Below are 72,089 nucleotides of genomic sequence, written 5' to 3'. Positions count from 1 at the left end.
TTGATTTGTCAGACCGTGACCCTGATGCTGAACTTTCTACCTTTGATTTGTCGGACCGTGACCCTGATGCTGAACCTTCAACCTTTGATTTGGTCAGATGGTGACCCTGATGCTGAACCTTCTACCTTTGATTTGGTCAGACCGTGACCCTGATGCTGAACCTTCGACCTTTGATTTGGTCAGACCGTGACCCTGATGCTGAACCTTCGACCTTTGATTTGGTCAGACTGTGACCCTGATGCTGAACTTTCTACCTTTGATTTGGTCAGACCGTGACCCTGATGCTGAACCTTCGACCTTTGATTTGTCAGACCGTGACCCCGATGCTGAACCTTCGACCTTTGATTTGTCAGACCGTGACCCTGATTCTGAACATTCTACCTTTGATTTTGTCAGATTGTGACCCTGATGCTGAACTTTCTACCTTTGATTTTGTCAGATTGTGACCCTGATGCTGAACTTTCTACCTTTGATTTTGTCAGATTGTGACCCCAATGCTGAACCTTCGACCTTTGATTTGTCAGACCGTGACCCCGATGCTGAACGTTCTACCTTTGATTTGTCAGAAGGTGACCCTGATGCTGAACCTTCGACCTTTGATTTTTGTTAGACTGTGACCCTGATGCTGAACCTTCGACCTTTGATTTGTCAGACCGTGACCCTGATGCTGAACATTCTACCTTTGATTTGTCGGACCGTGACCCCGATGCTGAACTTTCTACCTTTGATTTGTCCGACTGTGACCCTGATGCTGAACCTTCGACCTTTGATTCGGTCAGACCGTGACCCTGATGCTGAACCTTCGACCTTTGATTTGGTCAGACTGTGACCCTGATGCTGAACCTTCTACCTTTGATTTGGTCAGACCGTGACCCTGATGCTGAACCTTCGACCTTTGATTTGGTCAGACCGTGACCCTGATGCTGAACCTTCGACCTTTGATTTGGTCAGACCGTGACCCTGATGCTGAACCTTCGACCTTTGATTTGGTCAGACTGTGACCCTGATGCTGAACCTTCGACCTTTGATTTGTCGGACCGTGACCCCGATGCTGAACTTTCTACCTTTGATTTGGTCAGACTGTGACCCTGATGCTGAACCTTCAACCTTTGATTCGGTCAGACCGTGACCCTGATGCTGAACCTTCGACCTTTGATTTGGTCAGACTGTGACCCTGATGCTGAACCTTCTACCTTTGATTTGGTCAGACCGTGACCCTGATGCTGAACCTTCGACCTTTGATTTGGTCAGACCGTGACCCTGATGCTGAACCTTTGACCTTTGATTTGGTCAGACTGTGACCCTGATGCTGAACCTTTGACCTTTGATTTGTCAGACCGTGACCCTGATGCTGAACTTTCTACCTTTGATTTGTCGGACCGTGACCCTGATGCTGAACCTTCAACCTTTGATTCGGTCAGACCGTGACCCTGATGCTGAACCTTCGACCTTTGATTTGTCAGACCGTGACCCTGATGCTGAACCTTCGACCTTTGATTCGGTCAGACTGTGACCCTGATGCTGAACTTTCTACCTTTGATTTGGTCAGACCGTGACCCTGATGCTGAACCTTCGACCTTTGATTTGTCAGACCGTGACCCTGATGCTGAACATTCTACCTTTGATTTGTCGGACCGTGACCCCGATGCTGAACTTTCTACCTTTGATTTGTCAGACTGTGACCCTGATGCTGAACTTTCTACCTTTGATTTTGTCAGATTGTGACCCCGATGCTGAACCTTCGACCTTTGATTTGTCCGACCGTGACCCTGATGCTGAACCTTTGACCTTTGATTTGGTCAGATGGTGACCCTGATGCTGAACCTTCGACCTTTGATTTGGTCAGACCGTGACCCTGATGCTGAACTTTCTACCTTTGATTTGTCAGACCGTGACCCTGATGCTGAACCTTCGACCTTTGATTTGGTCAGACTGTGACCCTGATGCTGAACTTTCTACCTTTGATTTGGTCAGACCGTGACCCTGATGCTGAACCTTCGACCTTTGATTTGTCAGACCGTGACCCCGATGCTGAACCTTCGACCTTTGATTTGTCAGACCGTGACCCTGATTCTGAACATTCTACCTTTGATTTTGTCAGATTGTGACCCTGATGCTGAACTTTCTACCTTTGATTTTGTCAGATTGTGACCCTGATGCTGAACTTTCTACCTTTGATTTTGTCAGATTGTGACCTCGATGCTGAACCTTCGACCTTTGATTTGTCAGACCGTGACCCCGATGCTGAACGTTCTACCTTTGATTTGTCAGAAGGTGACCCTGTTGCTGAACCTTCGACCTTTGATTTTGTCAGACTGTGACCCCGATGCTGAACCTTCGACCTTTGATTTGTCAGACCGTGACCCTGATGCTGAACATTCTACCTTTGATTTGTCGGACCGTGACCCCGATGCTGAACTTTCTACCTTTGATTTGTCAGACTGTGACCCTGATGCTGAACTTTCTACCTTTGATTTTGTCAGACCGTGACCCTGATGCTGAACTTTCTACCTTTGATTTGGTCAGACCGTGACCCTGATGCTGAACCTTCGACCTTTGATTCGGTCAGACCGTGACCCTGATGCTGAACCTTCGACCTTTGATTTGGTCAGACTGTGACCCTGATGCTGAACCTTCTACCTTTGATTTGGTCAGACCGTGACCCTGATGCTGAACCTTCGACCTTTGATTTGGTCAGACCGTGACCCTGATGCTGAACCTTCGACCTTTGATTTGGTCAGACCGTGACCCTGATGCTGAACCTTCGACCTTTGATTTGGTCAGACTGTGACCCTGATGCTGAACCTTCGACCTTTGATTTGTCGGACCGTGACCCCGATGCTGAACTTTCTACCTTTGATTTGGTCAGACTGTGACCCTGATGCTGAACCTTCAACCTTTGATTCGGTCAGACCGTGACCCTGATGCTGAACCTTCGACCTTTGATTTGGTCAGACTGTGACCCTGATGCTGAACCTTCTACCTTTGATTTGGTCAGACCGTGACCCTGATGCTGAACCTTCGACCTTTGATTTGGTCAGACCGTGACCCTGATGCTGAACCTTTGACCTTTGATTTGGTCAGACTGTGACCCTGATGCTGAACCTTTGACCTTTGATTTGTCAGACCGTGACCCTGATGCTGAACTTTCTACCTTTGATTTGTCGGACCGTGACCCTGATGCTGAACCTTCAACCTTTGATTTGGTCAGACTGTGACCCTGATGCTGAACCTTCGACCTTTGATTTGGTCAGACCGTGACCCTGATGCTGAACTTTCTACCTTTGATTTGTCAGACCGTGACCCTGATGCTGAACCTTCGACCTTTGATTTGGTCAGACTGTGACCCTGATGCTGAACTTTCTACCTTTGATTCGGTCAGACCGTGACCCTGATGCTGAACCTTCGACCTTTGATTTGTCAGACCGTGACCCTGATGCTGAACCTTCGACCTTTGATTCGGTCAGACTGTGACCCTGATGCTGAACTTTCTACCTTTGATTTGGTCAGACCGTGACCCTGATGCTGAACCTTCGACCTTTGATTTGTCAGACCGTGACCCTGATGCTGAACATTCTACCTTTGATTTGTCGGACCGTGACCCCGATGCTGAACTTTCTACCTTTGATTTGTCAGACTGTGACCCTGATGCTGAACTTTCTACCTTTGATTTTGTCAGATTGTGACCCCGATGCTGAACCTTCGACCTTTGATTTGTCCGACCGTGACCCTGATGCTGAACCTTTGACCTTTGATTTGGTCAGATGGTGACCCTGATGCTGAACCTTCGACCTTTGATTTGGTCAGACCGTGACCCTGATGCTGAACTTTCTACCTTTGATTTGTCAGACCGTGACCCTGATGCTGAACCTTCGACCTTTGATTTGGTCAGACTGTGACCCTGATGCTGAACTTTCTACCTTTGATTTGGTCAGACCGTGACCCTGATGCTGAACCTTCGACCTTTGATTTGTCAGACCGTGACCCCGATGCTGAACCTTCGACCTTTGATTTGTCAGACCGTGACCCTGATTCTGAACATTCTACCTTTGATTTTGTCAGATTGTGACCCTGATGCTGAACTTTCTACCTTTGATTTTGTCAGATTGTGACCCTGATGCTGAACTTTCTACCTTTGATTTTGTCAGATTGTGACCTCGATGCTGAACCTTCGACCTTTGATTTGTCAGACCGTGACCCCGATGCTGAACGTTCTACCTTTGATTTGTCAGAAGGTGACCCTGTTGCTGAACCTTCGACCTTTGATTTTGTCAGACTGTGACCCCGATGCTGAACCTTCGACCTTTGATTTGTCAGACCGTGACCCTGATGCTGAACATTCTACCTTTGATTTGTCGGACCGTGACCCCGATGCTGAACTTTCTACCTTTGATTTGTCAGACTGTGACCCTGATGCTGAACTTTCTACCTTTGATTTTGTCAGACCGTGACCCTGATGCTGAACATTCTACCTTTGATTTGTCGGACCGTGACCCAGATGCTGGACTTTCTACCTTTGATTTGGTCAGACTGTGACCCTGATGCTGAACCTTTGACCTTTGATTTGTCAGACCGTGACCCTGATGCTGAACTTTCTACCTTTGATTTGTCGGACCGTGACCCTGATGCTGAACCTTCAACCTTTGATTTGGTCAGACTGTGACCCTGATGCTGAACTTTCTACCTTTGATTTGGTCAGACCGTGACCCTGATGCTGAACTTTCGACCTTTGATTTGGTCAGACCGTGACCCTGATGCTGAACCTTCGACCTTTGATTCGGTCAGACCGTGACCCTGATGCTGAACCTTTGACCTTTGATTTGGTCAGACTGTGACCCTGATGCTGAACCTTCTACCTTTGATTTGGTCAGACCGTGACCCTGATGCTGAACCTTCGACCTTTGATTTGGTCAGACCGTGACCCTGATGCTGAACCTTCGACCTTTGATTCGGTCAGACCGTGACCCTGATGCTGAACCTTCGACCTTTGATTTGGTCAGACTGTGACCCTGATGCTGAACCTTCGACCTTTAATTTGTCGGACCGTGACCCCGATGCTGAACTTTCTACCTTTGATTTGGTCAGACTGTGACCCTGATGCTGAACTTTCTACCTTTGATTTGTCAGACCGTGATCCTGATGCTGAACATTCTACCTTTGATTTGTCGGACCGTGACCCCGATGCTGAACATTCTACCTTTGATTTGTCAGACCGTGACCCTGATGCTGAACTTTCTACCTTTGATTTGTCGGACCGTGACCCTGATGCTGAACCTTCGACCTTTGATTTGGTCAGACCGTGACCCTGATGCTGAACTTTCTACCTTTGATTTGTCAGACTGTGACCCTGATGCTGAACCTTCGACCTTTGATTTGGTCAGACTGTGACCCTGATGCTGAACTTTCTACCTTTGATTTGGTCAGACCGTGACCCTGATGCTGAACCTTCGACCTTTGATTTGTCAGACCGTGACCCCGATGCTGAACCTTCGACCTTTGATTTGTCAGACCGTGACCCTGATTCTGAACATTCTACCTTTGATTTTGTCAGATTGTGACCCTGATGCTGAACTTTCTACCTTTGATTTGTCAGACCGTGACCCTGATGCTGAACTTTCTACCTTTGATTTTGTCAGACTATGACCCCGATGCTGAACTTTCTACCTTTGATTTGTCAGACTGTGACCCTGATGCTGAACTTTCTACCTTTGATTTTGTCAGATTGTGACCCCGATGCTGAACCTTCGACCTCCAATTTGTCAGACCGTGACCCCGATGCTGAACGTTCTCCCTTTGATTTGTCGGACCGTGACCCCGATGCTGAACTTTCTACCTTTGATTTGGTCAGACTGTGACCCTGATGCTGAACCTTTGACCTTTGATTTGTCAGACCGTGACCCTGATGCTGAACTTTCTACCTTTGATTTGTCGGACCGTGAACCTGATGCTGAACCTTCGACCTTTGATTTGGTCAGATGGTGACCCTGATGCTGAACCTTCGACCTTTGATTTGGTCAGACCGTGACCCTGATGCTGAACTTTCTACCTTTGATTTGTCAGACCGTGACCCTGATGCTGAACCTTCGACCTTTGATTTGGTCAGACTGTGACCCTGATGCTGAACTTTCTACCTTTGATTTGGTCAGACCGTGACCCTGATGCTGAACCTTCGACCTTTGATTTGTCAGACCGTGACCCCGATGCTGAACCTTCGACCTTTGATTTGTCAGACCGTGACCCTGATTCTGAACATTCTACCTTTGATTTTGTCAGATTGTGACCCTGATGCTGAACTTTCTACCTTTGATTTTGTCAGATTGTGACCCCGATGCTGAACCTTCGACCTCCAATTTGTCAGACCGTGACCCCGATGCTGAACGTTCTACCTTTGATTTGTCGGACCGTGACCCCGATGCTGAACTTTCTACCTTTGATTTGGTCAGACTGTGACCCTGATACTGAACCTTTGACCTTTGATTTGTCAGACCGTGACCCTGATGCTGAACTTTCTACCTTTGATTTGTCGGACCGTGACCCTGATGCTGAACCTTCAACCTTTGATTTGGTCAGATGGTGACCCTGATGCTGAACCTTCGACCTTTGATTTGGTCAGACCGTGACCCTGATGCTGAACTTTCTACCTTTGATTTGTCAGACCGTGACCCTGATGCTGAACCTTCGACCTTTGATTTGGTCAGACTGTGACCCTGATGCTGAACTTTCTACCTTTGATTTGGTCAGACCGTGACCCTGATGCTGAACCTTCGACCTTTGATTTGTCAGACCGTGACCCCGATGCTGAACCTTCGACCTTTGATTTGTCAGACCGTGACCCTGATTCTGAACATTCTACCTTTGATTTTGTCAGATTGTGACCCTGATGCTGAACTTTCTACCTTTGATTTTGTCAGATTGTGACCCTGATGCTGAACTTTCTACCTTTGATTTTGTCAGATTGTGACCCCAATGCTGAACCTTCGACCTTTGATTTGTCAGACCGTGACCCCGATGCTGAACGTTCTACCTTTGATTTGTCAGAAGGTGACCCTGATGCTGAACCTTCGACCTTTGATTTTTGTTAGACTGTGACCCTGATGCTGAACCTTCGACCTTTGATTTGTCAGACCGTGACCCTGATGCTGAACATTCTACCTTTGATTTGTCGGACCGTGACCCCGATGCTGAACTTTCTACCTTTGATTTGTCAGACTGTGACCCTGATGCTGAACCTTCGACCTTTGATTCGGTCAGACCGTGACCCTGATGCTGAACCTTCGACCTTTGATTTGGTCAGACTGTGACCCTGATGCTGAACCTTCTACCTTTGATTTGGTCAGACCGTGACCCTGATGCTGAACCTTCGACCTTTGATTTGGTCAGACCGTGACCCTGATGCTGAACCTTCGACCTTTGATTTGGTCAGACCGTGACCCTGATGCTGAACCTTCGACCTTTGATTTGGTCAGACTGTGACCCTGATGCTGAACCTTCGACCTTTGATTTGTCGGACCGTGACCCCGATGCTGAACTTTCTACCTTTGATTTGGTCAGACTGTGACCCTGATGCTGAACCTTCAACCTTTGATTCGGTCAGACCGTGACCCTGATGCTGAACCTTCGACCTTTGATTTGGTCAGACTGTGACCCTGATGCTGAACCTTCTACCTTTGATTTGGTCAGACCGTGACCCTGATGCTGAACCTTCGACCTTTGATTTGGTCAGACCGTGACCCTGATGCTGAACCTTTGACCTTTGATTTGGTCAGACTGTGACCCTGATGCTGAACCTTTGACCTTTGATTTGTCAGACCGTGACCCTGATGCTGAACTTTCTACCTTTGATTTGTCGGACCGTGACCCTGATGCTGAACCTTCAACCTTTGATTTGGTCAGACTGTGACCCTGATGCTGAACCTTCGACCTTTGATTTGGTCAGACCGTGACCCTGATGCTGAACTTTCTACCTTTGATTTGTCAGACCGTGACCCTGATGCTGAACCTTCGACCTTTGATTTGGTCAGACTGTGACCCTGATGCTGAACTTTCTACCTTTGATTCGGTCAGACCGTGACCCTGATGCTGAACCTTCGACCTTTGATTTGTCAGACCGTGACCCTGATGCTGAACCTTCGACCTTTGATTCGGTCAGACTGTGACCCTGATGCTGAACTTTCTACCTTTGATTTGGTCAGACCGTGACCCTGATGCTGAACCTTCGACCTTTGATTTGTCAGACCGTGACCCTGATGCTGAACATTCTACCTTTGATTTGTCGGACCGTGACCCCGATGCTGAACTTTCTACCTTTGATTTGTCAGACTGTGACCCTGATGCTGAACTTTCTACCTTTGATTTTGTCAGATTGTGACCCCGATGCTGAACCTTTGACCTTCAATTTGTCAGACCGTGACCCCGATGCTGAACGTTCTACCTTTGATTTGTCGGACCGTGACCCCGATGCTGAACTTTCTACCTTTGATTTGGTCAGACTGTGACCCTGATGCTGAACCTTTGACCTTTGATTTGTCAGACCGTGACCCTGATGCTGAACTTTCTACCTTTGATTTGTCGGACCGTGACCCTGATGCTGAACCTTCGACCTTTGATTTTGTCAGACTGTGACCCTGATGCTGAACTTTCTACCTTTGATTTGGTCAGACCGTGACCCTGATGCTGAACCTTCAACCTTTGATTTGTCAGACCGTGACCCCGATGCTGAACCTTTGACCTTTGATTTGTCAGACCGTGACCCTGATTCTGAACATTCTACCTTTGATTTTGTCAGATTGTGACCCTGATGCTGAACTTTCTACCTTTGATTTTGTCAGATTGTGACCCTGATGCTGAACTTTCTACCTTTGATTTTGTCAGATTGTGACCCCAATGCTGAACCTTCGACCTTTGATTTGTCAGACCGTGACCCCGATGCTGAACGTTCTACCTTTGATTTGTCAGAAGGTGACCCTGATGCTGAACCTTCGACCTTTGATTTTTGTCAGACTGTGACCCTGATGCTGAACCTTCGACCTTTGATTTGTCAGACCGTGACCCTGATGCTGAACATTCTACCTTTGATTTGTCGGACCGTGACCCCGATGCTGAACTTTCTACCTTTGATTTGTCAGACTGTGACCCTGATGCTGAACCTTCGACCTTTGATTCGGTCAGACCGTGACCCTGATGCTGAACCTTCGACCTTTGATTTGGTCAGACTGTGACCCTGATGCTGAACCTTCTACCTTTGATTTGGTCAGACCGTGACCCTGATGCTGATCCTTTGACCTTTGATTTGGTCAGACCGTGACCCTGATGCTGAACCTTCGACCTTTGATTCGGTCAGACCGTGACCCTGATGCTGAACCTTCGACCTTTGATTTGGTCAGACTGTGACCCTGATGCTGAACCTTCAACCTTTGATTCGGTCAGACCGTGACCCTGATGCTGAACCTTCGACCTTTGATTTGGTCAGACTGTGACCCTGATGCTGAACCTTCTACCTTTGATTTGGTCAGACCGTGACCCTGATGCTGAACCTTCTACCTTTGATTTGGTCAGACCGTGACCCTGATGCTGAACTTTCTACCTTTGATTTTGTCAGATTGTGACCCCAATGCTGAACCTTTGACCTTTGATTTGTCAGACCGTGACCCCGATGCTGAACGTTCTACCTTTGATTTGTCAGAAGGTGACCCTGATGCTAAACCTTCGACCTTTGATTTTTGTCAGACTGTGACCCCGATGCTGAACCTTCGACCTTTGATTTGTCAGACCGTGACCCCGATGCTGAACGTTCTACCTTTGATTTGTCAGAAGGTGACCCTGATGCTGAACCTTCTACCTTTGATTTGGTCAGACCGTGACCCTGATGCTGAACCTTCGACCTTTGATTTGGTCAGACCGTGACCCTGATGCTGAACCTTCGACCTTTGATTCGGTCAGACCATGACCCTGATGCTGAACCTTCGACCTTTGATTTGGTCAGACTGTGACCCTGATGCTGAACCTTCGACCTTTGATTTGTCGGACCGTGACCCCGATGCTGAACTTTCTACCTTTGATTTGGTCAGACTGTGACCCTGATGCTGAACTTTCTACCTTTGATTTGTCAGACCGTGATCCTGATGCTGAACATTCTATCTTTGATTTGTCGGACCGTGACCCCGATGCTGAACATTCTACCTTTGATTTGTCAGACCGTGACCCTGATGCTGAACTTTCTACCTTTGATTTGTCAGACCGTGACCCTGATGCTGAACCTTCGACCTTTAATTTGGTCAGACCGTGACCCTGATGCTGAACTTTCTACCTTTGATTTGTCAGACTGTGACCCTGATGCTGAACCTTCGACCTTTGATTTGGTCAGACTGTGACCCTGATGCTGAACTTTCTACCTTTGATTTGGTCAGACCGTGACCCTGATGCTGAACCTTCGACCTTTGATTTGTCAGACCGTGACCCCGATGCTGAACCTTCGACCTTTGATTTGTCAGACCGTGACCCTGATTCTGAACTTTCTACCTTTGATTTGTCGGACCGTGACCCTGATGCTGAACCTTCGACCTTTGATTTGGTCAGATGGTGACCCTGATGCTGAACCTTCGACCTTTGATTTGGTCAGACCGTGACCCTGATGCTGAACTTTCTACCTTTGATTTGTCAGACCGTGACCCTGATGCTGAACCTTCGACCTTTGATTTGGTCAGACTGTGACCCTGATGCTGAACTTTCTACCTTTGATTTGGTCAGACCGTGACCCTGATGCTGAACCTTCGACCTTTGATTTGTCAGACCGTGACCCTGATTCTGAACATTCTACCTTTGATTTTGTCAGATTGTGACCCTGATGCTGAACTTTCTACCTTTGATTTTGTCAGATTGTGACCCTGATGCTGAACTTTCTACCTTTGATTTTGTCAGATTGTGACCCCAATGCTGAACCTTCGACCTTTGATTTGTCAGACCGTGACCCCGATGCTGAACGTTCTACCTTTGATTTGTCAGAAGGTGACCCTGATGCTGAACCTTCGACCTTTGATTTTTGTCAGACTGTGACCCCGATGCTGAACCTTCGACCTTTGATTTGTCAGACCGTGACCCTGATGCTGAACATTCTACCTTTGATTTGTCGGACCGTGACCCTGATGCTGAACCTTCGACCTTTGATTTGTCAGACCGTGACCCTGATGCTGAACATTCTACCTTTGATTTGTCGGACCGTGACCCCGATGCTGAACTTTCTACCTTTGATTTGTCAGACTGTGACCCTGATGCTGAACCTTCGACCTTTGATTCGGTCAGACCGTGACCCTGATGCTGAACCTTCGACCTTTGATTTGGTCAGACTGTGACCCTGATGCTGAACCTTCTACCTTTGATTTGGTCAGACCGTGACCCTGATGCTGATCCTTTGACCTTTGATTTGGTCAGACCGTGACCCTGATGCTGAACCTTCGACCTTTGATTCGGTCAGACCGTGACCCTGATGCTGAACCTTCGACCTTTGATTTGGTCAGACTGTGACCCTGATGCTGAACCTTCAACCTTTGATTCGGTCAGACCGTGACCCTGATGCTGAACCTTCGACCTTTGATTTGGTCAGACTGTGACCCTGATGCTGAACCTTCTACCTTTGATTTGGTCAGACCGTGACCCTGATGCTGAACCTTCTACCTTTGATTTGGTCAGACCGTGACCCTGATGCTGAACTTTCTACCTTTGATTTTGTCAGATTGTGACCCCAATGCTGAACCTTTGACCTTTGATTTGTCAGACCGTGACCCCGATGCTGAACGTTCTACCTTTGATTTGTCAGAAGGTGACCCTGATGCTAAACCTTCGACCTTTGATTTTTGTCAGACTGTGACCCCGATGCTGAACCTTCGACCTTTGATTTGTCAGACCGTGACCCCGATGCTGAACGTTCTACCTTTGATTTGTCAGAAGGTGACCCTGATGCTGAACCTTCTACCTTTGATTTGGTCAGACCGTGACCCTGATGCTGAACCTTCGACCTTTGATTTGGTCAGACCGTGACCCTGATGCTGAACCTTCGACCTTTGATTCGGTCAGACCATGACCCTGATGCTGAACCTTCGACCTTTGATTTGGTCAGACTGTGACCCTGATGCTGAACCTTCGACCTTTGATTTGTCGGACCGTGACCCCGATGCTGAACTTTCTACCTTTGATTTGGTCAGACTGTGACCCTGATGCTGAACTTTCTACCTTTGATTTGTCAGACCGTGATCCTGATGCTGAACATTCTATCTTTGATTTGTCGGACCGTGACCCCGATGCTGAACATTCTACCTTTGATTTGTCAGACCGTGACCCTGATGCTGAACTTTCTACCTTTGATTTGTCAGACCGTGACCCTGATGCTGAACCTTCGACCTTTAATTTGGTCAGACCGTGACCCTGATGCTGAACTTTCTACCTTTGATTTGTCAGACCGTGACCCCGATGCTGAACCTTCGACCTTTGATTTGTCAGACCGTGACCCTGATTCTGAACTTTCTACCTTTGATTTGTCGGACCGTGACCCTGATGCTGAACCTTCGACCTTTGATTTGGTCAGATGGTGACCCTGATGCTGAACCTTCGACCTTTGATTTGGTCAGACCGTGACCCTGATGCTGAACTTTCTACCTTTGATTTGTCAGACCGTGACCCTGATGCTGAACCTTCGACCTTTGATTTGGTCAGACTGTGACCCTGATGCTGAACTTTCTACCTTTGATTTGGTCAGACCGTGACCCTGATGCTGAACCTTCGACCTTTGATTTGTCAGACCGTGACCCTGATTCTGAACATTCTACCTTTGATTTTGTCAGATTGTGACCCTGATGCTGAACTTTCTACCTTTGATTTTGTCAGATTGTGACCCTGATGCTGAACTTTCTACCTTTGATTTTGTCAGATTGTGACCCCAATGCTGAACCTTCGACCTTTGATTTGTCAGACCGTGACCCCGATGCTGAACGTTCTACCTTTGATTTGTCAGAAGGTGACCCTGATGCTGAACCTTCGACCTTTGATTTTTGTCAGACTGTGACCCCGATGCTGAACCTTCGACCTTTGATTTGTCAGACCGTGACCCTGATGCTGAACATTCTACCTTTGATTTGTCGGACCGTGACCCCGATGCTGAACTTTCTACCTTTGATTTGTCAGACTGTGACCCTGATGCTGAACTTTCTACCTTTGATTTTGTCAGACCGTGACCCTGATGCTGAAAATTCTACCTTTGATTTGTCGGACCGTGACCCCGATGCTGGACTTTCGACCTTTGATTTGGTCAGACCGTGACCCTGATGCTGAACCTTCGACCTTTGATTCGGTCAGACCGTGACCCTGATGCTGAACCTTTGACCTTTGATTTGGTCAGACTGTGACCCTGATGCTGAACCTTCTACCTTTGATTTGGTCAGACCGTGACCCTGATGCTGAACCTTCGACCTTTGATTTGGTCAGACCGTGACCCTGATGCTGAACCTTCGACCTTTGATTCGGTCAGACCGTGACCCTGATGCTGAACCTTCGACCTTTGATTTGGTCAGACTGTGACCCTGATGCTGAACCTTCGACCTTTAATTTGTCGGACCGTGACCCCGATGCTGAACTTTCTACCTTTGATTTGGTCAGACTGTGACCCTGATGCTGAACTTTCTACCTTTGATTTGTCAGACCGTGATCCTGATGCTGAACATTCTACCTTTGATTTGTCGGACCGTGACCCCGATGCTGAACATTCTACCTTTGATTTGTCAGACCGTGACCCTGATGCTGAACTTTCTACCTTTGATTTGTCGGACCGTGACCCTGATGCTGAACCTTCGACCTTTGATTTGGTCAGACCGTGACCCTGATGCTGAACTTTCTACCTTTGATTTGTCAGACTGTGACCCTGATGCTGAACCTTCGACCTTTGATTTGGTCAGACTGTGACCCTGATGCTGAACTTTCTACCTTTGATTTGGTCAGACCGTGACCCTGATGCTGAACCTTCGACCTTTGATTTGTCAGACCGTGACCCCGATGCTGAACCTTCGACCTTTGATTTGTCAGACCGTGACCCTGATTCTGAACATTCTACCTTTGATTTTGTCAGATTGTGACCCTGATGCTGAACTTTCTACCTTTGATTTGTCAGACCGTGACCCTGATGCTGAACTTTCTACCTTTGATTTTGTCAGACTATGACCCCGATGCTGAACTTTCTACCTTTGATTTGTCAGACTGTGACCCTGATGCTGAACTTTCTACCTTTGATTTTGTCAGATTGTGACCCCGATGCTGAACCTTCGACCTCCAATTTGTCAGACCGTGACCCCGATGCTGAACGTTCTCCCTTTGATTTGTCGGACCGTGACCCCGATGCTGAACTTTCTACCTTTGATTTGGTCAGACTGTGACCCTGATGCTGAACCTTTGACCTTTGATTTGTCAGACCGTGACCCTGATGCTGAACTTTCTACCTTTGATTTGTCGGACCGTGACCCTGATGCTGAACCTTCGACCTTTGATTTGGTCAGATGGTGACCCTGATGCTGAACCTTCGACCTTTGATTTGGTCAGACCGTGACCCTGATGCTGAAATTTCTACCTTTGATTTGTCAGACCGTGACCCTGATGCTGAACCTTCGACCTTTGATTTGGTCAGACTGTGACCCTGATGCTGAACTTTCTACCTTTGATTTGGTCAGACCGTGACCCTGATGCTGAACCTTCGACCTTTGATTTGTCAGACCGTGACCCCGATGCTGAACCTTCGACCTTTGATTTGTCAGACCGTGACCCTGATTCTGAACATTCTACCTTTGATTTTGTCAGATTGTGACCCTGATGCTGAACTTTCTACCTTTGATTTTGTCAGATTGTGACCCCGATGCTGAACCTTCGACCTCCAATTTGTCAGACCGTGACCCCGATGCTGAACGTTCTACCTTTGATTTGTCGGACCGTGACCCCGATGCTGAACTTTCTACCTTTGATTTGGTCAGACTGTGACCCTGATACTGAACCTTTGACCTTTGATTTGTCAGACCGTGACCCTGATGCTGAACTTTCTACCTTTGATTTGTCGGACCGTGACCCTGATGCTGAACCTTCAACCTTTGATTTGGTCAGATGGTGACCCTGATGCTGAACCTTCGACCTTTGATTTGGTCAGACCGTGACCCTGATGCTGAACTTTCTACCTTTGATTTGTCAGACCGTGACCCTGATGCTGAACCTTCGACCTTTGATTTGGTCAGACTGTGACCCTGATGCTGAACTTTCTACCTTTGATTTGGTCAGACCGTGACCCTGATGCTGAACCTTCGACCTTTGATTTGTCAGACCGTGACCCCGATGCTGAACCTTCGACCTTTGATTTGTCAGACCGTGACCCTGATTCTGAACATTCTACCTTTGATTTTGTCAGATTGTGACCCTGATGCTGAACTTTCTACCTTTGATTTTGTCAGATTGTGACCCTGATGCTGAACTTTCTACCTTTGATTTTGTCAGATTGTGACCCCAATGCTGAACCTTCGACCTTTGATTTGTCAGACCGTGACCCCGATGCTGAACGTTCTACCTTTGATTTGTCAGAAGGTGACCCTGATGCTGAACCTTCGACCTTTGATTTTTGTTAGACTGTGACCCTGATGCTGAACCTTCGACCTTTGATTTGTCAGACCGTGACCCTGATGCTGAACATTCTACCTTTGATTTGTCGGACCGTGACCCCGATGCTGAACTTTCTACCTTTGATTTGTCAGACTGTGACCCTGATGCTGAACCTTCGACCTTTGATTCGGTCAGACCGTGACCCTGATGCTGAACCTTCGACCTTTGATTTGGTCAGACTGTGACCCTGATGCTGAACCTTCTACCTTTGATTTGGTCAGACCGTGACCCTGATGCTGAACCTTCGACCTTTGATTTGGTCAGACCGTGACCCTGATGCTGAACCTTCGACCTTTGATTTGGTCAGACCGTGACCCTGATGCTGAACCTTCGACCTTTGATTTGGTCAGACTGTGACCCTGATGCTAAACCTTCGACCTTTGATTTGTCGGACCGTGACCCCGATGCTGAACTTTCTACCTTTGATTTGGTCAGACTGTGACCCTGATGCTGAACCTTCAACCTTTGATTCGGTCAGACCGTGACCCTGATGCTGAACCTTCGACCTTTGATTTGGTCAGACTGTGACCCTGATGCTGAACCTTCTACCTTTGATTTGGTCAGACCGTGACCCTGATGCTGAACCTTCGACCTTTGATTTGGTCAGACCGTGACCCTGATGCTGAACCTTTGACCTTTGATTTGGTCAGACTGTGACCCTGATGCTGAACCTTTGACCTTTGATTTGTCAGACCGTGACCCTGATGCTGAACTTTCTACCTTTGATTTGTCGGACCGTGACCCTGATGCTGAACCTTCAACCTTTGATTTGGTCAGACTGTGACCCTGATGCTGAACCTTCGACCTTTGATTTGGTCAGACCGTGACCCTGATGCTGAACTTTCTACCTTTGATTTGTCAGACCGTGACCCTGATGCTGAACCTTCGACCTTTGATTTGGTCAGACTGTGACCCTGATGCTGAACTTTCTACCTTTGATTCGGTCAGACCGTGACCCTGATGCTGAACCTTCGACCTTTGATTTGTCAGACCGTGACCCTGATGCTGAACCTTCGACCTTTGATTCGGTCAGACTGTGACCCTGATGCTGAACTTTCTACCTTTGATTTGGTCAGACCGTGACCCTGATGCTGAACCTTCGACCTTTGATTTGTCAGACCGTGACCCTGATGCTGAACATTCTACCTTTGATTTGTCGGACCGTGACCCCGATGCTGAACTTTCTACCTTTGATTTGTCAGACTGTGACCCTGATGCTGAACTTTCTACCTTTGATTTTGTCAGATTGTGACCCCGATGCTAAACCTTTGACCTTCAATTTGTCAGACCGTGACCCCGATGCTGAACGTTCTACCTTTGATTTGTCGGACCGTGACCCCGATGCTGAACTTTCTACCTTTGATTTGGTCAGACTGTGACCCTGATGCTGAACCTTTGACCTTTGATTTGTCAGACCGTGACCCTGATGCTGAACTTTCTACCTTTGATTTGTCGGACCGTGACCCTGATGCTGAACCTTCGACCTTTGATTTGGTCAGATGGTGACCCTGATGCTGAACCTTCGACCTTTGATTTGGTCAGACCGTGACCCTGATGCTGAACTTTCTACCTTTGATTTGTCAGACCGTGACCCTGATGCTGAACCTTCGACCTTTGATTTTGTCAGACTGTGACCCTGATGCTGAACTTTCTACCTTTGATTTGGTCAGACCGTGACCCTGATGCTGAACCTTCAACCTTTGATTTGTCAGACCGTGACCCCGATGCTGAACCTTTGACCTTTGATTTGTCAGACCGTGACCCTGATTCTGAACATTCTACCTTTGATTTTGTCAGATTGTGACCCTGATGCTGAACTTTCTACCTTTGATTTTGTCAGATTGTGACCCTGATGCTGAACTTTCTACCTTTGATTTTGTCAGATTGTGACCCCAATGCTGAACCTTCGACCTTTGATTTGTCAGACCGTGACCCCGATGCTGAACGTTCTACCTTTGATTTGTCAGAAGGTGACCCTGATGCTGAACCTTCGACCTTTGATTTTTGTCAGACTGTGACCCTGATGCTGAACCTTCGACCTTTGATTTGTCAGACCGTGACCCTGATGCTGAACATTCTACCTTTGATTTGTCGGACCGTGACCCCGATGCTGAACTTTCTACCTTTGATTTGTCAGACTGTGACCCTGATGCTGAACCTTCGACCTTTGATTCGGTCAGACCGTGACCCTGATGCTGAACCTTCGACCTTTGATTTGGTCAGACTGTGACCCTGATGCTGAACCTTCTACCTTTGATTTGGTCAGACCGTGACCCTGATGCTGATCCTTTGACCTTTGATTTGGTCAGACCGTGACCCTGATGCTGAACCTTCGACCTTTGATTCGGTCAGACCGTGACCCTGATGCTGAACCTTCGACCTTTGATTTGGTCAGACTGTGACCCTGATGCTGAACCTTCAACCTTTGATTTGGTCAGACTGTGACCCTGATGCTGAACCTTCAACCTTTGATTCGGTCAGACCGTGACCCTGATGCTGAACCTTCGACCTTTGATTTGGTCAGACTGTGACCCTGATGCTGAACCTTCTACCTTTGATTTGGTCAGACCGTGACCCTGATGCTGAACCTTCTACCTTTGATTTGGTCAGACCGTGACCCTGATGCTGAACTTTCTACCTTTGATTTTGTCAGATTGTGACCCCAATGCTGAACCTTTGACCTTTGATTTGTCAGACCGTGACCCCGATGCTGAACGTTCTACCTTTGATTTGTCAGAAGGTGACCCTGATGCTAAACCTTCGACCTTTGATTTTTGTCAGACTGTGACCCCGATGCTGAACCTTCGACCTTTGATTTGTCAGACCGTGACCCCGATGCTGAACGTTCTACCTTTGATTTGTCAGAAGGTGACCCTGATGCTGAACCTTCTACCTTTGATTTGGTCAGACCGTGACCCTGATGCTGAACCTTCGACCTTTGATTTGGTCAGACCGTGACCCTGATGCTGAACCTTTGACCTTTGATTCGGTCAGACCATGACCCTGATGCTGAACCTTCGACCTTTGATTTGGTCAGACTGTGACCCTGATGCTGAACCTTCGACCTTTGATTTGTCGGACCGTGACCCCGATGCGGAACTTTCTACCTTTGATTTGGTCAGACTGTGACCCTGATGCTGAACTTTCTACCTTTGATTTGTCAGACCGTGATCCTGATGCTGAACATTCTATCTTTGATTTGTCGGACCGTGACCCCGATGCTGAACATTCTACCTTTGATTTGTCAGACCGTGACCCTGATGCTGAACTTTCTACCTTTGATTTGTCAGACCGTGACCCTGATGCTGAACCTTCGACCTTTAATTTGGTCAGACCGTGACCCTGATGCTGAACTTTCTACCTTTGATTTGTCAGACTGTGACCCTGATGCTGAACCTTCGACCTTTGATTTGGTCAGACTGTGACCCTGATGCTGAACTTTCTACCTTTGATTTGGTCAGACCGTGACCCTGATGCTGAACCTTCGACCTTTGATTTGTCAGACCGTGACCCCGATGCTGAACCTTCGACCTTTGATTTGTCAGACCGTGACCCTGATTCTGAACTTTCTACCTTTGATTTGTCGGACCGTGACCCTGATGCTGAACCTTCGACCTTTGATTTGGTCAGATGGTGACCCTGATGCTGAACCTTCGACCTTTGATTTGGTCAGACCGTGACCCTGATGCTGAACTTTCTACCTTTGATTTGTCAGACCGTGACCCTGATGCTGAACCTTCGACCTTTGATTTGGTCAGACTGTGACCCTGATGCTGAACTTTCTACCTTTGATTTGGTCAGACCGTGACCCTGATTCTGAACATTCTACCTTTGATTTTGTCAGATTGTGACCCTGATGCTGAACTTTCTACCTTTGATTTTGTCAGATTGTGACCCTGATGCTGAACTTTCTACCTTTGATTTTGTCAGATTGTGACCCCAATGCTGAACCTTCGACCTTTGATTTGTCAGACCGTGACCCCGATGCTGAACGTTCTACCTTTGATTTGTCAGAAGGTGACCCTGATGCTGAACCTTCGACCTTTGATTTTTGTCAGACTGTGACCCCGATGCTGAACCTTCGACCTTTGATTTGTCAGACCGTGACCCTGATGCTGAACATTCTACCTTTGATTTGTCGGACCGTGACCCCGATGCTGAACTTTCTACCTTTGATTTGTCAGACTGTGACCCTGATGCTGAACTTTCTACCTTTGATTTTGTCAGACCGTGACCCTGATGCTGAAAATTCTACCTTTGATTTGTCGGACCGTGACCCCGATGCTGGACTTTCTACCTTTGATTTGGTCAGACTGTGACCCTGATGCTGAACCTTTGACCTTTGATTTGTCAGACCGTGACCCTGATGCTGAACTTTCTACCTTTGATTTGTCGGACCGTGACCCTGATGCTGCACCTTCAACCTTTGATTTGGTCAGACTGTGACCCTGATGCTGAACTTTCTACCTTTGATTTGGTCAGACCGTGACCCTGATGCTGAACCTTCGACCTTTGATTTGGTCAGACCGTGACCCTGATGCTGAACCTTTGACCTTTGATTTGGTCAGACCGTGACCCTGATGCTGAACCTTCGACCTTTGATTTGGTCAGACTGTGACCCTGATGCTGAACCTTCTACCTTTGATTTGGTCAGACCGTGACCCTGATGCTGAACCTTCGACCTTTGATTTGGTCAGACCGTGACCCTGATGCTGAACCTTTGATTTGGTCAGACTGTGACCCTGATGCTGAACCTTCGACCTTTGATTTGTCAGACCGTGACCCTGATGCTGAACTTTCTACCTTTGATTTGTCGGACCGTGACCCCGATGCTGAACTTTCTACCTTTGATTTGTCGGACCGTGACCCCGATGCTGAACTTTCTACCTTTGATTTTGTCAGACCGTGACCCTGATGCTGAACATTCTACCTTTGATTTGTCAGAAGGTGACCCTGATGCTGAACCTTCGACCTTTGATTTTGTCAGACCATGACCCTGATGCTGAACCTTCGACCTTTAATTTGGTCAGACCGTGACCCTGATGCTGAACTTTCTACCTTTGATTTGTCAGACTGTGACCCTGATGCTGAACCTTCGACCTTTGATTTGGTCAGACTGTGACCCTGATGCTGAACTTTCTACCTTTGATTTGTCAGACCGTGACCCTGATTCTGAACTTTCTACCTTTGATTTGTCGGACCGTGACCCTGATGCTGAACCTTCGACCTTTGATTTGGTCAGATGGTGACCCTGATGCTGAACCTTCGACTTTTGATTTGGTCAGACCGTGACCCTGATGCTGAACTTTCTACCTTTGATTTGTCAGACCGTGACCCTGATGCTGAACCTTCGACCTTTGATTTGTCAGACCGTGACCCCGATGCTGAACCTTCGACCTTTGATTTGTCAGACCGTGACCCTGATTCTGAACATTCTACCTTTGATTTTGTCAGATTGTGACCCTGATGCTGAACTTTCTACCTTTGATTTTGTCAGATTGTGACCCTGATGCTGAACTTTCTACCTTTGATTTTGTCAGATTGTGACCCCAATGCTGAACCTTCGACCTTTGATTTGTCAGACCGTGACCCCGATGCTGAACGTTCTACCTTTGATTTGTCAGAAGGTGACCCTGATGCTGAACCTTCGACCTTTGATTTTTGTCAGACTGTGACCCCGATGCTGAACCTTCGACCTTTGATTTGTCAGACCGTGACCCTGATGCTGAACATTCTACCTTTGATTTGTCGGACCGTGACCCCGATGCTGAACTTTCTACCTTTGATTTGTCAGACTGTGACCCTGATGCTGAACTTTCTACCTTTGATTTTGTCAGACCGTGACCCTGATGCTGAAAATTCTACCTTTGATTTGTCGGACCGTGACCCCGATGCTGGACTTTCTACCTTTGATTTGGTCAGACTGTGACCCTGATGCTGAACCTTTGACCTTTGATTTGTCAGACCGTGACCCTGATGCTGAACTTTCTACCTTTGATTTGTCGGACCGTGACCCTGATGCTGCACCTTCAACCTTTGATTTGGTCAGACTGTGACCCTGATGCTGAACTTTCTACCTTTGATTTGGTCAGACCGTGACCCTGATGCTGAACCTTCGACCTTTGATTTGGTCAGACCGTGACCCTGATGCTGAACCTTTGACCTTTGATTTGGTCAGACCGTGACCCTGATGCTGAACCTTCGACCTTTGATTTGGTCAGACTGTGACCCTGATGCTGAACCTTCTACCTTTGATTTGGTCAGACCGTGACCCTGATGCTGAACCTTCGACCTTTGATTTGGTCAGACCGTGACCCTGATGCTGAACCTTTGATTTGGTCAGACTGTGACCCTGATGCTGAACCTTCGACCTTTGATTTGTCAGACCGTGACCCTGATGCTGAACTTTCTACCTTTGATTTGTCAGACCGTGACGCTGATGCTGAACATTCTACCTTTGATTTGTCGGACCGTGACCCCGATGCTGAACTTTCTACCTTTGATTTGTCGGACCGTGACCCCGATGCTGAACTTTCTACCTTTGATTTTGTCAGACCGTGACCCTGATGCTGAACATTCTACCTTTGATTTGTCAGAAGGTGACCCTGATGCTGAACCTTCGACCTTTGATTTTGTCAGACCATGACCCTGATGCTGAACCTTCGACCTTTAATTTGGTCAGACCGTGACCCTGATGCTGAACTTTCTACCTTTGATTTGTCAGACTGTGACCCTGATGCTGAACCTTCGACCTTTGATTTGGTCAGACTGTGACCCTGATGCTGAACTTTCTACCTTTGATTTGTCAGACCGTGACCCTGATTCTGAACTTTCTACCTTTGATTTGTCGGACCGTGACCCTGATGCTGAACCTTCGACCTTTGATTTGGTCAGATGGTGACCCTGATGCTGAACCTTCGACTTTTGATTTGGTCAGACCGTGACCCTGATGCTGAACTTTCTACCTTTGATTTGTCAGACCGTGACCCTGATGCTGAACCTTCGACCTTTGATTTGTCAGACCGTGACCCCGATGCTGAACCTTCGACCTTTGATTTGTCAGACCGTGACCCTGATTCTGAACATTCTACCTTTGATTTTGTCAGATTGTGACCCTGATGCTGAACTTTCTACCTTTGATTTTGTCAGATTGTGACCCTGATGCTGAACTTTCTACCTTTGATTTTGTCAGATTGTGACCCCAATGCTGAACCTTCGACCTTTGATTTGTCAGACCGTGACCCCGATGCTGAACGTTCTACCTTTGATTTGTCAGAAGGTGACCCTGATGCTGAACCTTCGACCTTTGATTTTTGTCAGACTGTGACCCCGATGCTGAACCTTCGACCTTTGATTTGTCAGACCGTGACCCTGATGCTGAACATTCTACCTTTGATTTGTTGGACCGTGACCCCGATGCTGAACTTTCTACCTTTGATTTGTCAGACTGTGACCCTGATGCTGAACTTTCTACCTTTGATTTTGTCAGACCGTGACCCTGATGCTGAAAATTCTACCTTTGATTTGTCGGACCGTGACCCCGATGCTGGACTTTCTACCTTTGATTTGGTCAGACTGTGACCCTGATGCTGAACCTTTGACCTTTGATTTGTCAGACCGTGACCCTGATGCTGAACTTTCTACCTTTGATTTGTCGGACCGTGACCCTGATGCTGCACCTTCAACCTTTGATTTGGTCAGACTGTGACCCTGATGCTGAACTTTCTACCTTTGATTTGGTCAGACCGTGACCCTGATGCTGAACCTTCGACCTTTGATTTGGTCAGACCGTGACCCTGATGCTGAACCTTTGACCTTTGATTCGGTCAGACCGTGACCCTGATGCTGAACCTTCGACCTTTGATTTGGTCAGACTGTGACCCTGATGCTGAACCTTCTACCTTTGATTTGGTCAGACCGTGACCCTGATGCTGAACCTTCGACCTTTGATTTGGTCAGACCGTGACCCTGATGCTGAACCTTTGATTTGGTCAGACTGTGACCCTGATGCTGAACCTTCGACCTTTGATTTGTCAGACCGTGACCCTGATGCTGAACTTTCTACCTTTGATTTGTCAGACCGTGACGCTGATGCTGAACATTCTACCTTTGATTTGTCGGACCGTGACCCCGATGCTGAACTTTCTACCTTTGATTTGTCGGACCGTGACCCCGATGCTGAACTTTCTACCTTTGATTTTGTCAGACCGTGACCCTGATGCTGAACATTCTACCTTTGATTTGTCAGAAGGTGACCCTGATGCTGAACCTTCGACCTTTGATTTTTGTCAGACTGTGACCCCGATGCTGAACCTTCGACCTTTGATTTGTCAGACCGTGACCCTGATGCTGAACATTCTACCTTTGATTTGTCGGACCGTGACCCCGATGCTGAACTTTCTACCTTTGATTTGTCAGACTGTGACCCTGATGCTGAACTTTCTACCTTTGATTTTGTCAGACCGTGACCCTGATGCTGAAAATTCTACCTTTGATTTGTCGGACCGTGACCCCGATGCTGGACTTTCTACCTTTGATTTGGTCAGACTGTGACCCTGATGCTGAACCTTTGACCTTTGATTTGTCAGACCGTGACCCTGATGCTGAACTTTCTACCTTTAATTTGTCGAACCGTGACCCTGATGCTGCACCTTCAACCTTTGATTTGGTCAGACTGTGACCCTGATGCTGAACTTTCTACCTTTGATTTGGTCAGACCGTGACCCTGATGCTGAACCTTCGACCTTTGATTTGGTCAGACCGTGACCCTGATGCTGAACCTTTGACCTTTGATTCGGTCAGACCGTGACCCTGATGCTGAACCTTCGACCTTTGATTTGGTCAGACTGTGACCCTGATGCTGAACCTTCTACCTTTGATTTGGTCAGACCGTGACCCTGATGCTGAACCTTCGACCTTTGATTTGGTCAGACCGTGACCCTGATGCTGAACCTTTGATTTGGTCAGACTGTGACCCTGATGCTGAACCTTCGACCTTTGATTTGTCAGACCGTGACCCTGATGCTGAACTTTCTACCTTTGATTTGTCAGACCGTGACGCTGATGCTGAACATTCTACCTTTGATTTGTCGGACCGTGACCCCGATGCTGAACTTTCTACCTTTGATTTGTCGGACCGTGACCCCGATGCTGAACTTTCTACCTTTGATTTTGTCAGACCGTGACCCTGATGCTGAACATTCTACCTTTGATTTGTCGGACCGTGACCCCGATGCTGAACTTTCTACCTTTGATTTGTCAGACTGTGACCTTGATGCTGAACTTTCTACCTTTGATTTTGTCAGACCGTGACCCTGATGCTGAACTTTCTACCTTTGATTTGTCGGACCGTGACCCCGATGCTGAACTTTCTACCTTTGATTTGGTCAGACTGTGACCCTGATGCTGAACTTTCTACCTTTGATTTGGTCAGACCGTGACCCTGATGCTGAACCTTCGACCTTTGATTTGTCAGACCGTGACCCTGATGCTGAACATTCAACCTTTGATTTGTCGGACCGTGACCCCGATGCTGAACTTTCTACCTTTGATTTGTCAGACTGTGACCCTGATGCTGAACTTTCTACCTTTGATTTTGTCAGATTGTGACCCCGATGCTGAACCTTCGACCTTTGATTTGTCAGACCGTGACCCCGATGCTGAACGTTCTACCTTTGATTTGTCAGAAGGTGACCCTGATGCAGAACCTTTGACCTTTGATTTTGTCAGACTGTGACCCTGATGCTGAACCTTCGACCTTTGATTTGTCAGACCGTGACCTTGATGCTGAACATTCTACCTTTGATTTTTTCGGACCGTGACCCCGATGCTGAACTTTCTACCTTTGATTTGTCAGACTGTGACCCTGATGCTGAACTTTCTACCTTTGATTTGGTCAGACTGTGACCCTGATGCTGAACCTTTGACCTTTGATTTGTCAGACCGTGACCCTGATGCTGAACTTTCTACCTTTGATTTGTCAGACCGTGACCCTGATGCTGAACCTTCGACCTTTGATTTGGTCAGACTGTGACCCTGATGCTGAACTTTCTACCTTTGATTTGGTCAGACCGTGACCCTGATGCTGAACCTTTGATTTGGTCAGACCGTGACCCTGATGCTGAACCTTTGATTTGGTCAGACCGTGACCCTGATGCTGAACCTTCGACCTTTGATTCGGTCAGACCGTGACCCTGATGCTGAACTTTCTACCTTTGATTTGTCAGACCGTGACCCTGATGCTGAACTTTCTACCTTTGATTTGTCAGACCGTGACCCTGATGCTGAACCTTCAATCTTTGATTTGGTCAGACCGTGACCCTGATGCTGAACCTTCGACCTTTGATTTGTCAGACCGTGACCCTGATGCTGAACATTCTACCTTTGATTTGTCGGACCGTGACCCCGATGCTGAACTTTCGACCTTTGATTTGTCAGACCGTGACCCCGATGCTGAACGTTCTACCTTTGATTTGTCAGAAGGTGACCCTGATGCTGAACCTTCGACCTTTGATTTTGTCAGACTGTGACCCTGATGCTGAACTTTCTACCTTTGATTTGTCGGACCGTGACCCCAATGCTGAACTTTCTACCTTTGATTTGGTCAGACTGTGACCCTGATGCTGAACCTTTGACCTTTGATTTGTCAGACCGTGACCCTGATGCTGAACTTTCAACCTTTGATTTGTCGGACCGTGACCCTGATGCTGAACCTTCGACCTTTGATTTGGTCAGACGGTGACCCTGATGCTGAACCTTCGACCTTTGATTTGGTCAGACCGTGACCCTAATGCTTAACTTTCTACCTTTGATTTGTCAGACCGTGACCCTGATGCTGAACCTTCAACCTTTGATTTGGTCAGACTGTGACCCTGATGCTGAACTTTCTACCTTTGATTTGGTCAGACCGTGACCCTGATGCTGAACCTTCGACCTTTGATTTGTCAGACCGTGACCCTGATGCTGAACATTCTACCTTTGATTTGTTGAACCGTGACCCCGATGCTGAACTTTCTACCTTTGATTTGTCAGACTGTGACCCTGATGCTGAACTTTCTACCTTTGATTTTGTCAGATTGTGACCCCGATGCTGAACCTTCGACCTTTGATTTGTCAGACCGTGACCCCGGTGCTGAACGTTCGACCTTTGATTTGTCAGAAGGTGACCCTGATGCTGAACCTTCGACCTTTGATTTTGTCAGACTGTGACCCTGATGCTGAACCTTCGACCTTTGATTTGTCAGACCGTGACCCTGATGCTGAACATTCTACCTTTGATTTGTCGGACCGTGACCCCGATGCTGAACTTTCTACCTTTGATTTGTCAGACTGTGACCCTGATGCTGAACTTTCTACCTTTGATTTTGTCAGACTGTGACCCTGATGCTGAACTTTCTACCTTTGATTTGGTCAGACTGTGACCCTGATGCTGAACCTTCGACCTTTGATTTGGTCAGACCGTGACCCCGATGCTGAACTTTCTACTTTTGATTTGGTCAGACTGTGACCCTGATGCTGAACCTTTGACCTTTGATTTGTCAGACCGTGACCCTGATGCTGAACTTTCTACCTTTGATTTGTCAGACCGTGACCCTGATGCTGAACCTTTGACCTTTGATTTGTCAGACCGTGACCCTGATGCTGAACTTTCTACCTTTGATTTGTCAGACCGTGACCCTGATGCTGAACCTTCGACCTTTGATTTGGTCAGACTGTGACCCTGATGCTGAACTTTCTACCTTTGATTTGGTCAGACCGTGACCCTGATGCTGAACCTTTGATTTGGTCAGACCGTGACCCTGATGCTGAACCTTCGACCTTTGATTCGGTCAGACCGTGACCCTGATGCTGAACTTTCTACCTTTGATTTGTCAGACCGTGACCCTGATGCTGAACTTTCTACCTTTGATTTGGACAGACTGTGACCCTGATGCTGAACCTTCAACCTTTGATTCGGTCAGACTGTGACCCTGATGCTGAATTTTCTACCTTTGATTTGTCAGACCGTGACCCTGATGCTGAACCTTTGACCTTTGATTTGGTCAGACCGTGACCCTGATGCTGAACCTTCAACCTTTGATTTGGTCAGACCGTGACCCCGGTGCTGAACGTTCGACCTTTGATTTGTCAGAAGGTGACCCTGATGCTGAACCTTCGACCTTTGATTTTGTCAGACTGTGACCCTGATGCTGAACCTTCGACCTTTGATTTGTCAGACCGTGACCCTGATGCTGAACATTCTACCTTTGATTTGTCGGACCGTGACCCCGATGCTGAACTTTCTACCTTTGATTTGTCAGACTGTGACCCTGATGCTGAACTTTCTACCTTTGATTTTGTCAGACTGTGACCCTGATGCTGAACTTTCTACCTTTGATTTGGTCAGACTGTGACCCTGATGCTGAACCTTCGACCTTTGATTTGGTCAGACCGTGACCCCGATGCTGAACTTTCTACTTTTGATTTGGTCAGACTGTGACCCTGATGCTGAACCTTTGACCTTTGATTTGTCAGACCGTGACCCTGATGCTGAACTTTCTACCTTTGATTTGTCAGACCGTGACCCTGATGCTGAACCTTTGACCTTTGATTTGTCAGACCGTGACCCTGATGCTGAACTTTCTACCTTTGATTTGTCAGACCGTGACCCTGATGCTGAACCTTCGACCTTTGATTTGGTCAGACTGTGACCCTGATGCTGAACTTTCTACCTTTGATTTGGTCAGACCGTGACCCTGATGCTGAACCTTTGATTTGGTCAGACCGTGACCCTGATGCTGAACCTTCGACCTTTGATTCGGTCAGACCGTGACCCTGATGCTGAACTTTCTACCTTTGATTTGTCAGACCGTGACCCTGATGCTGAACTTTCTACCTTTGATTTGGACAGACTGTGACCCTGATGCTGAACCTTCAACCTTTGATTCGGTCAGACTGTGACCCTGATGCTGAATTTTCTACCTTTGATTTGTCAGACCGTGACCCTGATGCTGAACCTTTGACCTTTGATTTGGTCAGACCGTGACCCTGATGCTGAACCTTCAACCTTTGATTTGGTCAGACTGTGACCCTGATGCTGAACCTTCGACCTTTGATTCGGTCAGACTGTGACCCTGATGCTGAACCTTCGACCTTTGATTCGGTCAGACTGTGACCCTGATGCTGAATTTTCTACCTTTGATTTGTCAGACCGTGACCCTGATGCTGAACCTTCGACCTTTGATTTGGTCAGACCGTGACCCTGATGCTGAACCTTCAACCTTTGATTTGGTCAGACTGTGACCCTGATGCTGAACCTTCGACCTTTGATTCGGTCAGACTGTGACCCTGATGCTGAACCTTCGACCTTTGATTCGGTCAGACTGTGACCCTGATGCTGAATTTTCTACCTTTGATTTGTCAGACCGTGACCCTGATGCTGAACCTTCGACCTTTGATTTGGTCAGACCGTGACCCTGATGCTGAACCTTCGACCTTTGATTTGGTCAGACTGTGACCCTGATGCTGAACCTTCGACCTTTGATTTGGTCAGACTGTGACCCTGATGCTGAACCTTCGACCTTTGATTTGGTCAGACTGTGACCCTAATGCTGAACCTTCGACCTTTGATTCGGTCAGACTGTGACCCTGATGCTGAACCTTCGACCTTTGATTCGGTCAGACTGTGACCCTGATGCTGAACCTTCGACCTTTGATTCGGTCAGACTGTGACCCTGATGCTGAATTTTCTACCTTTGATTTGTCAGACCGTGACCCTGATGCTGAACCTTCGACCTTTGAATTTGTCAGACTGTGAGCCTGATGCTGAACCTTCGACCTTTGATTCGGTCAGACTGTGACCCTGATGCTGAACCTTCGACCTTTGATTTGGTAAGACTGTGACCCTGATGCTGAATTTTCTACCTTTGATTTGTCAGACCGTGACCCTGATGCTGAACCTTCGACCTTTGATTTGGTCAGACTGTGACCCTGATGCTGAACCTTCGACCTTTGATTTGGTCAGACTGTGACCCTGATGCTGAACCTTCGACCTTTGATTCGGTCAGACTGTGACCCTGATGCTGAACCTTCGACCTTTGATTCGGTCAGACTGTGACCCTGATGCTGAATATTCTACCTTTGATTTGTCAGACCGTGACCCTGATGCTGAACCTTCGACCTTTGATTTGGTCAGACTGTGACCCTGATGCTGAACCTTCGACCTTTGATTTGGTCAGACCGTGACCCTGATGCTGAACCTTCGACCTTTGATTTGGTCAGACTGTGACCCTGATGCTGAACCTTCGACCTTTGATTCAGTCAGACTGTGACCCTGATGCTGAACCTTCGACCTTTGATTCGGTCAGACTGTGACCCTGATGCTGAATTTTCTACCTTTGATTTGTCAGACCGTGACCCCGATGCTGAATTTTCTACCTTTGATTTGTCAGACCGTGACCCTGATGCTGAACCTTTGACCTTTGATTCGGTCAGACCGTGACCCTGTAGCTGAACTTGGTCAGACCGTGTCCCTGATGCTGAACATTCTACCTTTGATTTGTCGGACCGTGACCCCGATGCTAAACTTTCTACCTTTGATTTTGTCAGACTGTGACCCCGATGCTGAACCTTCGACCTTTGATTTGTCAGACCGTGACCCTGATGCTGAACATTCTACCTTTGATTTGTCAGACCGTGACCCTGATGCTGAACCTTCGACCTTTGATTTGGTCAGACTGTGACCCTGTAGCTGAACTTGGTCAGACCGTGTCCCTGATGCTGAACTTTCTACCTTTGATTTGTCAGACCGTGACCCTGATGCTGAACCTTCGACCTTTGATTCAGTCAGACTGTGACCCTGATGCTGAACTTTCAACCTTTGATTTGGTCAGACTGTGACCCTGATGCTGAATTTTCTACCTTTGATTTGTCAGACCGTGACCCTGATGCTGAACCTTCAACCTTTGATTTTGTCAGACTGTGACCCTGATGCTGAACCTTCGACCTTTGATTTGGTCAGACTGTGACCCTGATGCTGAACCTTCGACCTTTGATTTGGTCAGACTGTGACCCTAATGCTGAACCTTCGACCTTTGATTCGGTCAGACCGTGACCCTGATGCTGAACCTTCGACCTTTGATTTGGTCAGACCGTGACCCTGATGCTGAACCTTCGACCTTTGATTTGGTCAGACTGTGACCCTGATGCTGAACCTTCGACCTTTGATTTGGTCAGACTGTGACCCTGATGCTGAACCTTCGACCTTTGATTCGGTCAGACTGTGACCCTAATGCTGAACCTTCGACCTTTGATTCGGTCAGACTGTGACCCTGATGCTGAACCTTCGACCTTTGATTCGGTCAGACTGTGACCCTGATGCTGAATTTTCTACCTTTGATTTGTCAGACCGTGACCCTGATGCTGAACCTTGGACCTTTGAATTTGTCAGACTGTGACCCTGATGCTGAACCTTCGACCTTTGATTCGGTCAGACTGTGACCCTGATGCTGAACCTTCGACCTTTGATTCGGTCAGACTGTGACCCTGATGCTGAATTTTCTACCTTTGATTTGTCAGACCGTGACCCTGATGCTGAACCTTCGACCTTTGATTTGGTCAGACTGTGACCCTGATGCTGAACCTTCGACCTTTGATTTGGTCAGACTGTGACCCTGATGCTGAACCTTCGACCTTTGATTTGGTCAGACTGTGACCCTGATGCTGAACCTTCGACCTTTGATTTGGTCAGACTGTGACCCTGATGCTGAACCTTCGACCTTTGATTTGGTCAGACCGTGACCCTGATGCTGAACCTTCGACCTTTGATTTTGTCAGACTGTGACCCTGATGCTGAACTTTCTACTTTGATTTGGTCAGACTGTGACCCTGATGCTGAACCTTCGACCTTTGATTCGGTCAGACTGTGACCCTGATGCTGACCCTTCGACCTTTGATTCGGTCAGACTGTGACCCTGATGCAGAATTTTCTACCTTTGATTTGTCAGACCGTGACCCTGATGCTGAACCTTCGACCTTTGATTTGGTCAGACCGTGACCCTGATGCTGAACCTTTGACCTTTGATTTGGTCAGACTGTGACCCTGATGCTGAACCTTCGACCTTTGATTTGGTCAGACTGTGACCCTGATGCTGAACCTTCGACCTTTGATTTGGTCAGACTGTGACCCTAATGCTGAACCTTCGACCTTTGATTTGGTCAGACTGTGACCCTGATGCTGAACCTTCGACCTTTGATTTGGTCAGACTGTGACCCTGATGCTGAACCTTCGTCCTTTGATTTGGTCAGACTGTGACCCTGATGCTGAACCTTCGACCTTTGATTTGGTCAGACTGTGACCCTAATGCTGAACCTTCGACCTTTGATTTGGTCAGACCGTGACCCTGATGCTGAACCTTCGACCTTTGATTTGGTCAGACCGTGACCCTGATGCTGAACCTTCGACCTTTGATTTGGTCAGACTGTGACCCTGATGCTGAACCTTTGACCTTTGATTTGGTCAGACTGTGACCCTGATGCTGAACCTTCGACCTTTGATTTGGTCAGACTGTGACCCTAATGCTGAACCTTCGACCTTTGATTCGGTCAGACTGTGACCCTGATGCTGAACCTTCGACCTTTGATTCGGTCAGACTGTGACCCTGATGCTGAACCTTCGACCTTTGATTCGGTCAGACTGTGACCCTGATGCTGAATTTTCTACCTTTGATTTGTCAGACCGTGACCCTGATGCTGAACCTTCGACCTTTGATTTGGTCAGACCGTGACCCTGATGCTGAACCTTCGACCTTTGATTTGGTCAGACTGTGACCCTGATGCTGAACCTTCGACCTTTGATTTGGTCAGACTGTGACCCTGATGCTGAACCTTCGACCTTTGATTTGGTCAGACTGTGACCCTAATGCTGAACCTTCGACCTTTGATTCGGTCAGACTGTGACCCTGATGCTGAACCTTCGACCTTTGATTCGGTCAGACTGTGACCCTGATGCTGAACCTTCGACCTTTGATTCGGTCAGACTGTGACCCTGATGCTGAATTTTCTACCTTTGATTTGTCAGACCGTGACCCTGATGCTGAACCTTCGACCTTTGAATTTGTCAGACTGTGACCCTGATGCTGAACCTTCGACCTTTGATTCGGTCAGACTGTGACCCTGATGCTGAACCTTCGACCTTTGATTCGGTCAGACTGTGACCCTGATGCTGAATTTTCTACCTTTGATTTGTCAGACCGTGACCCTGATGCTGAACCTTCGACCTTTGATTTGGTCAGACTGTGACCCTGATGCTGAACCTTCGACCTTTGATTTGGTCAGACTGTGACCCTGATGCTGAACCTTCGACCTTTGATTTGGTCAGACTGTGACCCTGATGCTGAACCTTCGACCTTTGATTTGGTCAGACCGTGACCCTGATGCTGAACCTTCGACCTTTGATTTGGTCAGACTGTGACCCTGATGCTGAACCTTCGACCTTTGATTCAGTCAGACTGTGACCCTGATGCTGAACCTTCGACCTTTGATTCGGTCAGACTGTGACCCTGATGCTGAACCTTCGACCTTTGATTTGGTCAGACTGTGACCCTGATGCTGAACCTTTGATCTTTGATTCGGTCAGACCGTGACCCTGATGCTGAATTTTCTACCTTTGATTTGTCAGACCGTGACCCTGATGCTGAACCTTCGACCTTTGATTTGGTCAGACCGTGACCCTGATGCTGAACCTTCGACCTTTGATTCGGTCAGACTGTGACCCTGATGCTGAATTTTCTACCTTTGATTTGTCAGACCGTGACCCTGATGCTGAACCTTTGACCTTTGATTTGGTCAGACCGTGACCCTGATGCTGAACCTTCGACCTTTGATTTGGTCAGACTGTGACCCTGATGCTGAACCTTCGACCTTTGATTCGGTCAGACCGTGACCCTGATGCTGAACCTTCGACCTTTGATTTGGTCAGACCGTGACCCTGATGCTGAACCTTCGACCTTTGATTTGGTCAGACCGTGAGCCTGATGCTGAACCTTCGACCTTTGATTTGGTCAGACCGTGACCCTGATGCTGAACCTTCGACCTTTGATTTGGTCAGACCGTGACCCTGATGCTGAACCTTCGACCTTTGATTTGGTCAGACCGTGACCCTGATGCTGAACCTTCGACCTTTGATTTGGTCAGACTGTGACCCTGATGCTGAACCTTCGACCTTTGATTCGGTCAGACCGTGACCCTGATGCTGAACCTTCGACCTTTGATTTGGTCAGACCGTGACCCTGATGCTGAACCTTCGACCTTTGATTTGGTCAGACCGTGAGCCTGATGCTGAACCTTCGACCTTTGATTCGGTCAGACTGTGACCCTGACACTAAACTGCAGCCCAACTTCATTGAACCCAACTCAACAACACGCGTCTGCTCTGAGGATCCCTGTGTGCGTTATACAAAATGAAAAGTTAGTTGTGAGCTCCCACTTATTTTATTTATTTATTTATTTATTTCGACCACGTAAACAACAAAGAATAAAATGATAAAACAATGCCAAATACATGCGCACACACATACATAACATAAATACATATATATACTGTACACACATATGTAAAGACATATTCACACACACACGCAGCACATGTAATATTAATTAACAATAACTCAAACAATAAATAATAACCATAATGCACTAACTATGCAATTTACGTGAGCGAAAGGGAGTAGGAAGAAGTAAGTACTTATTTAACCCTACCCCTTCTAAACTTAAACATTATCTTTACTTATCAATTTACTAGCTAATGTACATAACATTCTTTACCTTTGTATAATCCACATTTTTTGCTAATGAAGATACCAATTCCCACCATGTTTGGACCGAGCGATGGTGTCAGGTATTGTCCCTGTATGTTTGTAAAATCATTTCTTTGTGCCTTCTTTTAAATAAAGTCAAACTCAACATATTTTCAACGATACGTGTACGTATAGCTCTTTTCTGCAAAATAAAAATTGGTTGGAGTGCAGTTTTATATGTGTTTCCCCATATCTCCGAACAATAATGTCGATATGGCATGATTAGAGAGTTGTATAAAATAAATAAAGCTTTTTGATCTAGGACATGCCGAGCTTTGACAAGGACTAAAATACTGCGAGATGATGATGATGAATATATTTATTAGATAGAATGTTAGAGTACAAGTACAGTCACACAGTAGCATGTATTACAGTACAAATAACGTCAAACATCCTGTCTAAGAGGAGCATTTCAAAAAAGCCCTTGCGGGCTTGTTTCCGTTGAAAGTCCTTCGTACATAAATCATCCACAAAAAACAATACAAATAAAAATAAATCCAATATTAAATTCCGCAATTGATGCAACGTAACATTAGAAAGACAAAAATAAAATGTTATTACACCGCCAGTGCAAACTAACAATTAATCTAAAATAAATTACACCACTGATGCGAAATGACAATAAATAACTTACATAAATTACAATAAATTACTAAAGCAATTAATACGTGCAACATAGGTGGGCAAAAAAAAAGGAGGGGGGGTTTGACCCGGAGAGAGTCGTGATGACTATCTCCGTTTCTGTCCCCCTAAAAGGTGTATTTTTAGGGCCTTTTTGAAGGAGGCCAAAGAGGTGCATGTTTTGAGGGCGGGAGTCAATCCGTTCCACCCTTGGGTGGCCGTATTGTAGAAAGATGATTTACCCATGTTCGTCCTATAGGAGGGGGTAATCAGGTTGTTGTTTGAGCTCCCTCTAGTGTTGTGGCTGTTTGCTTGTGTGAATGACGTGTGAATTAGCGTCCCTCTTCACCGTTGTTTTGTGTGAAGACGAAGAGGAGCAGCCACTGAGGACAAACACTGAAGCTGCTCCGGTCAGACGTGATCCTGAGCAGACTTTGCTTTTTGATCTAGGACATGCCGAGCTTTGACAAGGACTAAAATACTGCGAGAGACTTTTGATTTAACATACTTAATGTGAGGTTTCCAGCAAATGTTGTTGTCGATTACCGCTCCCAAAAATTTTGTTTCCTTTACTGTTTCAATGTTCCCACCATCAATTTGTACCTGATTCTGTATATTACAATCTCCAAAAAACATAATTTTTGTTTTGCTCAAATTTATTGATAATTTATTTTTGTCACACCATATTTTTATTTTACTTAATTCCGAAGTGATAACATTCAAAAGTTGCTGCAAATTCTCACCCGTACAAAAAATATTTGTGTCATCAGCAAACAAAATACATTTAACCAGTCTAGATACGTTGCATATGTCATTAATGTAAAGGAGAAATAGTTTTGGTCCCAATACTGACCCCTGGGGGACCCCACACGTAATTGTCAGTCTTTCTGAAGAACAGTCACCGACCTTAACATATTGCTCTCTATTTTCTAAATAACTTTTAACCCAATTCAAAGCCACACCCCTGATCCCATATAACTCTAATTTCTTAATTAATATATCATGGTTAATTGTATCAAAAGCCTTCTTTAAATCAATGAATATTCCTGCTGCATATTGCTTTTTATCTATTGAATCTGTTATCATTTCTACAAGTTCAGTTAAAGCAAGTGATGTTGAATGTTCTGATCTAAATCCATATTGACTATCAGCGAGTAAGTTATATTTTCCTATGAATTTGTCTAATCTGTAAGAAAATAGTTTTTCTAGGATTTTTGAAAATTGAGGTGGAAGAGAGACTGGCCTATAATTAATGAAATGGTGACAATCCCCAGTTTTATATATCGGTATAACTTTTGCTATTTTCATACGTTGTGGAAATTGCCCAGTTTGAAATGAAAGATTGAAGATGTGAGTAAGTGGTTTAGAGATCCCTATGATGACCTTTTTTAGCATCTTCATGTCCATATCATAATCATCAGTTGATGTTTTGTTTTTACATTCATTAACCGTATTTATTATTTCATTTTCCTGTATTGCATTAAGAAACATAGAAGAGGAATTTCTTTCCATAACTTTGTCGAAGGGTCCATTCATATTTGTCTTGGGTATATTTTCTGCCAATTGTGGGCCAACACTTACAAAGAATTGATTAAATTTGTTAACGACCTCCTTCATATTATCAATCTTTAAATCATTATCCATAAAGAAATGTGGAAATTGATGCTGTCTCGAGCCATTTCTTGTTATCCTGTTTAAAATATCCCAAGTACCTTTCATATTGCCTTTATTCCTTTCTAATATTTTATTATAATAATCCTTTTTACATATCCTCATAATACTCATCAACTTATTTTTATATTTCTTATATTTATTTTCAGCTTCTAACGTTCTGTACTTTAGGAATTCTCTATATAATGTATTCTTCTTTTTACAAGCATTTTGAAGACCCTTTGTAATCCATTGGTTATTATTGGAATTTTGTTTTATTCTGTTGAGTTTAATTGGACAATGTCTATTGTATAAGGCAGTAAAAATATTTAAAAATAAATCATATGCTTTATCACTCTCATTTTCTTTATATACAACTTCCCAGTCCTGCTCTAGTAGATCATTCCTCAGTTTATCCAAAGACTCTTCTGTCTTAACCCTTCTATAATGTGGTTTGTTGTCATTCTGGATATTTCTATAGCTATTGTTGTAAATTGTGAAGACTGGCAGGTGGTCACTGATATCAGACTAGTAATCCACTCACTGTATTATTGTTACTGGCGCTTACCGGGTCATTCCTCGCTATTGGTGACTTTTCCGTCCCCAGGAAATAACTCTTAATATCTTACTTCAAATAAATCACGTTTATAATGAAAGGCTTTTCTTACAGATTGAGGTCTTCTTTATAACATTAACACAAAATAATGCATGTAATACATTTTTAAAGTGTAATTTTAATGACCTTTTTAGGCACATACATGCCATTTCATGATGTCCCCAAAGCAAATTTACAGTTTCAATGAGAAATATTTGCAATATAATTATAAATAAGTACAAATATGTCTTCAATATTGTGTAGTTCAAGTTAAAAGCTCTTTAATTATAAATATATATAAATGGATATATTAATGTTATTTATTATTTTTATTGAATTTATTGAGTGTCCCTGAAATTGCGTTCCACCCTGTTGGTTTGTGGTTTTTGGCCTTCTGAACAAAAGAAAACTAAAATTTCATAGAACTAACATTCAGGAAGTGTAATCTCTCTTTTGGAGGGAAATACAAAGAGCAAAGTGAGGAGAGCATCAACAATCTGTTGCCTTTTTCTGCCAGTTTTATGTTGTTAAACTGTATAATAATAATAATAATAATGCTTGATTTTATATAGTGCTTTTCTAGGCACCCAAAGACCCTTCACATTGTGCATTATTCATTCACTCCATACTTGATGGTGAAGCTACTACCGTAGCCACAGCTGCCCTGGGGCAGACTGACAGGAGCCAGGCTGTCAGGCTCCTGACCACCACCAACATTCACTCGCTCACAACATTCACACAGGCAATGTGGGTGAAGTGTCTTTCCCAAGGACACAACGACAGTGTACACTTGTGCCGAGCCGGGAATCGAACCGCCAACCTCTCGATCATAGGACGACCTGCCCCCAAGAGTGTGTCCTACTCTTAAATTTCCACCCTGTTAGTCTAAATTATGAAGAAAGTAAACCACATTTGAAAAAATTCCAAAACATGTATGATCTATAGACTAAAGTACTGTTTAAGTCTTTATCAATCAACAATAATCTGTCCTCCACTTTTTATCTCATTAGGTGTATCACGATGAAGATTGATACCAGCCTGATTACGCCCCAGCTTCCAGAGGCCCTGTCCCAGGCAGGCCTTCAGTTCACTGTGGCCACCGAGGATGACTTCGATGACATCATGGCCATGAGCCAGGACATTTACGGAGGCCTCGACTACCTGCCCACGAGATACAACAGCTGGATGCAGGAGGCCAACCGCACAGTGATCCTGGCCCGCAAACAGGGCAAAGTGGTACGTTTGAACATTCACTATACGATCAAAGGCCATTTGACAAATGAAACAATTAATTACAGATACAAAACACAATAGGCAAGAGGTGATCAGAACACAGTACACTATATATATATATACTCAATCACTTTGCTGCTAAGCTCCAGCAGATATTTCCACGCATTTTCAAATTCTTCTAAGCGTCTTCTGGAGACACAGGCCAACCTTTCCAGTAGGGTACCAGCCATCATCACCTACCTCCAGTAGGTATCTCCAAGATAAAGAACTGTAAGAACTGTAGATTGTAGATCCCAGCACCTTCAAAGCAAATATAACTGAAATGTCCCCTCCAGTGTATCCCCCAATGGGCTGGAGGTGGTGGCTGGGTCCTGCCCCCAGGATAAGCTAAAATAAAAGCATGGATGAATGGCTGACTGGCCCATTAAAAACTGCAGGTTCCTCTCCTAGACACTTCCATACCTCCACAGGTATGTCATCCAGGCCAAATGTCTTCCCTTTCTTCATCCTCTTATTAATATAATTTCTTCAAATTTGGCAGGCTGGATTAAAAAGCTTAATGAGCTGCATATGGCCCCCGGGCCATAGTTTGTCCAATAGCTTCAAGTCTTCCCTTGTCTCCTGTGACCTGAGCACTTTTTGGAAGGGTTGCTGGTTTATGTCTTGTGTTCAGGTTGTTGGTTAACATGTTGAAATACTTCAAGGTTAGTTGTTGACGGTCAGTGGGTGAGAAGCAGTTAGGAAGGTACAGACTTTGTCACTGCTTCATCCTGGGTCCAAACGACCCCAGTTCTCGCTGGAGGTCACCAAAATGGCCATCTTCACCTCAGAAGGAAGTGACCCTTGCTCTGCTGAGATGTTCCTGCTTCTCACATGTCTGCACCACAGCAACAACGCTGAACACTTCTGAAACCGACCACATCAAGCTCATTTTGTCATTCTTTCTTGCTCAATGATACAGATTGCTCTGGAGTCGGTGTGTGTGATCGACAACGGGGAGACCATGTTGGTGGAGGGTCTCCGTGTTGCCCCTCAGGAGAGGGGAAAGGGTGTGGCAGGGGTTCTGCTGCGCTTTTGCTCTGAGCTGGTCAAAACAAAGTACCCAGAGGTCAAAGTCACCCGCTTGACCCGTGATGATCAACTTGGACCTAAAGATTTCCAGAAGTATCGTGTGATAACTAAGCAGGTACTGTTACAGATGCAGACTGGAGGTTCTCGTTGCATCTATTGCTTGATGCCTAATGCATCTGTAGGAAATCCCTGTATTTGCTGTTCTAGGTGTTTGTCAGATCACAGGTTGCCTTCCTATTTCAGGGTATTCTGCTGGTGCGCTTCAGAGCTGAAGACCTTAGGTCCTGTCTCTCTGAGGTGGGTCTTGGTAGAAACAGTGAATCTTCCACCTCCAACCCTTCTCCAGTGCTTCTGGACCCTACAGCAATCCAACGGCTCTATCTGACCACTGACCTGATGCATGGGGTCCTCCCTAACACCACCATTATTCAAGACTGGCAGCCGTTCAAACCTGTGCCGAGTAATATGGCCATCCTTCTGAAGAAAGACATTGACTGGATGGTGGATGATATGTCCAGTCCCACTGTGGCCAGTCTTTGCACCTTCCCTTTCAGGGTGCCCATCGGAGACGACTGGTAACGGCTCGCTCTTATTTCCTGCAGTGTAACACAACAGTATTTCATTGTACCTCTGCGGTTGGCAGACGTTTAAATGTTTTCATTACTGCACGCAGAGGCTGTGAGAAGTTCATGTCCTTCAAATGAAACTGGAACAGTACTGCATTATTTAAGGCAGATGTTGGCCTGATTCAGGGTCCGGTAGCAGCCTACTTGTAATTGCACAACACTTCTGAAAGTCTGCAGTGTAATCCCTTTCTACTTAATCACCTGCTAAACTTGTTTTTGACCAGGTACTACCTGAACATTGACATGTTCGGCAAAGACCTGGACCTGGTCCGGCAGCAGTATCTGTGCCATCTGCAGCGCCACACCGCTGCTCTTAAGGGTCATGTGATGTGCCAGATGTTCCTCGATCCACCGCTCTGGAAGCCCATGGCCGAATTCTGTCTCAGCACGTTGAAGGTGGAGCTGGTGAAGGAGTACACGGATCAGTACGTGGTGGAGTCGGACGTGGTGTAGTCACAGACGGAGAAGACGGAGCCACAAAGATGGACAAGGATCCAGATCACAAGGAATGGACACAACCCTCTGTGTTCAGGAACCATGTTTCTATAAAGCAAACACCTGTCAGGATGTGTTAAGTCAGTTAGCTGTAACATCACGTCATCGTTTGCAACCAGTCTGTGTGAATAGCACCTCGTAAATGTCCCAGGTGTGTTAACACTATTTTAATTCTGTACCATTTGTAGGTCATAGTTTGGGGATATTACTGACATATTACTATTTAGAGCTTCCCTAAAACCAAACCGAACATTTCACGGTCAGTCTCTTCTAATCAGACGAACCCAACTGGTCAGCGTCTCTGCTGTGTGACAGTCAGACCGGCGTAGGGCTAGGATGCAGAGTAGAGCCTCAGACCGCCGTGGGACTAGGATGCAGAGTAGAGCCTCAGACCGCCGTGGGACTAGGATGCAGAGTAGAGCCTCAGACCGCCGTGGGACTAGGATGCAGAGTAGAGCCTCAGACCGCCATGGGACTAGGATGCAGAGTAGAGCCTCAGACCGCCGTGGGACTAGGATGCAGAGTAGAGCCTCAGACCGCCGTGGGACTAGGATGCAGAGTAGAGCCTCAGACCGCCGTGGGACTAGGATGCAGAGTAGAGCCTCAGACCGCCGTGGGGCTAGGATGCAGAGTAGAGCCTCAGACCGCCGTGGGGCTAGGATGCAGAGTAGAGCCTCAGACCGCCGTGGGACTAGGATGCAGAGTAGAGCCTCAGACCGCCGTGGGACTAGGATGCAGAGTAGAGCCTCAGACCGCCATGGGACTAGGATGCAGAGTAGAGCCTCAGACCGCCGTGGGACTAGGATGCAGAGTAGAGCCTCAGACCGCCGTGGGACTAGGATGCAGAGTAGAGCCTCAGACCGTCATGGGACTAGGATGCAGAGTAGAGCCTCAGACCGTCGTGGGACTAGGATGCAGAGTAGCGCCTCAGACCGCCATGGGACTAGGATGCAGAGTAGAGCCTCAGACCGCCATGGGACTAGGATGCAGAGTAGAGCCTCAGACCGCCATGGGACTAGGATGCAGAGTAGAGCCTCAGACCGCCGTGGGACTAGGATGCAGAGTAGAGCCTCAGACCGCCATGGGGCTAGGATGCAGAGTAGAGCCTCAGACCGCCGTGGGGCTAGGATGCAGAGTAGCGCCTCAGACCGCCGTGGGGCTAGGGAAGCTTTCTCACACCAGCAGCAGTGATGTAAACCGAATGGTATTCTTCCCAGATATTCATGAACAGCATTTCATCCCTTTAATCTCTGTCCACTTTGTACGTAGAAAGCTCAGTATGTAGAAGAGCTGATCTGGGTCACGTGATCTGCACAACTCTGAAGGCACTTTATTAAACCCCGACAGACAGGCTGTGTTACAGCAGATTCACTCGGAGCAGGACCCCCCCGGGTTGATCTGCTAACCAACCTGACACAGAAACAGCAAAGCAAGTCCTCCTCGCTTACGCTCAAGTTTGTGTTTTCTGTTTGTTTGACTGTAAATATATGTTAATAATTTAATATTGTTGCTCAAATGCTGCATTAAAAGTTTAACAGAAATTATTAACTACAGAAATGTAGGCTGACTTTTGTAGCTTGCTAACATGCTAAATGCTAACATGCCACCAAACAAAGTACAGCCAGGTTGCCGTTGGCTTTAAAGAGAGTTAGAATATGGACGTCATATAATACACTTCCCATAGCAGTAATCAGTTGTATGTCGTGGCTAACATTGGCTGAGCGAGCCCTGGTCTGGACTCGCTGGATGTCGGCATCATGTCCCCGGTCAGGACTCGCTGGATGTCAAACCAGATCTCCTCCGGCCCCTGGCCTGGAATAGGTTTGGCTTACTGACGGCAATGTGAACCGAGCTCTGACTTCGATTATACAGGGACCAGGCAGCAAAGGGCCCCGATGGAGGGTGCAGAGTTGGTCCAGTTTTCCAGGCACGAAAACCACATTGTTCCTCCTGAATCCGAGGTTTCACTATTGGTCAAATCCTCCTCTCCAGCACCCTGGAATAGACTTAGTTGGCGCACACCTTCCTGTCCCCCTTCTTTAAAAGGGGAACCACCACCCCGGTCTGCCAGTCTAGAGGCACTGTCCCGACTGCCATGCGACATTACAGAGACTTGTCAACCAAGACACTCAGGGTGAATCTTGTCCACCTGCAGTGACCTGCCGCCACGGAGCTTGACAACCACCTCAGTGACTTCAGCCCGGGTGATGAATGAGTCCACCTCTGAGACCTCCACCTGTGCTTCTTTCACAGAAGACATGGTAACGGGATTGAGGATATACTCAAAGTAATCTGTCCACCGCCCGACAATATCCCCAGTTGTGGTCAAGAGCTCCCCGCCTCCACTGTGAACAGCTTTCGACTCCTGAGACGCCGAACAGTTTGCCAGAATTCCTTTGAGGCTGACCAATAGTCCTCCATTGCCTTCCCAAACTCCTCCCAGGCCCGTGTTTTTGCCTCCATGGCCACAGAACGCTTGGCTTGCAGGTGCCTGTCAGCTGCCTCCGGAGTCCCACAAGTCAACAAGACCAATAAGACTCCTTCTTGAGCTTGAGGCCATCCCTTACTTACAGACTCCACCACTAGATTCGGGGGTTGCCACTGCGAAAGACACAAGAAACCATGCGACCACAGCTTCGACCAGCCGTTTCGACAATGGAGAAGTTCAGGAGGTGGGTATTGAAGGCCGCATTGACAGAGGGATCTGCTAGACTTCCCTGACAAACCAATAAAACACATTTAGGCCTGCTGAGTGTTTCCGACCCCCTACTCCTCCAGCGGATCCAACTCACCACCATGTGGTTATCAGGTGACAGTTCTGCCCCTCTCTTCACCCGAGGGTCCAAGACACACGACAGGAGGTCCGATGACACAACAACCGGAAAACAACGTGCGCTTCGTAAATAACTGGCAGACATTCTGGGGAAAACCTGGTCTTATTAGGAGAGACGGTGTCCATCCTACGTTTGGTGGCGCAGCTCTCATTTCTAGCAATCTGACCGAGTTTGTTAGACAACCAAAACCCTGACAATCCAGAGTCGGGACCAGGAGTCAGAGATGTAGTCCTACACCCATCTCTGAGCGTCCTCTGGATCAGTCACCCACCCAGAACCCCACCCAGAACCCCATAGAGATGGTGTCTGTTCCCCGACCCCCTAAGGTTGTTAAATTGTACAGGAGACGTGTTACTCCTGGAAACCTTATAAAAATAAAAACTGCCGCCACAGAAATTAATAATAGTAAAACCATTAAATGTGGACTTTTGAATATTCGCTCTCTGGCATCAAAGGCATTTTTAATAAATGATCTGATCTCAGATCAGCATGTAGATATTTTCTGTTTGACTGAAACCTGGCTGGTCCTGGAGATTATTTCAGTTTAAATGAAGCCACGCCTCCCAGTTATGTTAACGCTCACATTTCTGGAGACGCCGGCCGAGGAGGTGGAGTTGGAGCCATCTATAACTCTGAGCTCCAGATTAACCCTAAACCTAAATTAAACTATACCTCCTTTGAGAGTCTTATTCTTAGTCTGTCTCTCCCAACATGGAAATCAAGCCAGCCAGTCCTGATTGTTCTAGTTTACCGCCCTCCAGGCCCAGACTCTGATTTCATGTCAGAATGTTCTGAATGTTTAACAAGCTTAGTTCTGAAAGCAGAACAGATACTTGTTGTGGGAGATTTTAACATTCATGTAGATTCAGTGACGACTGCCTTGCTACTGCCTTCCTCTCATTACTGGACTCAATTGGCTCCTCCCAGAGAGAGAAAGAACCCGCCCACAGCTTTAACCATACCTTGGATCTGGTTCTCACGTATGGTATTGATATTGATCAATTAATTGTATTTCCACTGAACCCTTTTTTATCAGACCACAAGTTCATCACTTTTACGTTTGTATTATTGGACTACGTTCCATCAAACAGAACAGCCTTGACTAGATGTCTGTCTGATGGTGCTATTGCTAAATTCAAAGAAGTGATCCCGTCAGCATTAAACTCTTTATCAAGCCTTAACATTACTGAGGAGTCGTGTGGTAACTTTAGCCCCTCCCACATAGATCATCTTTAGGTGGTGCCGGGGACTTGATGCGCACGACGCTTGACTCCATCGCCCCCTTAAGAATTAAAAAACTAAAACCAAAAAGGAAAGCTCCGTGGTTCAATTCTGAGATTAGATTGTTAAAGCAAACAGTCAGAAGACTGGAGAGAAGGTGGAGCTCAACTAAATTGGAGGAGTCTTGTTTAATCTGGAAAAACAGCCTGAAAATGTACAGGAAGACGCTCCGCAAGGCAAGAGGAGCATATTACTCATCTCTAATAGAAGATAACAAATCTAATCCAAGGTTTCTCTCTGACACCGTAGCTAGGCTAACACAAAGCTAGAGCAGCATATTACTCATCTCTAATAGAAGAGAACAAATCTAATCCAAGGTTTCTCTCTGACACCGTAGCTAGGCTAACACAAAGCTAGAGCAGCATATTACTCATCTCTAATAGAAGAGAACAAATCTAATCCAAGGTTTCTCTCTAACACCGTAGCTAGGCTAACACAAAGCTAGAGCAGCATATTACTCATCTCTAAAAGAAGAGAACAAATCTAATCCAAGGTTTCTCTCTGACACCGTAGCTAGGCTAACACAAAGCTAGAGCAGCATATTACTCATCTCTAATAGAAGAGAACAAATCTAATCCAAGGTTTCTCTCTGACACCGTAGCTAGGCTAACACAAAGCTAGAGCAGCATATTACTCATCTCTAATAGAAGAGAACAAATCTAATCCAAGGTTTCTCTCTGACACCGTAGCTAGGCTAACACAAAGCTAGAGCAGCATATTACTCATCTAATAGAAGAGAACAAATCTAATCCAAGGTTTCTCTTTGATACCGTAGCTAGGCTAACACAAAGCCCCAGCTCTGTTGACCCTTCTGTTACAGGACCTGACGTAATGCTGTGATGTTCTGTGTTCTGCCAATCACATGCTCTGCCTGGGCGCATGCGCATTGTTGTACGGAAGCTGCAGCGCGCTTCAAACAGCGGACCTGATAAACAAGCTTGTTAAATATTCCTGTGTCCATCATTCCTTCATTCGTTAGCACCGACACGAACATGGTGTCAGAAGTGGGATCTATCAGTGGTCCACGATAGTTTGTGTTGCTATACGGACGGCTGGCGATATTCATATCCGAAGCAGACGGATCGCCCGACGGCGTGACCACAGTAGCAATGGCGTCCGCCATACCTCCGCCGTCTCCGATGAGCTTTGCGGGTGACTGGAGCGCCAATTGGGATATTTTTCATGCCGAATTTGAGGATTATATTCTTGTGACCGGAATAGCGGAGAAAGATGAGAGGATTCAAGCTGCAACGCTCCGTAGCGTTCTGGGCAGTGAATGCAGGCATGTGTACCGGCACAACCTCAACCTCTCGGCGGAGCAGAGGGAGGATCCCGCAGCAATACTGGACGCCCTGGAGAGGTACTTCAAGCCGGCAAGAAACATCATCTACGAAAGATACTTGTTTGGATGTTGCAAACAAGAGGAGAGCGAGTCAATAGATGCCTTTGTGACCAGGCTGAGGGAGAAAGCATCAACGTGTGAGCACGGTGCTTTAAAAGACGAAATGATACGTGACAAAATAGTGCTGGGCATTGGACATGAGAGCACCAGGCGCAGACTTTTAAGAGAAAAAGACCTCAACCTAGTCACCGCCATTGAGATGTGTCGTGCCGCAGAGCAGACAGACATTAGGATTCGAGTGATGGAAGCAGCCGGGACACACTCAATGCTCACGGAAACCGTTCACGCTGCTTCCAAACAACCAGCCAAACAGTTCAAAGCAAGACAGAATGATTCAAACAGAGCAGCAGAACACAACTGCAGGTATTGTGGAAACGCCCACACGAGAGGCAGGGACTACTGTCCTGCTTTTGGGAAGAAATGCAAAATGTGTGGGACTAATAACCATTTTGCAAAAGTCTGTATGAAAAGCAAACGCGGCAGCACCACAGGTAAAGTGCTCTGCATGGATGAGGAGTCGGGGCAGAGCAGCGATGAGTCGAATCTGTACATGATTGAGTCAGTGCAGTGGGGCAGACAAGAGGAAAGAAGTGGTTTGTCATATTAAAGCTTAACAACAAATCACAGAGGTGCCAGTTAGACTCTGGAGCCACCTGTAACATAATGACGCTCAAAGATCAGAAGAGGCTCGCACCCAAGGCAAATGCCAGCCTCAGACTGTACTCAGGAGAGATTATTGAATTGCTTGGAATATTTGATACAGAATGCACGGTTCGAGGAGAGAAGCACAAGCTCACATTTGAAGTTGTTATGAAAGGGCAGCTGCCTCTCTTGTCCGGTGACACCTGTGAACGTCTGGGCTTCATACCTGTTATGATACCAGATGATGCGCTTAGTATGGACGCTGTGCTGCCACCGCAGCATTTGACAAAAGACTGTGTGATTAGGAAGTACAGCGATGTACTTCATTCACCAGTGGAGGCAGTGCCTGGGGAAGTACATTTTGACCTAGATCCTGACATAAAGCCGGTGCAATGTGCGCCCCGCAATGTCCCCATTGCTCTGAAATCCGCAGTTAAGGCCCAGCTTGACAAGTATGAGGCTGAGGGGCACATGGCACCCATTTCAGGTCCAACAGACTGGATCAGTAACATGGTCATCGTGAGCCAACCTAACAAACTGAGAATATGTCTTGATCCTAAATTCCTGAACAAGGCCCTGCGGCGTTCCCACTATATAATGCCGACTCTAGAGGATGTGCTATACAAGCTGCCTAAAGCAAGGGTTTTCACATTGGTTGATGCCAGAGATGCCTTTTTGCAATGCAAATTAGATACAGAAAGCAGCTTCATGACTACTTTTTGGACCCCTTGGGGAAGGAAGCGCTGGCTGAAACTCCCCTTTGGTGTGTCTGTTGCACCTGAGGTGTATCAAAGAAAACAGCACGAGCTACTGGCGGGTCGAGCCGGCATCGAGCCCATTGCGGATGACATTCTGGGGGTGGGCTGCGGTGAAACTGATGGGGAAGCAGAGGCTGACCATGACGCCAAACTTCTTGCGCTGCTAGATCGTTGCAGGAAAGTTAAGCTGAGGCTAGGGCTAAAAAAGCTACAATTCAAAATGTCTGAAGTTCAATTCCATGGCCATGTTCTCTCAGCTACAGGGCTCAAACCTGATCCAGAAAAGGTGAGGGCAATAGTCGACATGCCCAATTCTACAGATGCAAAAGGAGTGCAGCAACTCGTGGGGTTTGCAAATGATCTGTCCAAATTCATGCCCCACCTTTCCAGTGTCTGTGGGCCGCTGCGACGGTTGTTAGACAAAGACACTCCCTGGCATTGGCTGCCCAAACATGATGCGGCAATTCGAGAGCTTAAGTCGCTGGCCACAACTATGCCAGTGCTTCGTTACTATGACGTTAGTAAGCCTGTAACTATCCAGAGCGATGTTAGTCAGAGCGGGCTTGGCTGTTGTCTCATGCAGGAGGGACAGCCTATTGCATTTGCTTCACGCGCGCTTACGACTACTGAACAAAATTATGCACAGATTGAAAAAGAATGCCTCAGCATTGTCTTTGCATGTCAGAGATTCCACTATTATTTGTACGGCCGCAGTGCCATTACAGCAGAAACTGACCACAAGCCCCTGATTTCAATATTCAGCAAACCTCTCCTCAGCGCTCCAAAAAGACTTCAGGGTATGCTAATGACTCTCCAAAATTACAGTCTCTGTGTCGTATACAAACCTGGTCAAGAAATGTTCATTAGTGACACCCTCAGCAGGGCAACAACAGGCTGCACAGGCAAAGGAACTTTTTACCAGCAGCAGGCGATCTGCTTTCTGGAGGGGTTCCAGGAGGACCTGCAGCATGTGAACCAAGCAGATTACCTCAACGTAACGGGCCAGCGCCTGGAGCAAATAAAGCAGGCCACGGAAAGAGATGAGGGTTTGCAGAGACTGAGATCCATCGTAATGGTAGGCTGGCCGGATCTCAAAGTGTTACGGACTGGTGCGAGAGGACCCCATGAAACAGAGGACGGAGACAGTACAAACGTGACTATAAGCTTTACTGGAATGTTCATCAGCCGAGTCACTATCCCGGAGCTGCGCACGGGTTACGGGGTGGCTGGAGCCCAACGAAAATATCTTGTTAAACAAAAAGACACAGCCAAAAGAACAAAGCAAATAAGCAAGCTCAAAATACAAACTCTAACAAAGGCAGATCCCACGGATGAGGAGCGGCAGAAAGACGTTCTGTACGCAGGGACGCGATCCATGAAAAATAGTCCGACTGGGAACAGCGGGCGGAGCAGGGCTTATGAAGGCCGGTCGTAATCAGCCTCAGGTGTGTCTGGGATGAGAGGCAGCAAACAGGTGTGAGTCGTAGGCCAATCAGCCAGTGCAGCCACATGACCCTCACACAAAGAGCAGGTGCCTGTCATTATCAGGGGATACTGGCCCTATCGGGATGAAGTCAGCGTTCAAAACGAGATTGTGTTCCGGGGTCAGAGAGTCATTATTCCCAAAGCACTGCGCCCAGAGATGCTAGCACGTATACACTCTAGTCATATAGGGGGAGAGGCGTGTTATTGGCAAGCTTCTGAAACGCTCTACTGGCCCAACATGCATGCAGAAATCAAGGACTTTGTCAGCACATGTACAACATGCAATGAGTGTGCACACAGCCAACGAAAAGAGACAATGCTGTCCCATCCGCTCCCTACAAGGCCATGGAAGATAGTTAGCATGGACCTCTTCAGTCATGGGCGCATGGATTATCTGCTCATTGCCGATCACTATTCTGACTTTTGGGAGATTGAGCTCCTTCCTGAGCTGTCTGCAGGGACAGTAATTAAACGCTGCAAAGCTCAGTTTGTGAGGCATGGACAGCCAGACAGGGTCATCACAGACAATGGCCCTCAGTTTACCTCTGCATTTGCCCGTTTTGCCTCAGAGTGGGAGTTTGAGCACGTGACGTCTTCTCCACGGCACCCCAAAGCAAATGGAAAGGCAGAATCAGCCGTCAAGATTGCAAAGAACCTGCTTCCCAAGACTGCTCGGGATGGAAATGATCCCTGGAAGGTGGTGTTGCACTGGCGTAATACTCCAACAGAGAATATGGATAGCAGCCCTGCACAGCGCCTGATGTCTCGTCGCCTTAAAACTTCCATTCCTGTGACTGGCAAACTCCTTGAGCCGGCAGTGGTGACAGGGTTTACGGAGAAGTTACAGCACAGAAGGCAGCTCTCCAAATCCTGCTATGACCGGTCAGCGCGGGTCTTGCCCGAGCTAGGTCAGGATGAAGCCTCTTCCGGGTGACGCCTCGCGTATCTGGAGAGCTGGAACATGTCTCAGCAAAGTCGCCCCCAGGTCTTACCTCGTGGACATTGATGGCTCTGTTTATCGACGCAACAGGGTGGACCTTAGAGTTGCAGAGTTGGGGGCTGTTCCGCGGTATGGGGACTGCGAGTTTGTGCCTGCTGTCAGTCCCGGGAAGGGTGAGATGGTTGGCTCACCTACTGTGACCGGGTCAAGCCCGGATAGACCCTCAACGGGGCCTCCAGCTGCTACCACACCCACCGCCTGCTCTGGCACGGGTTTGGGGGAGGGTCTGAGGCGCACCAGGGCAGGACGCCTTTCAAAGCCACCGAAAAGACTGAACTGGTGATCACTCTGAACTTAAGGGCCACATTGTGATCATTGTTTGTTATTATGTTCATGTTCATAGTAGTTATAGTACATTTTATATTGTTGGGCTTTCTTGGGAAAGGGAGATGTTACAGGACCTGACGTAATGCTGTGATGTTCTGTGTTCTGCCAATCACATGCTCTGCCTGGGCGCATGCGCATTGTTGTACGGAAGCTGCAGCGCGCTTCAAACAGCGGACCTGATAAACAAGCTTGTTAAATATTCCTGTGTCCATCATTCCTTCATTCGTTAGCACCGACACGAACAGGTAACGCCTCTCCACTGGGTGTGGCCCTGCTGGTGGGCCGTGGGTTAGGTCTCTCATAGAGAGAGGGCCCACAGACAAGTAGGGTAAAGGAGTAAATACTCAACTTACCCATCCTTCTTAGTCCAACAGATCTATCAACCAAGCACAAAGCAGGCTCCCCCAGTCATCCAATAATCCGAGAACAAGGGCTAGGGAACGGTATTTCATGAAGTGTTTGCTGGTTCCCTCCGGAACCCCCGGAGCCTTTCCTTCACGCTTTGAGTCACCGACCCGTTTGCTCACTGCGGCCAGCAGCCTTTTTCCATGACCCCAGCTTCTCACGGACCCGTTCCACCGGGTCCCTTTCACCTTCTGCTGGCTCCTGGTCGTCCACCTGAATGCCTCGCCTCCTCAGCTCGCTCCAGGCTTCCCTCGGGTTGGAGTAGGTGCGGGCTCCTGAGTCCCAGTGGATCCTGATGCTCGTCAGTGGTGTTTGGAACCGGATCCGATTTTCTTTCAGGGCTCTCTTTATCGTGTTGTACTTCTTACGTCGTTTAACCACCTCAGCAGCGTAGTCGTGATCAAAATAAATAATTCTGTCTTTCAGCTGAATTTTGCCCTTCTTCCACGCTTCTTTGAGAACCAGCTCCTTCGTCCTGAACTCTTGGAAGTTAATGATGATAGCTCTTGGCATAGCTTCGGGACTCGGTTTTGGAGCCAGGCTCCGGTGGGCGCGCTTTATGCCGAGGTCCAGCTCCTGAGGCAATGGCAACTCCTCTCTCAAAAGCCCCTCAATGAACTGTGGCACCGAGCTCCCCTCCTCGCCTTCTGCCACCCCGAAGATGCGGATATTGTTTCTCCGAGAGCGGCTCTCGAGGTCCACCACCTTGCGCTGTAAACATTTTTGCTGCCGCTGAAGCTCCGAAAGCATGTCAACGACATCCAGGGCGTTGCTCTCCAGGTCGGCTTCTCGGGTCTCAGCTGCTTCCACTCGCCCGGACAGGCGCTGCACCCCCGCGGTCAGGTTGTCAAGCTTGCTATTAATTTCCTGAAGACCTGTTCCGAGCTCGGACTTGAGCTCAGCCTTCACCCCCATTATTGCTTTGATAATGTCCGCTTTATCGTCGCGAGCTCCGGTAGCCTCTGCTTTGTACTCGTCCGAGCTAGCGTTAGCATAGCTAGCCGTACTGCTACTAGCTTTCGGCATCGAAATTCCTTTTGCCTGCGGCTTTGGCATATTCCTTCCTTTACCCTGTGCTAGAAAAAGGCGTTTGTTACTGACAAACTGTGACTAGCACAGAAGTCGAACAACAGAACACCACTCGAGTTCCGATCGGGGAATTACCCCTCTCCAGATCTCACTGTCATTGCCCACGTGAGCATTGAAGTCACCCAGAAGAACAATGGAGTCCCCAGTCAGAGCATTATCCAGTACCTCTCCCAAAGACTCCAAGAAACCCGGGTACTCTGCACTGCTGTTCGGCTCCTAAACTGAAACAATGGTAAGACACATGTGCCATGCACAAAGGCACAGAGAAGCGACCCTTTCGTTCACTGGGGTAAACTCCAACACATGGCAGTGTGGGGCTATAAGCAAGCAATACCTAGTCTCTATGTCCAGGAATCAGGTCGTTGAGCCCCCTACCATTGACTGCTACCCAATCCACATTGTAGCCATCCCCTACGGTTCCCTCGGTGTGTGGTGAGTCCACCGCTATTCGGGCCGATGTCATCCTTTCTGGCTGAGGCCCGGCCACCAGGCATTCACATATGAACTCCGACCCCTGGCCTGGCTCCAGGGTGGGGCCCCAGCTGTGCCATACCAGGTGATGTCACAGTCCATGATGATTTTTGCTTTCTAGGGGATTTTTAACTTTTAATATTTAATCTGTTTTACATGGGAGACTCTACCAGGATCATAAAGCTTCTGGCAACATAGATCCTGGGATCATTTGGGCGCTAAAACTCCCCCCCACCCTCCCTACGGTGGCAGTTCAAGAAGGAGATGTCAAATCCATATTAAATTGCGTTAGAAAAGACTGAGGCACAATATGAAATTGTTTGTCCCTCAACCATTCATAGGCGTCTTCTAGCTCTGACATGGAGTGTCATGTAAAGGCAGGTATGTCTGCACCTTGGTCTTTGCTGTCTAAACAGCAGCAACCATCCCCACAGAGGGGGCGCTATGGTCTATGTGTCCATAGACCATGTCTACCCTGTAAAATGCTATTCATTCCTCACCAGCTAATTAACATTGAAGTGTCCTCTGTGCAGTTATATTCTTTACAATCAAGAACACTGTCTGAGCCAGCATTGATCATGTATGTATATGCTTGTGTATGCATACATGTAAACTCCAGAGCTTGTGCACCAGAGAGGAGACTAGAATGACCCGATAGACTTGACAACCTGATTATGAAAACAACCTGAATTTTTCTCTTTAAAATCCTTTGAATTTCTGTTTCCAAGAGTTTCACAGAGAAATGTTTCGTGTCCACGCTAACCGCTAAAGTGTCTGTGATTTTTGTGTAATCCCTACTCCCAAGTTAGGGTTCTATCAATTATTTTAATTTTAGTCTAAGCCAGCCTTTAGTTCTGGCTCATCACACCAGTGACACACACATACACACACACACTCGGATGCACCTCCAGTGTACACTGAAATATGCCAATTCAATTGTACACCAGACTTTAAATATACCACGTAAATGATACACCAGATTTAAAAATACCTCGGGTACCTGAGGAAGTGCCAAATGTCATGTTTCAACAATGAACTGACAAAGTACACAACGTGTCTGTGATCAGTCAGTTCACTTTGTGTGAACAATGTGGTGATTGTATACTTTGTATACAAGTAAATAAAATGCTAAGACATTGTGCAGCAAACCTTTTAGATTTTGTATCAATGTATTTTTTCTGAATTACTGTACAAGCCTTCACTTTAGTGGGTAAAGCAGCACTTTAGTTGTCTTTGCAATAATAGATAAGATGGCGTCTCCTGAACGACGGCATGCTGGGCTCTGACATCACTCTGACATCACTCTGACATCACTCTGACATCACTCTGCCATCACTCTGCCAGGGATCCCTATCATCCGATCCGTCCCAGCAGTACAAGCAGCAAAACCACAGGACAAAGACAGTCCCGGTTGAAGTGGCTCTGTCCCAATGAGGGGTGTGGCTTTATTAAGCTGAGAGATAACTCAGTATATTCAGCGTCTTCTACTAGTCTTTGAGTATTTGCCTTCCATTTAGTGAGACCTGCAGCGTCTACCTATTCTACGTTTATTTTCCCTGCAGTCATTGAAGCAGATCCTCTTCTCTGTGCGTGGTTTGGAGTTATTGCTTTATCTTGGCTCGACTTGTGATGCCTTGGACCTCCAGAAAGGGGAACATGAACATGTTTCGTAAAGACAAGTCTGTGATTTCCTGATTATTTTTCTCCTTTAAAAGAGATGTTGAAATATATTTGGAGGAAACTTTCTCTCATGAAGTTCTTGACTTGAAGACTTAAATAATTCATCCAAACATTTAGAGGTTTATAATTGATTATGTCTGGTCACGCTGACGCCGTCATGTAGAGGGTAGGATGCAACATGGACCCCCCCCCGTTTATAAAATATTCATTCCAACAAGGGCTCCAAAAAGTGAACCCTGGTGCTGGAACAGAAGCAGCATCTCAGGACTCGGGACAGAGACCCGCCACTCTAGCAGAACCGTGTGGACACGCCCCACCGGACAGAACCACTGAGAAAGAAAAGCGCACCCCTCACGGAACGGTTCCGTTTAGTCCGTTGAGTTTAAGGGTGCGTTCCCACTACGCCGTTTGCTCCCTTTTAAACTGACCAGAGTTCCTTTCCTCGGATAATCTGCTCCGTTTGGGCCAGTGTGAACGCGCATCCGGACTCTGGAGAGGATCAGAAAGTCCGCCTGAAAAGGAGGGTCTCGGTTCCTTTGGGCGGAGCAAAGGCAGGATCAGCTGTACGTAGTGACGTTCTACGCGGTGCGTCTCCGGTAGAGGAAGTACAGCGAGTACTCCAAGCTGCTCCAAAAAAATGAAAGTGGTGAAATATGCACCGCTGTGTGAAGATTTAATTAACTAAATATGCGTTATAATACTTTCATCTTTTGTTCAGAACCAGCTACTTATCACCGGTAACTGACACGACTTCTCCCTGCATCCTGTCCAGCTCTGATCAGGACGGTCCATCCTGTCCCAGCTCTGATCAGGACGGTCCATCCTGTCCCAGCTCTGATCAGGACGGTCCATCCTGTCCCAGCTCTGATCAGGACGGTCCATCCTGTCCCAGCTCTGATCAGGACGGTCCATCCTGTCCCAGCTCTGATCAGGACGGTCCATCCTGTCCCAGCTCTGATCAGGACGGTCCATCCTGTCCCAGCTCTGATCACCCTCTCTTGGAGGAGTTTGTTCTTCTACGCTCTGGGCAGAGATACAAACTCCCCGGGATAAAGAGATAGATTTAAATGTATTTGTCCCAAGTGCAGTAAATGTCCTCAACCTGCACTGACCTTCACCTGTCTGCTCTGCTAAGCAGCACTTTATCCATTAGAGGACACATTGATCTTTTCCAGGTTGTTCTTTACATGTTCCGTGTCGTCCTGTGCATTGTGATTGTCTTACTGTTGTTGTTGTCCTCCGCTGCAAACCAAATGTCCCCTTGAGGGACAATAAAGCTCTGAACTGTGCCACGCGACGCTGCTCAGAAAGTTCGTTCCGTGAATAAATCACGGTGTGAACGCAGACCTTTCAGCGAATTATAGATGCAGGAATCTGCTCCCAAAGGAACCGAGGCCTCTTGGTGCAGTGGGAACGCACCCTAAAAGGGGCCGTTCTTGGGTTTGTCCCCAACTCCGCCAGCAGGTGGCGGAGTGGGCGGAGCGCCGAACAGTTAGCTACACAACACCGATAGAAACCCGCAAAGAAGAAGACGAAGACAAAGAAGACGAAGAAGACGAAGGCGTGGGATCCGACGGAGGTTCTCTCGTCCAACCAGCTGGACGTTGTAGACTATAGAAGACTTCCGGTGACGCTTCCTGCTATGACGGAGACGGAAGCTGAAGCTGTCTGCGGAGGGATTCGGATCGAACCGGTTCCGGAGTCCCAGCTGGACCTCAGCGGTCCGCCGTACTCGGTGTCCGTCCTCCAGGTCGGATACTGTCTCCCGCAGACCGACGGGACGTTCAGAGCCGACGGGACCGTCACTCTCCTCAGGGGACACCGGGTCGTTCTGGTGGACACCGGGGGCCCGTGGGGTCGGGACGTCCTTCAGAGCGCGTTGAAAGAGAGGGGGCTTGAGCCCGGGGACGTGGACTTCGTCGTGGGAACCCATGGACATTCGGACCACATCGGAAACCTGAGTCTTTTTAACAACGCGGTGATGATCGTAGGATATGACGTCAGCAAAGGGGACGCGTACCGTCCGAACCGGCTGGCAGAGGGTCACCCCTACGTCATCGACGAGCACGTGAGTACCGGTCCACTCGGTCCACTCGGTCCACTCGTCTCATCTCGTCGTCCAACAATCCGCATCATGTCTGTCCCATGGCTGCATTTAAAGGAGGCCAGAGGTCCATGTCCCACCCTGGTCTGGTCCATGTCCCACCCTGGTCTGATCCATGTCCCACCCTGGTCTGATCCATGTCCCACCCTGGTCTGGTCCTAGTCCCACCCTGGTCTGATCCTTGTCCCACCCTGGTCTGATCCTGGTCCCGCCCTGCTCTGATCCTGGTCCCACCCTGGTCTGATCCATGTCCCACCCTGGTCTGATCCTGGTCCCACCCTGGTCTGATCCATGTCCCACCCTGGTCTGATCCTTGTCCCACCCTGGTCTGATCCTGGTCCCGCCCTGCTCTGATCCATGTCCCACCCTGGTCTGATCCTGGTCCCACCCTGGTCTGATCCTGGTCCCACCCCGGTCTGATCCTGGTCCCACCCTGGTCTGATCCGTGTCCCACCCCGGTCTGATCCATGTCCCACCCTGCTCTGATCCTGGTCCCACCCTGGTCTGATCCATGTCCCACCCTGGTCTGATCCATGTCCCACCCTGCTCTGATCCATGTCCCACCCTGCTCTGATCCTGGTCCCACCCTGGTCTGATCCTGGTCCCACCCTGGTCTGGTCCTGGTCCCGCCCTGCTCTGATCCATGTCCCACCCTGGTCTGATCCATGTCCCACCCTGCTCTGATCCATGTCCCACCCTGGTCTGATCCATGTCCCACCCTGCTCTGATCCATGTCCCACCCTGGTCTGGTCCTGGTCCCGCCCTGCTCTGATCCATGTCCCACCCTGGTCTGATCCTGGTCCCACCCTGCTCTGATCCTGGTCCCGCCCTGCTCTGATCCATGTCCCACCCTGGTCTGATCCGTGTCTCCAGATTACGGATGCCGTAGCGATTTTGTTTTCATATTACATTTTAACATTAAACCATTTATGGGTTCAAGAATCAGTTAAAAATAAACATAAACTCTGATTCACTGTTTAAAGATACCAGAACAATCTAGAACCTTCTGGTGCTGATCCAGGTCACCATGGTGACGGTGTAGATCCAGTTAGGAGGGGAACGAGCTGCTTGGGGGAGGTCTGCGCTCTCTGATTGATGTTCCAGTTTAAACCTGCTCTTCACGCTAGCTGTGCTAAGCTAGCTCCTTCCTGCTAACCGTGCTACCTCTGAGGCTGCTTTCTGCTCTTTACAATCCATCATGAAGTAAAAGATAACATTTGTGTCATAAAAGCAACAAGTTCTCAAATTAAAGCGGCTACGTTTGATCCAAGCCTGATGAAAATACATCAAAGGTTTGTGTACTTCAGCTGGACTCAGACTTCAAAGACCTCCCAGCGGAACCAAACCCGTTCACATTAGCAGGCTCGCATCGGAACCCCTAACCCAGGAGTCAGGAACCTCTGGCTCGGGAGCCAGATGTGGCTCTTTTGCTGGCTGCATCTGGCTCGCAGACCAATCTTTAATTATTAAACAAATTGTTTTGTTACGCGGTCGATGTGCAAAAGGGTCAGGAAGTAAACTTCCCTCGCTTTAATCGCGTCGTCAGCTCGCTAAAACCGTGCAGCAGCAGAAGTTACATTAACGGTAAGAAATATCCATCATTGTTACCAGCAGCATAACCATGTTATTACAAAGACTTATTGTACTTTAAAAGTGTTATTACATAAAATGTTATTACAAAGACTTATTGTACCTTAAAAGTGTTATTACATAAAATGTTATCACAAAGACTTATTGTACCTTAAAAGTGTTATTACATAAAATGTTATTACAAAGACTTATTGTACTTTAAAATTGTTATTACATAAAATGTTATTACAAAGACTTATTGTACTTTAAAATTGTTATTACATAAAATGTTATTACAAAGACTTACTGTACTTTAAAGTGTTATTACATAAAATGTTATTACAAAGACTTATTGTACCTTAAAAGTGTTATTACATAAAATGTTATCACAAAGACTTATTGTACCTTAAAAGTGTTATTACATCAAATGTTATTACAAAGACTTATTGTACTTTAAAATTGTTATTACATAAAATGTTATTACAAAGACTTATTGTACTTTAAAATTGTTATTACATAAAATGTTATTACAAAGACTTACTGTACTTTAAAAGTGTTATTACATAAAATTGTTATTACATAAAATTGTTATTACATAAAATGTTATTACAAAGACTTATTGTACCTTAAAAGTGTTATTACATAAAATGTTATTACAAAGACTTATTGTACTTTAAAAGTGTTATTACATAAAGTGTTATTACAAAGACTTATTGTACCTTAAAAGTGTTATTACATAAAATGTTATTACAAAGACTTATTGTACCTTAAAAGTGTTATTACATAAAATGTTATTACAAAGACTTACTGTACTTTAAAAGTGTTATTACATAAAATGTTATTACAAAGACTTATTGTACTTTAAAATTGTTATTACATAAAATGTTATTACAAAGGCTTACTGTACTTTAAAAGTGTTATTACATAAAATGCTATTACAAAGACTTATTGTACTTTAAAATTGTTATTACATAAAATGTTATTACAAAGACTTACTGTACTTTAAGTGTTGTTACATAAAATGTTATTACAAAGACTTATTGTACTTTAAAAGTGTTATTACATAAAATGTTATTACAAAGACTTATTGTACTTTATAACTGTTATTACATAAAATGTTATTACAAAGACTTATTGTACTTTAAAAGTGTTATTACATAAAATGTTATTACAAAGACTTATTGTACCTTAAAAGTGTTATTACATAAAATGTTATTACAAAGACTTATTGTACTTTAAAAGTGTTATTACATAAAATGTTATTACAAATACTTATTGTACCTTAAAAGTGTTATTACATAAAATGTTATTACAAATACTTATTGTACCTTAAAAGTGTTATTACATAAAATGTTATTACAAAGACTTACTGTACTTTAAAAGCGTTATTACATAAAATGTTATTACATAAAATGTTATTACAAAGACTTATTGTACTTTAAAATTGTTATTACATAAAATGTTATTACAAAGACTTATTGTACTTTAAAATTGTTATTACATAAAATGTTATTACAAAGACTTACTGTACTTTAAAAGTGTTATTACATAAAATTGTTATTACATAAAATGTTATTACAAAGGCTTACTGTACTTTAAAAGTGTTATTACATAAAATTGTTATTACATAAAATTGTTATTACATAAAACGTTATTACAAAGGCTTACTGTACTTTAAAAGTGTTATTACATAAAATGCACACATTTACTCGTATTTAGTTTTAAACATGTTTTATGTCTCTAACAGAATGACATTTAATAATATGTGGTGTTTATGGCTCTCAGGCAAAAAGGTTCCCGACCCCTGATCTAACCCCTGGTTAGGATCGAATCCCGGCGTCTCAGCCTGCTCAGTGTGTCCATTTATTGAGAGAAAATGTTTAAATAAATGTTAGAATAAAGTGAAGAATCTTTCACACCGTGGTCCATCTGTGGTGGGTTCGGGTTCGGGTCTGTGATGGGTTCGGGTCTGTGATGGGTTTGGGTTCGGGGACAGCTGTTGTAGGTTCTAGCTGCGTAGCTACAAAGGCGTGAGATTTGACGTGTGCTACTCAGTTCTTCATGACCTCACAGGGGGACGCTCTGTGGTCAGTGTGTTGCTCAAGGACACTTGGAGAACTGGGGATCAAACCAGCAACCTTCTGTTAGGGGTGGACGGGGACTGCCTTACCACATCTTCCCAACTAAATATTGGCAGCTGACAAAAGCAAAACTACCGTAAATGGTAAAGAGCGACGCTGTGGGGGGTAACGTCCTTCTCTTGTCCTTCACCGCAGGTCTCTGTGATTCCCAGTCCGGGCCACACGGGGCAGGACGTGAGCGTCCAGGTGAAGGGGACCTCCGCCGGCCTGGTGCTTGTTGCTGGAGACCTATTTGAATGTTGCTCAGACGAGGATAGCTGGCGGAACAGCAGTTTGAACCCTGCAGTACAGGAGGTCAGCCGACAGGAGGCGCTACGTACCGCAGACCTGATCGTTCCTGGACATGGACGCCCCTTCCGAGTCCTCCGGGACCGATCCTCAGAGGAGACACCTGGATGATGGCGTTTTGCTCTTGGCTGTCATTTCCTGATGTAACGATGTGAGGAATGGGATTTGAACCTTCAGTTTGAACGACGCGACTCGGTTCTGCCGTCGGGACGTGTTTTATTCCTGAACTTTTACTAAAGTTCTTTTACTAAACGTGGAGTCTGCTTCGGTTTGTTATTTCCAGGTTTGCATTACGACTGACCAGAGTTTCTACAAAGGCACAAACGTTAACGCTAACCCTGACCCCCTAACCCTGACCCCCTAACCCTGACCCCCCTAACTCTAACCCCGTAACTCTAACCCCTTAACCCTGACCCCCCTAACCCTGACCCCCCTAACTCTAACCCCGTAACTCTAACCCCCTAACCCTGACCCCCCTAACCCTGACCCCCCTAACTCTAACCCCGTAACTCTAACCCCGTAACTCTAACCCCCTAACCCTGACCCCCTAACCCTGACCCCCTAACCCTGACCCCCCTAACTCTAACCCCCTAACTCTAACCCCTTAACCCTGACCCCCCTAACCCTGACCCCCCTAACTCTAACCCCGTAACTCTAACCCCGTAACTCTAACCCCCTAACCCTGACCCCCTAACCCTGACCCCCCTAACCCTGACCCCCCTAACTCTAACCCCGTAACTCTAACCCTGACCCCTAACCCTGACCCCCCTAAACCTGACCCCCCTAACTAACCCTGACCCCTGACCCTACTGCACTTCACTAACCCTGACCCCCTAACCCAGGGGTCGCCAACCCGCGGCTCTTTAGCGCCGCCTAGTGGCTCCCTGGCGCTTTTTCAAAAAAAATTGAAAATGGAAATAAAACAACTGTTTTGTTTGAATATGGTTTCTGGAGGACAAACATGACACAAACATTCTTTACGCTTTCCAACGCTGTGAAAATGTGTAGAATAAATATTACATTTCAACACTTCTGTCAACGAAGATTTGCTTCAAAGCCTGCGACACATCAGCAGGGCGGGGCGCCAGGCAGGTGGCTGCTGTAAACAAACCGGCGGGTGTGTGATGGGCCATGGACCCCCCCCCCCCCCCCCCAAAGGTAAAAAGAGAACAGAGGATTCAACGATTCTTGGACCGAATCATTTGCATTCGTTGCCGATGCAGAAGGATTGCCTGAATGTTTGCTCTGTAGCGAGAAGTTATCAAATAACAAAAAGAGTCATGTGGAAAGACATTTCCAGGGAAAGGCTACGTTTGCAGCCGAGCAGCCAGTTGGGAGTGAGAGAAAGTGTGATTGCATCACTGCATGGATCATGCTGATTGACTCCTGCAGCGTGTACTGTACCTTTAAAATCTCAAATTGAGGCTGATAGATCTAAATAGATTTAAAAAGTGGATTGCATCTCCAAACTCCGCTACTGCTGCAAGTTTTGTTGCAACCCGGGAGGTAATAATATTGTACTGAAGTTAAACTTGATGCGGCATTCTCCACAGGATGCGCTGCAGGGAAATGAACATTTCATCATGAAGGCTCATTATGTATTCGTAACCAACTTAGTCATTTTGATAGTCGGCTAATATAGCTAATATAGATAGACACAGCATGTGTTGCCTTGATTATAAGGCTTTTCATTTTTTGCGGCTCCAGACATAGTTACCCTCGCCGAAGCGGAAGCAGGGTATTGCAATTGGGTCCGTTTGTTTGTCTGTCCGAGCGCATAACTCAAAAACTAGGAACCCAATCGACTTGAAATTTTTACACAAGCAATGTTCTGTCCGTGGCTCGGTCCTCCCCGAGAATGGCATTGATCTGGATCTGGATCCAGATTCTAGAATTATTTTTACATCTGGAATCGTGCCTGTGCTGTAAACTGCCACTTTCAGAGGGAGGGACACGAATGGCATGATGGGAAAAAGAGTCCAGAAGGAGTCTTGTAGTACGTTCCGGAGCAGCAAGCTAGAGCAGGTTTGGCCCCTCTGATCCGAAAGTCTTTTGGAGGCGGGGTCTGCAGTCTCTGATTGTCTTTCTAGTTGTTTTTTGTTTTTTTGGTCCAATATGGCTCTTTCAACATTTTGGGTTGCCGACCCCTGCCCTAACCCTACGGCACTTCACTAAACTTGACCCCTGACCCTACTGCACTTCACTAACCCTGACCCCCTAACCCTACTTCTAACAGGAGTAAAACAGAGTACATGTGTGTACATGAGAAGGTCCCAGGGAGGACAGTGAAGCTACAAGGACTAGACGTAAAGAAGGGAGAGGACTTCAGGTACCTCGGGTCAACAGAGCAGAGTGATGGAGAGAATGTGGAAAGGAGGTGAAGAATCGTGTGCAGGCAGGCTGGAACGGGGGGAGGAAAGTATCAGGTGTGCTCTGTGCAGAGCCGGCTCTAGGCATAGGCGAACTAGGCAGTTGCCTAGGGCGCCACCAGCTGGAGGGGGCGCCACTCCAAGTCTCGAAAAAAAATTATTAAAAAAATGAAAGAAAATAAACTAATAATAGTTATAATTTATAGCCCCAACGGGCGCCCTTTCCTCATGCTCTGCCTAGAAAATAAAAAACAAACAAATACAGAAAAAAATTAAAAACACCCCCCCCCCGTTGTTTGTCATTCTTGGTATGACCTGAAACACAATGCCTTGACCGTCCAAGGAGAGGGGGGGGCGATTTATCAGTGCGCGTCTCAGCTAGACCGTGACAGTTGCTGCTGCAGAGAGGAGCTTCTCCAAACTAAAGCTTATAAAAACTGACCTGAGATCCACGATGTCACAAGAGCGTCTCAATGGACTTGCTTTAATAAGCATAAATCATGAGCTTTCAGACAGGTATCATTTGGTGATACCATCGATGCCTTTGCTGCAAGGAAGTCCAGACGTGTAACATTTTAAATGTAAGCTATCATGGAAAAATTATTTGCTCTGTATCTGTTTTGCATTGTTTGTGTGGAAGCTGTCAGGACTTTTAATTTCCTCTTAATCTGAACAGTAACGCTGTTTTATTTCTGTTTATTTATTTGTTTATTTTATTTTATTATTATTTTATTATTATTTGTATTGTATAGCGCAGGCATGGGCAAACTAAGGCCCAGGGGCCATATGCGGCCCGTTGGGCTATTTAATCCGGCCCGCCGAACTTGTCCAAATTATATCATTAAATTAAGTTTTATTATAATTAAACCCCAATCTTTGACCTTTTCCCTGTATTGTTACTTGTAAAAGGTCAAATCATTTCATGTAATGGCTTTTACACATCATTTATATTCGCTCACACAAACACTCCATCCATCTGTTCTTGGTCCGCCCCCTCTGTCAAATTTTAGAACCTATTGTGGCCCACGAGTCAAAAAGTTTGCCCACCCCTGGTCTAGCATGTGCTAGTTGTTTTGAAGAATAATTAAACTTTTAAGGTCCGTCATGTGGCTGTTGTTATTAATGTTTTATATATATAATGTTTGCCGTGGGGGGGGGGGGACAAAATCATAATCTCGCCTAGGGCACCAAAATGGCTAGGGCTCTGTGATAGGACGAAGGGACAGGTCTACAAGACAGTGGTGAGGACAGCCATGATGGACGGCTCAGAGACAGTGGTGAGGACAGCCATGATGGACGGCTTAGAGACAGTGGTGAGGACAGCCATGATGGACGGCTTAGAGACAGTGGTGAGGACAGCCACGATGGACGGTTTAGAGACAGTGTCTCTGAGGAAAAGACAGGAGGCGGAGCTAGAAGTGGAGGAGATGAAGATGCTGAGGTTCTCCTTGGGAGTGACCAGGTTGGACAGGATTAGAAATGAGACAATAAGAGGGACAGTGAAGGTTAGATGTTTTGGAGACAAGGTCAGAGAGACCAGACTTTGATGGTTTGGACATGTCCAGAGGAGAGACAGGGACTATATCGGTAGAAGGATGCTGAGGATGGAACTTCCAGGGAACAGGACTAGAGGACAACCCAGGAGAAGAGACATGGACGTAGTGAGGGAGGACATGAGAGTGGCTGGTGTTGGGGAGGACGATGTAAAGGACAGGACCGGAGGACAACCCAGGAGAAGATACATGGCCGTAGTGAGGGAGGACATGAGAGTGGCTGGTGTTGGGGAGGACGATGCAAAGGACAGGACTAGAGGACGACCCAGGAGAAGACACATGGACGTAGTGAGGGACCGACTCAGAGAAAGGACTGGACCCACCCAGCCCATTTTCACTCTGCCCCTGAATCTGAATACAGCAATAAACTCACTGATAACGCAATCATTAAGGTAATCAGATCATAAACGGACGGTTTTTCCTGTGACGTGTCCTGATCAAAGACTTTCACATCAAGGCTAAAGGAGAGGACACATGTCCCAGAGACAGCCCGTCAGTGCAGCAGCGTGTGAAGGGACATTTATTGCCCTCATTTGCCCAAAGATCCTTTGTCATGTGGGCGGAGCCCGATAGAAGACGGTTAGTGAAGATAAAACAACGATGATCAGAGTATTGATCCACGTAACGGCAGCCGTTACGCCCTTCATGGAGACGCTGAATGTCCACATGTCCCAGGCCGTCCTGTCACCTTGCAGCTTTGTGCCCAGTCAGCGTTTTCCACATTAGAGCTTATCACCCCTTTGGCTGGTTCGGGGCGGGGGGGGGGGGGGGGGCAGCTCGCCAACCCTTGTGCCAATGACTGATAGCATTATTGATTGATTATTCCTTCCCCTCCCCGCCTTCCACCAGCCTGAGGGGGTCCAGAAGGAGGCTGTGGACACCTGGAGACAAACATTCAGGAGACACTCAGATCATTAAAGAGTCAAAACCAGATTTGCTGTTCTCTATTCATTTCGATGTTGTCTTTCTCTTGCCCCCCCCCCCCCCCCTCTGTCATAAAGCAGCACTTATCTTATCTCCTGCAGCTCCACCTTCTGACCCTTCAGCCTCCAACTCCTCCATCATGCTTTTATAAAAGCCAGTGATCGCTCTTCTCGCCGTGACCACTGAAAACCGTCTCCGAGCAGCGTCTGTCCAGAGTGGGACTGTGGGACTGTTTCCTGATCAGACTTGTCCTGCCGTCCACCATCATGTGTACCGGAGCGTGCTCCAAGTTCATCGCTGTCCCTCTCTACGTCCTCGCTGCAGTGTCAGTCGTCTGCAACCTCATGCTCTTCTTCCCTGATTTTGAGACGGTTTATGCAAAAGAAGACCGAGAAGGACGAGATCGAATCACTGAAGAGGTCAAATACATGGGAGGCCTGATCGGGGGGGGCGTCATGGTGAGTACGGGGGAACCGGGTCGGAATCCAGGGTGAATCCAAACCCTGGAAGTACATGGGTGTGTGGAAAGAAAGTACAAGTACTGTAATAATATGTAATTACATGATTTGAATCATATCACATGATACGTTATAACATTTAATAACAAGATTTCAATCGTAATAAGCCACGTTAACAAATATGTAATTACATGATTTTAATCATAAATACATAACTCATAATAAAATTATTTTAATAATAAACCATGTTATCACATAATATGAAATGACATGTAATAACATGATTTTAATCAAATACCATGTTAATACAATACGTAATAACATGATTTTAATCAAATACCATGTTAATACAATACGTAATAACATGATGTTAATCATAATAAACATGTTAACAGATAATATGTAATAACATGATTTTAATCATAATAAACATGTTAACACATAATATGTAATAACATGATTTTATCATAATAAACACATAATACGTAATAACATGATTTTAATCATAATAAACCATGTTAACACATAATACATAATAAAATAATTTTAATCGTAATAAACGACGCAGTAATATGGAGTAATAATTATCCATTTAACATTGACAGTGTGAGTGTTAGGTGCCAATAAATACATGAGTTAACAGAAATATCTATATACATTTCATATATAATGTATTATATAAGATGATGTGTCATGATATACATGCTGTATAATGTAGTAAAATTCCAAGCATAAAAGTTTTGTGAAATGATAAGAATGGTGTTATCACATCATAATCTATATTATACACAATAAAACCATATGATCATAAACACATTCACCAAAGCAAAGTGCGCTTTCAACAGCTCACGATTTTAACCTCTCATAGATGGGCTAGGAAATCACATTTTAACCTCTAATGATGGGCTAGGAAATCACATTTTAACCTCTAATGATGGGCTAGGAAATCACATTTTAACCTCTAATGATGGGCTCGGAAATCACATTTTAACCTCTAATGATGGGCTCGGAAATCACATTTTAACCTCTAATGATGGGCTCAGAAATCAGATTTTAACCTCTAATGATGGGCTCGGAAATCACATTTTAACCTCTAATGATGGGCTAGGAAATCACATTTTAACCTCTAATGATGGGCTCGGAAATCACATTTTAACCTCTAATGATGGGCTCGGAAATCACATTTTAACCTCTAATGATGGGCTCAGAAATCAGATTTTAACCTCTAATGATGGGCTCGGAAATCACATTTTAACCTCTAATGATGGGCTCGGAAATCACATTTTAACCTCTAATGATGGCCTCGGAAATCACATTTTAACCTCTAATGATGAGTTCGGAAATCACATTTTAACCTCTAATGATGGGCCCGGAAATCACATTTTAACCTCTAATGGTGGGCTAGGAAATCACATTTTAACCTCTAATGATGGGCTCAGAAATCACATTTTAACGTCTAATGATGGGCTCGGAAATCACATTTTAACCTCTGATGGGCCCGGAAATCACATTTTAACCTCTAATGGTGGGCTAGGAAATCACATTTTAACCTCTAATGATGGGCTTGGAAATCACATTTTAACGTCTAATGATGGGCTCGGAAATCACATTTTAACGTCTAATGATGGGCTCGGAAATCACATTTTAACCTCTGATGGGCCCGGAAATCACATTTTAACCTCTAATGATGGGCTCGGAAATCACATTTTAACCTCTAATGATGGGCTCGGAAATCACATTTTAACCTCTAATGATGGGCTCGGAAATCACATTTTAACCTCTAATGATGGGCTCGGAAATCACATTTTAACCTCTAATGATGGGCTCGGAAATCACATTTTAACCTCTAATGATGGGCCCGGAAATCACATTTTAACCTCTAATGGTGGGCTAGGAAATCACATTTTAACCTCTAATGATGGGCTCAGAAATCACATTTTAACGTCTAATGATGGCTCGGAAATCACATTTTAACCTCTGATGGGCCCGGAAATCACATTTTAACCTCTAATGGTGGGCTAGGAAATCACATTTTAACCTCTAATGATGGGCTCGGAAATCACATTTTAACGTCTAATGATGGGCTCGGAAATCACATTTTAACGTCTAATGATGGGCTCGGAAATCACATTTTAACCTCTGATGGGCCCGGAAATCACATTTTAACCTCTAATGATGGGCTCGGAAATCACATTTTAACCTCTAATGATGGGCTCGGAAATCACATTTTAACCTCTAATGATGGGCTCGGAAATCACATTTTAACCTCTAATGATGGGCTCGGAAATCACATTTTAACCTCTAATGATGGGCTCGGAAATCACATTTTAACCTCTAATGATGGGCCCGGAAATCACATTTTAACCTCTAATGGTGGGCTAGGAAATCACATTTTAACCTCTAATGATGGGCCCGGAAATCATTTGTATCTTTTTCTCCATCTAATAACTGGACTCTCCTCTCTGCCTTCCTCTGTTCCTGCTGGCAGTGCCTCATTCCTGCCATCCACATTCATCTGACCAGCGCAAAGAACTGCTGCGCTAACCGCTGTGGGGTAAGTGGAGCTGTGAACGCCGACATTCTGAAGTTCTGTTGGACCCCGAGGAAGGCAGCAACAAGCCTGCCTTCCTTGTTTTTTGTGGGATGTGTAGATTGATAACTCCGTAGTGTGTTTTGTTTATATATGTTTATATATTGTACACCTACATGATACTACATTGAAGAGATGCCCTTTGTTCACATTGGTGGAAAAAAAAAGAAGCAAGCCTCAATGTCTTCATTCTGATTTTATACTGCGGTGAAATGGAGACACAAGTATTACTGCGACTACTACTACTACTACTACTACTACTATCAGCTTGTCCCGTGAGGGGTCGCCACAGCAAACCAACTTCTCCACTTCACCCTGTCCTTTGCATCGTCCTCCCCAACACCAGCCACTCTCATGTCCTCCCTCACTACGTCCATGTATCCTATCCTGGGTCGTCCTCTAGTCCTGTCCTTTGCATCGTCCTCCCCAAACCAGCCACTGTCATGTCCTCCCTCACTACGTCCATGTATCGTCTCCTGGGTCGTCCTCTAGCCCTGTCCTTTGCATCGTCCTCCCCAACACCAGCCACTCTCATGTCCTCCCTCACTACGTCCATGTCTCTTCTCCTGGGTTGTCCTCTAGTCCTGTTCCCTGGCAGTTCCATCCTCAGCATCCTTCTACCAATATAGTCCCTGTCTCTCCTCTGGACATGTCCAAACCATCAAAGTCTGGTCTCTCTGACCTTGTCTCCAAAACATCTAACCTTCACTGTCCCTCTTATTGTCTCATTTCTAATCCTATCCAGATACAGTCTGTCCAGATCCTTCTCTCCCTCTTTACTATCTAACCTTCACACAGGTCATCATATGTCCTCTGTTTGACCTTTGACACCTCTACCTTTGCCTTGCACTCGGCACTACTGTTTACTCTCTTCTGTCCTCTCAATGTCCCGCTTCTTCTTAGCTAACCTCTTGTGGTTAGCTAAGTGGTACAGCATGTCAAAAAGCCAGAGGCATAATCCACATGGCCTGTGAGTTCAGGATCGTACTTGTCCTTCTCCTCCTTGAACAGTTTGACGCCATCCAAAAGCTCAAAGAAGCCTTGTCTTTTGACAGCCACCTGCAGTTAGGTGTGTCCCAATCAGTCCCCTCTCGAGTCCGAGTCATTTGATTTTGTACCGATCCCGAGTCCCGATCCGATACTTCTCTCTATAGCCTATCAGAAAATCAGCTACATGCACGCTCACACCTACGGGCAATTTAGTGTCACCAATGAGCCTAAATGATTTTGGTGGTGGGAGGAAGCTGGAGAACCCGGAGAGAACCCACGCCGACACGGGGAGAACATGCAAACTCCTCGCAGAAAGGCCACAAGTCGGATTCGAACCCGCGACCTCCTTGCTGTGAGGCCACCGGGCCGCCCTCAATGGCCATGTTCATGGTGACCAACTTGTCCAGTCTCCTGGAAGCCTCTCTTGTCCTCCCACAGCGTAATTTAGGTTGTAGTCCAGTCTTCTGGACTCAGCGTACCCATGATGTCTCTGGTGGCGGCTTGAAGGAAGTGTTGCATCCACACACACAACGCCGCTGATATCAGTGAGACACTCGAACCCTGAGAGCAGCGTTGTGTTTCCAGGGCAGTGATATTGTGGCGTGAGAGCATGAATAATGTGTGTAACCGTTGCATGTCACACAGATGTTCCTGTCCATTGGCTTTGCGGCCGCTGGTGTGGTGGGGGCTCTGTACAGTCTGACTGTAGCTGGCCTGGGCCTAGCCAACGGCCCCCTCTGCTTCTGGAACAATGAAGAGCACCCAAATCCAAGATGGGGGACGCCTTTCCTTAACAGGCACGGCCAGTCTTTATGAACAGATGCCATAAATGCGTTTGCATCAGTGGTATTCATACGACAGTATTCCTCTTCTTCCCCCTCCAGTAGTGGAAGCTACCTGTCGGACCGGGAACTCTGGTCCTGGTGCAAACTCCCAGAGAACGTCGTTGAGTTCAACCTGGGGCTGTTCTCCACTCTGCTGGTGGCAGCCAGCGCTCAGCTGGTGCTCTGCATGGTCCAGATGATCAATGGCTTGTTTGGATGTCTCTGTGGGACTTGTGGCGAGCAGGTGAGACCGAAGAGATGTTTGGAACGTTACCATGAAGAGACGAGTACATTTTGGTGCTGATCCAGAAGAGATCCTGGATTCTGGATCACTTTGAAATTGTCGGTAACATTATTGACTGATGTTTATGGAGTTTGACACAATCATGTAGGGGGGGGGGGGGAGAGCATCCCTCACTTTAGTGACCTGGGTGCAAAGCCACCTGAGCGTGATTGGTTCCGCTGTATCGGCCTACTGGTGATTGGTTCCGCTGTATCGGCCTACTGGTGATTGGTTCCGCTGTATCGGCCTACTGGTGATTGGTTCCGCTGTATCGGCCTACTGGTGATTGGTTCCGCTGTATCGACCTACTGGTGATTGGTTCCGCTGTATCGACCTACTGGTGATTGGTTCCGCTGTATCAGCCTACTGGTGAATGGTTCCGCTGTATCTGCCTACTGGTGATTGGTTCCGCTGTATCGGCCTACTGGTGATTGGTTCCGCTGTATCGGGCCTACTGGTGATTGGTTCCGCTGTATCGGCCTACTGGTGATTGGTTCCGCTGTATCGACCTACTGGTGATTGGTTCCGCTGTATCGACCTACTGGTGATTGGTTCTGCTGTATCAGCCTACTGGTGATTGGTTCCGCTGTATCGGCCTACTGGTGATTGGTTCCGCTGTATCGACCTACTGGTGATTGGTTCCGCTGTATCGGCCTACTGGTGATTGGTTCCGCTGTATCGACCTACTGGTGATTGGTTCCGCTGTATCGGCCTACTGGTGATTGGTTCCGCTGTATCGGCCTACTGGTGATTGGTTCCGCTGTATCGACCTACTGGTGATTGGTTCTGATTGGTAGCCTGCAGCCCAGTATTTGTCGTGTTTCAGTTTGACTGTGATCCATATCGTCTAACATGCGTCTGTCTGTCTGTCTGTCTCAACAGTAAGCACAACTCATCATCATCATCATCATCATCAGTGGGCGTCATGAAGCTAGCAGCCTGAATGCGTCCCACAACATTATCTTTATCTTTACTTTCATTTCCTCAAGAAGAATAACGTCCATTCGAAATGATTGATGACCGATCAGGATATTGTGATTGTTGCTTGGTGTATGCTGTATTTCCGTCTGTATATTTGTATGATTAAAATAATATCTCGGAATAAAGTAAAATGTATATTGATCAAATTATATTAAAGATACATGAAAAAGGATTTACAAGAGATTGAATGTTAATTTAATGTCATTGATGAATCAGTTTAACAACGATTCGGAGTTACAGGCGTTTACGAAAGTCTGTGTTTAGCAACGACGATCGTACACGTACACATGTACGATATAAACGATACGATATAACGACGATATATACGATATAAACGCAGCGTGGTGACTGGGTACGAGGTTTTAGAGTTAATTCCACCCTCCGCCAGGAACTCACTGAAAGGAACGGAGACTCCAGACAGTACTCAGGATTCCTGCAGTCCCCAAACGCACCAGGAATAAACATGCAGAGGGAGGTAGCTAGCTTGTCTCTCTGCCTGCCTCTCTGCCTGTCTCTCTGCCTGTTTCTCTGCCTGTCACTCTGTCTGTCTGCCTGTCTCTCTGCCTGCCTCTGCATGGCTCTCTACTTGTCTCTCTGCCTGTCTCTCTACCTGTCTCTCTGCCTGTCTCTCTGCCTGTCTCTGTGCCTGTCTCTCTACTTGTCTCTCTGCCTGTCTCTCTGCCTGCCTCTCCCAGCTTCTCTACCTGTCTCTCTGCCTGTCTCTCTGCCTGTCTCTGTGCCTGTCTCTCTGCCTGTCTCTCTGCCTGTCTCTCTGCCTGCCTCTGCCAGCTTCTCTACCTGTCTCTCTGTCTCTGCAGGATGTGACAGGGGCTTTTAAAGTA

The 72,089-nt window shown here is 46.6% G+C and overlaps 3 protein-coding genes across 3 annotated transcripts; all 3 read left to right on the top strand.

The window, feature by feature from the left end:
• The first annotated feature begins 38,394 nt into the window (after positions 1 to 38,394).
• On the top strand, positions 38,395 to 40,757 carry nat16 (N-acetyltransferase 16). Its single transcript, XM_068755972.1, has 4 exons — positions 38,395 to 38,610; positions 39,569 to 39,793; positions 39,922 to 40,253; positions 40,529 to 40,757. The coding sequence occupies exons 1-4, from the start codon at positions 38,395 to 38,397 to the stop codon at positions 40,755 to 40,757; spliced, it is 1,002 nt and encodes a 333-aa protein (XP_068612073.1).
• A 14,973-nt stretch (positions 40,758 to 55,730) lies between these two features.
• mblac1 (metallo-beta-lactamase domain containing 1) lies at positions 55,731 to 60,483 on the top strand. Its single transcript, XM_068755966.1, has 2 exons — positions 55,731 to 56,241; positions 60,123 to 60,483. The coding sequence occupies exons 1-2, from the start codon at positions 55,816 to 55,818 to the stop codon at positions 60,384 to 60,386; spliced, it is 690 nt and encodes a 229-aa protein (XP_068612067.1). The 5' UTR covers positions 55,731 to 55,815; the 3' UTR covers positions 60,387 to 60,483.
• Positions 60,484 to 65,346: 4,863 nt separating this feature from the next.
• Positions 65,347 to 70,287, top strand: tm4sf21b (transmembrane 4 L six family member 21b). Its single transcript, XM_068756188.1, has 4 exons — positions 65,347 to 65,579; positions 68,068 to 68,133; positions 69,805 to 69,956; positions 70,044 to 70,287. The coding sequence occupies exons 1-4, from the start codon at positions 65,388 to 65,390 to the stop codon at positions 70,285 to 70,287; spliced, it is 654 nt and encodes a 217-aa protein (XP_068612289.1). The 5' UTR covers positions 65,347 to 65,387.
• Positions 70,288 to 72,089: the final 1,802 nt, after the last annotated feature.

The sequence above is a fragment of the Brachionichthys hirsutus genome, chromosome 23, assembly GCF_040956055.1.
Source record: "Brachionichthys hirsutus isolate HB-005 chromosome 23, CSIRO-AGI_Bhir_v1, whole genome shotgun sequence".
Taxonomy (NCBI): domain Eukaryota; kingdom Metazoa; phylum Chordata; class Actinopteri; order Lophiiformes; family Brachionichthyidae; genus Brachionichthys; species Brachionichthys hirsutus.
This window is presented reverse-complemented; position numbering and strand designations above follow the sequence as displayed.

Excerpts from the sequence above, each read along its gene's own strand:
- tm4sf21b (XM_068756188.1), top strand. The coding sequence starts at position 65,388 with ATGTGTACCGGAGCGTGCTCCAAGTTCATCGCTGTCCCTCTCTACGTC. Across the intron at positions 65,580-68,067 it reads TGATCGGGGGGGGCGTCATG|TGCCTCATTCCTGCCATCCA; the intron begins GTGAGTACGGGG and ends TCCTGCTGGCAG. Across the intron at positions 69,957-70,043 it reads GGGACGCCTTTCCTTAACAG|TAGTGGAAGCTACCTGTCGG; the intron begins GCACGGCCAGTC and ends TTCCCCCTCCAG.
- mblac1 (XM_068755966.1), top strand. The coding sequence starts at position 55,816 with ATGACGGAGACGGAAGCTGAAGCTGTCTGCGGAGGGATTCGGATCGAA. Across the intron at positions 56,242-60,122 it reads CCTACGTCATCGACGAGCAC|GTCTCTGTGATTCCCAGTCC; the intron begins GTGAGTACCGGT and ends CCTTCACCGCAG.
- nat16 (XM_068755972.1), top strand. The coding sequence starts at position 38,395 with ATGAAGATTGATACCAGCCTGATTACGCCCCAGCTTCCAGAGGCCCTG. Across the intron at positions 38,611-39,568 it reads CCCGCAAACAGGGCAAAGTG|ATTGCTCTGGAGTCGGTGTG; the intron begins GTACGTTTGAAC and ends TCAATGATACAG. Across the intron at positions 40,254-40,528 it reads GTGCCCATCGGAGACGACTG|GTACTACCTGAACATTGACA; the intron begins GTAACGGCTCGC and ends GTTTTTGACCAG.